We start from the raw sequence: 67950 nt of genomic DNA on the forward strand, positions 1-67950 counted from the left end.
CTCTCTCTCTCTCTCAGAATGGGTCCCCATTTTCTCTGGCCCTTATTTTTCAAATAATGTGATTTACTAACCAGGTAAAGCCCTTATCCATAGTGCCCTATGATTGAATGATGCGGGGGACAAAATTTACTATCCATATTTTATCACTGAATTAATGAAAGGTTTTGGAAATTTTTGCCAGCCCGTAAGGGTATATAGTTTGAGCTAATTTTACCTCTAGAAAATTTGGGTATATACATATGCCCACCCCCTTCTCCCCTCCGTATCTGCATTAAGGATTCATAAATTCTTACTGTGAGTAAATATTGTAACGCCTTTCCTAAGGACTAATGTAGAAGGGAATTTTTCTGCGTTCCTTAGTTAAACTCTCGGTTAAACTGAATCGCGGGCCACATGATTTTTCAGATTTTAAAAATAGAAAATATGTTTTCACTTATTTTTCAATTAGGTATAATAACAAATTGCGTTTGTTTCTATTTACTTCTGAGGTGCGCTTATAAATGTTGTCTATTTATATTTGGCGACCTTTAACCTCAAATAACTCAGAAATATTTTAGAAATTGGGTTAACTTTGTCAAGACACGCGGCTCACAATGTAGGCTACATGATTTTTCAGATTTTGAAAATAGAAAATATGTTTTCACTTATTTTTCAATTAGGTATAGGCCTAATAAGAAATTTCGTTTGCTTATAGTTAGTTCCGAGATATTTATTATTTATATTTGGTGACCTTTAACCTCAAATAACTCAGAAATAATTAGAAATATTTTAGAAATTGGGCTAGCTTCGATAAGGCACCGATTTTGCCTATTTAATGATAATAATAAAAACAGTATTTATAAAAATCAGTTGCTACAATTAAAGTTTTTCTTCGTTGTTAATTCTGGGCCGAATTGGTTGTTTTTGGACTCAATTTGTAACTAATATTACGTTCTATACGACTTTCTTACTAAATTAACCGTGAAAATTTTTATCTTCATACGCATTTTTAATTCATTCACCGAACTTACTTCAACTTATAAATATCTTATATTCGGTTATTAAACCTTTAGCCTTTTTCCCGACGAAGTAATTAATTACTTAATCTTAGGCTTGTAAATCTATTCAGTCGGAATAAAAGTTATACGGAAACCCTTAATCAATAAAGAGCAAAGGCTATTTGGTGGACTAATACACGAATACGCGTTCACCGTCAGAAATAAAGTTAGTATCAACGAAAAGTCAAAGTTTCTAAAATGCTATCTCGGAAATTCTTTTCAATGTTTAATGAGAAGGTCCGCGCAATGTGTGTGCACGAAGCCCAGTTTGGTAGATATCAATAATATGACCCTATGCACGATAAGACCAGGGTTGCCACGGGTCAGGGAAAACCTGGAAAAGTCAGGGAATTCAAAAATGGGCCGAAAGGTCAGGGAATTGTATTGAAAGAGTAATGAACGTTTCTCCTCATCTTCTTTTAACACAGAAAACTCTAGAGCAATCCTTAAAAATGCTGTCTAGAATTGTTTTTACAAAGTAATTGCCTTTACAAAAATTCTCTTAGACTGTTATTTGTGGTTAAAATGTTTCTTATTCATTTTGGTGCAACAAATTCATTGGAAAACTTAATGTAGATCGAGTTTATTTAATTATAAGCACTTAAAACGTGCTGTAAACATTCACACACACTTTCGGCCTAAAAAGGTCAGGGAATTTGGTACTGAAAATTCCGTGGCAACCCTGAAAGAGGTGAAACTCAGATTTTTATTATGTTTCTCGTATCTATGAGAAATCGAGGAGCTATAATATTATATTTAATGGCCGGCACACGTTCCTCGCGTGTTTGGTATGGATCGAGTTCGAAACCTAGAAACCGACAGGGTAATATTTTTTATAACCCGTCCCCAATTTTTTTTTATAGTCAAGATTAAGGAAATACCTTCGTGGGCCAACCCTTGAAAAGGTTCGTGACTGTACCCATTTCTAGACTCGAATAACCTTAGCCTTAAGGTTTATCCCCAACAGTATTTTGATAATTAACAAAAGAAACCCTTATAGAACTTCCCCAAAATATTATTCATTCATTTTCGAATCAAATTGTTTAGAAGTAACTAAAATATATACAGTCGTGTCACGTGGTTAGGACGGGATAATAAATATTAAAACCAATATTTAAATCAACATTTTTTTATTAACAAACCAATAATTTCTTCTATATCATTAAAAACAATCGGTTAATTTTTTTTTAAAGCATTTGTTTTTCGAGGTATATAATTTATTTACCGATAAAATGCTCTATATAATATATTACAACATTTTTTATGTTTCAACCTAGAGATATCATTCTTTAATTTTATTTCACGCAACTTCTTCCCTTAATAATAATAATTTTAATTAGAAAATTTAAATTTAATTTAAATTAAAAAGGGTGAAATATTTTTATTTTTATTTTGTTTTCTTAAAATTTCCCCCGTTGAAAAAAGGCCTATATATTTAAAAATCTGTGAATATTAATCTGGAATTAATTATAGAATACACGTTTTTTTAATTAAGTTTAGTTTAATTTCTGGGCTACTATACAATTAATTTTATTATTATTTTTATATTATTATTATTATTATTATTTTATTTTTTATACAAAGGCAACTTACTATTTTTTTTTCAAACTGCGTACGTGATTTCAACGTGGTTGGTTGTTGTTTTTTCTTCTTGTTTTTTTATTAATTTATTAGTAATTATGTCTCACTATTTAATATTTTTAATTTCATTCCGTCGAAACTCCCGGTTATTTTTAATGTTGTGAGGTGCGTAATCCCGTTTTTTAGTTAGTTAATTATAGTGCTTGTTTATTTATTTTTCCTTCATCTGTAAACATTTTGGGATATTTATTTCACAGACCTTTTTTTTTTGTTTCAATGGGCCACTTCTTTATTATACCCATGTTATATTAATTTTTTTATACAAAATCAAAGATGGATGGGGAAAGCTATAATTAACCAGAACCCTCAATTAAAATGCCCCATAGTGTTGGGAGAAAACGTATTTGTTTATATTTAATATTCTATTTTATTGTAATGAAAATTTCGTATCGATCACAGAATCAGCCATAGGACCCTATAATATATTTTAAATTCAAAATAAGATAAAAACCCAATTAAAACTTAAGATTATTTATTTTATAAATAGTTTATATAAAGAAAAATCTGGCTACATTTTTCACAAACCCCGGGATTTTCTGGTGATATATTTAGGTATTTTTCCTATTTTTTTTTTTTACAACATTAACGTGTCTTCTTTACTCCCGTTTAAATACGTGATATTTCTTGTAAGTTCGCGAAAGTTGTCTTTCCTTGTGAAATAACACGATCCAATTCCACAAGAAAGAACATAGTTTCTCATGTTTCGCGCCATAAAATAGAGATGGGGAAAAGAATGTTTCGGGTCATTTTCAGTTGTGGTTTGGTTTTATTTTTGTTTATATTTGAGACATATTGTTCTTTTGTTTCGATGCAGCACGCGGCTAGCTCGTGATTTTTTCTTTATTTATAGTTTTTATCAGTATTTATTGAGTTTATTGTTTAAGGGGGTTTTCTTTCCCGCGATGTTTTTCGCGGTGTCTTTTTTTTGTTGCTGTTTTTGTCTGTTTTTTTTTTATCAAAGCCAAAAACGTAGGTAACCCGTGGATCCTTGAAAAAATGCCACAGTTAGAAAAAACGCGGTTTTAAGACTAGGACGTTTACGGTTCAAGGAATCTCTCCAAGATGAACTACTCCACCAGCTTTCAACTCCTAAAAAATATATGAATTATATTATTTAAATTTATGTTGGGTCAAAGGTTATAACTTATTTTAATTTTTATAACAATGTCTTGAATTCAATAGATTGCGGCGGAAAAATTTCTGGTTGTTTTTTTTTAAGGTATGGACTTAGGAATGTTTACTTCGTTTCGTTTACACCTTTCGGTATATTAAAAGGAAAGGTATATATATATATATGTATATATATATTTTCTTTAGTTAGAAATAGCGTATAAAATTATGAATATCTAAAATGTTAAAGAAAACTTCACGACACCATATCAAACTAGGAAAACATATTTCAATTTCTCTCTTTCTCTCTCTCTCTCTCTTTGGTAAATACGGGCTTGTATTTTTAAGTAAATATACAACACCTGAACTGGATACAGAGCGAGATATTTTTGGGTAGAGAATTAGTGAGTGGAAACCTGGGTCAGAGATTAGGTACTCCTCTTTTTTTTTGGTGAAGCTTAAACCGCTGCTAACTGATAGCGAGATTGAAAAACATTGACGAGGCTCTTTAAGCCCTAATGAGCTCTTAAGACTGTTTCTTATATAAGAAAAACGCTGCCTCTTTTTCCAAAGCAGCGTTAATCTACCCTTTTCGTCTTCCAATTTCTCCTTCTTTTTTCCCTTTTCACGCCTGATCCGCGGTGCAGACCCTCAAAGCTCCGTCCGCCTCTTTTTGCTTACCAAAGAAATCTGTTTACTCTTGACTCCGCTAGGGGGTTCAGATTCAAGGGAAAACCCTTAGATTATATAGCCTATAAACCTACCTACCCTTATTTGTCTTGGGGGTACATTTTTCATTTGATCTATGAAATCTTTCAGAAGTTTCAGCCAATCAAATAAGGGATAAAGGTTCAGAAACATTTGCTCAAAATGTCACAGTGGTTTGTGATTGGTTGAAACTAGCTTTGGTGGTAAAATTTGGAAAAATAGAGTAAAAATAGACATATTTTTATTGGTTTTATAGCTTAAAGAATATTTTTAGTCATGTTTGATTAACTTTTTAACCAAAGATATTAAATTGGGACTTTGAAAAGAAGCATCCCACCAGGCTAAAAATTCCCCATGTTAATCCTACGGCCCCTGTAGAAATGTTTAACTAGCAATACAGCAATGCTAGCGGAAAAGCTACCCAACAGGAGAAAAAAATTAATTTGGCCTAGATTCTTCTTGGAGACCGTTTAAAAAATATAAACGCTCGCGTACAAGAAGTAAAGGTATAAAAACATTTAACGGTCCGGGTTCTCTCAGGCATAAAGCCGCTATCGTTTCTAGGCCTGGCGCGAGAGTGTGTCTAAGGCGTGAACCTCAATTGGAAATGTGTTTCTTTTTTTTTTTGGGCGCAAGGTACAGTTTGTAAGGCGAAGGCCAGTCGACCAGTAAACGTTTTTGGATGCTTTCCAAGTATAGCTTTTATACTCCATTTTAGTTGGTTAAGGAAATTTGCCAACTTAATAATAGACAACTATATTATTAACGCGGGGAAACCGGCCGCCACAACATTTTTCGGACACTAAACGAAACAGACTAAACTTTCGATCATAAGTCTATGATTTTGATAAGTCTAAGTGAAATAACGCGATATCTTGCTATGTTTGGAAAGGAGAGCTCATGGTTTTGTAATTTTTTTATTCACGCAATTGACGCTCTCTGTCGGTTTCATTGCCACCCAATTTTTAATCCTTCAAATTGTCGGATACCCAGTCGTCGTCACTGCCATAAAAAAGTTACGGCTATTTTTATATTCTTGGAATTTTAAATGTTCCCCCTCTCGGAGTCTGCTAGAGTCTGGGATGTTCGTAGTAACTCGAATGTCTCGCGGTTGGTCCGGGCTAGAAAACGACCCGCACGACACGTAATAAGAACTATTTCTCCATTTGTGGCCCCGCACCGCTCGACCATCGATCGCCTTTTCCTTACTGCTTCTTAGAGAGTCTTATATAGGGTCCTCCCTCTTCCTTGGACAAGCTTATTTTTATCCTAAACCCCTTCTTTATTCTCCAAGAGTTCTTTCCCCTCTCCCCCTTTTTTTTTGCGCGAGCCAGGGATCTAGGATACACTCTTTCATAGACGCTTAACCATGGAATATAGTAGTTGCAAAGTTGGTATAGTATGGTTGAGATTGTTATTCATTTGTAGTTTTTCAATTAATTGATAAGTAGTTTCAGAAGTGAGATGAGACTAGAAGTACTGAGCTAACCAAATTCTTCACTCGGCGAAAGTGAATATTCTTGATAACACACGAACGGTTGGCCCTCTAGTAGCGGTTTCTGAATTTTCCCTCCAAAACGTGAGACGCTCGCGGTGGTAGACGGCCGAACTAGATTCAAGGAGCCGCGTCCGTGTTCGGCCGCTTTAGGTTGAGGGGAAGGGGGTAGGAAATGTTTTTGGAACTCGACCAATTTTTTCTCTGTAGTGTAGGCGCGTGGGAAGCGGCATAAAATCCTCAAATTTGTTCACTAGTGCCAGGATCTACTACCAATGCTAGAGCCCTTAACTTCTAGTCTCATCTCACTTCTGGAAGTTCTGGTAGTTTAATAAGGGACCCATAAACTCCGTTAAAGGGTCCCACCATCTTACAAATACTTAGTTTTAAATGAAATTAGATAATTTATTATTCTTGTTGAATACTTTTAAGTGTGTTTGTTAATTTTATTGTTTTCATAGGGAAATTTTCAATTACACCCCACTTGTAGTTGTAAGCCATTTTCTATAATTCTACCATATATTTTAGCGCATAAATGTAATATTTTTCGCGCCTTAACCATCTTATTAACCGCTAAACATTGCTTAGACGTATAGTATAGTGTATATATAACCGGGGAACTTTTCCCGCGCAATCTGCCCAATTCCTGGGAGTTTGGGGAAAAAGCTCGCGCTCTCGCCTAAGACTTTCAGCTTCTACTTTAATCTGGGTGCACTTTTCTTTTTCCCGCCTTTACTCGGTAGTTTTTTTCCTTCTCTCCCGCCATTTCTACCTACGGAACGGAGCGGGCACTTTCTGGAAAACAAGGTCCAATTTCTTTAATGCGTTTGTTGCAAGGAGAGCTATTGGTAAAGAATTCCCGGGCTGTAGCTCACACACACACAGACTCGGGTAAATAATAAATGGTAAAATGGAGGGGGGCTCTTATAGACTGCGCCTCTATTTATTCGATGTATGGGAGCTAGGAGCTTCTACGTACACTATTCTCTTAATGAATGAACGGATTAGGGCTTTTGTACGCTTCTCTATACAGAGAGACAAACCATAGAAGACTTCTCATTTTACTCATTGTTTAAAGGGCCTCCTCCAAATAGGATACGGTTTCCATGGTTTTCTGAAAAGCGAGGCTCAAATTCCCTATGGAGTATGGATAGACACTAGCTTGGGGTTTAGCCTCAACACAAAAGATCTTACACACGTGACTAAGGGCAAAGGTCACGGATGATTTTAGAGTTAAATTATTTATTAGAGAGTAATTAAGTACTGACCTTTTTGGTTGGATTTCCAGCGATCGTTTTTCGTCCGACTTCTCGTCCAACTTGTGCCCCTGACGTTAACCTCGTCGTCGTCTCCTTTATGATGTAATTGGAATGCGGGATTTGTAGTTGGTGTTGGGGTTGGGTAGGTGAGTAGGGAGGTAGCGCCGGACGTTTGAGCTCGCAGACCCCCTAAGGCCAGTTCCTCGTTGGTCATCGTATATACTCTCGATATAGTGGCCACGCATCGAAAACGCACGTTGCCTTGTTCGAAGTTATCTTGACTCACCAAGAAACGGAGACCCAATGTGGTACTTTCCAAACCGTCCGGCGTCGTAACTGGAGGATATTCGATTTCGTAATCCGATCGAACCTATTTTGCGTTATAGATAATTGTAACTTGGTGTTATTTTATTTTTATAATAGTATTGACTTCTTTTTTTGAACGTAATTGTGTACGTACCGGTTCATCGTTGATAAACCATTTCAATACGGCACTGGGTTTCGAACGAGCCGAAGTACAATTCAAATGTACGGAATCGCCCAGTTTGTAGTGAGGTTGACTTCCGCTGATAGTCGGTCCGTGTGAAGGAAGAACTGTAGTAAATTTGAAAAAGAAAGAAAAAAAATGCGAAAAGCGAAATAAATAGTCTGCTGCTATTGAACGCTTTCGAGCGAAAAGTGAGTGAGAAAGAGAGAGAGAGAGGGAAAGATGAAAAATATACATCGAAACGAAAAAAAAAGTGAAATATTGTTATCCATAAATTTTACGGATATATAGGCAACCTTTCTAAAGGGTTACAGAAAAACTGGGAAACTTTCAACTATACCATATACCCTGGTTCAATTTGGATTAAACTAAAAATATACTGTCTGATATCATAAGTTCATAAGATATGTTACCACCATAAGTTTGTCACTTGTTACAAACTGGAGCTTGTCATGAAGTGAATGAGGTCATAGATTCGAGGTAAAGCGACGCCTGGTTTTGGGGCTGTCAAAGGCTTAGTAATGCAGACTAAATAGGGGAAGATGGAAGTCCTGCAAAATTAACCACCGAGTGTAGTCTGCAATTCTCGCTTGTCGTTCTCGAACTATAGCTCGACCTGTAAGTCTCTAGGATTACGAAGTATAGGTAGCGTCAAACTTATGGAACATATCTTATAAACTTATGTTGATATTAAGCCTTGGTTAAGTGACTTAATTTACAGGATTATTCTAGCAAACTGGATATAATTATAGAATTTTTGATCATCCATAGCAAGAAACTCAAATTAGTTACCGATTATACATTTTATTTATTTTTTGCCTATTCATTTACTATAGAAATCAGAAAATGAAATTAACATCGATTAGCTGTTAAATCATTAATTCCGTGTATGAACAAAGCGCGGAGATGTGTTATTTATATATTCCTTAAGGTCCGCCTCAATTTAGTTACCGATTATACATTTTATTTATTTTTTGCCTATTCATTTACTATAGAAATCAGAAAATGAAATTAACATCGATTAGCTGTTAAATCATTAATTCCGTGTATGAACAAAGCGCGGAGATGTGTTATTTATATATTCCTTAAGGTCCGCCTGATTACCTCGTCTGACTCTAATTAGTTAACTTTTAATCAGGTTTTTTTCTTCTTCTATATACGCCAACGTTTTATTAATGAAACTTGGTGAGCGTTAATTAGATATCCGGTGCAGATGTAAAACAGATTAATATACGTTTTAACGGGAGTTTATATTTAAACATTTGAGTTTATAAGAGGTTCACAACCTACCAAATACCTGCAATTCCTTCTCTGCTTCCTGCGTATCGAATAGAGGAGCTTCGCCACTCACTTCGCAGCGATACGTTCCCGACGAATGGAGGTCCAAATTTGTCAGAAACACGGTGAATTGGCTGGATTTTGAGAGCTGAAATATGATATATTACTTTTATGGTGCGGTCAATTTTACTTTCACGATGACCTCCGCGAATTTAAAGCAACATTTCTACAGCGTAGCGCACATAAGAAAAACCAGAAATTCATAACCCCCTTCCTGCATGGCATGGAAAAACCCAGATTTTTCCGTATATCTGTTATTATAACCTCATTTAGCTTGTAAAACTTGGTTAAACGTGTTTAGTAACTAAGGAGGGTATGAAGCCCGCGTTCGCCATTCAAAACAGCCACTGTAGCTTTCCAAATCGTCATTTCTACCATTCAAAATTGACACATTAGGTGTGCCAAATTGTCAACTATACTGTTCAATTTTGCATCTTTAAGAAGAAATCCTACCACACACAGTGTTGTTCAACAATGAGCATGATAGTGCTCAACCTAGCACACTATTTTGGTGTTCAATTTTGGTACCTGTATTTACTGTTCAAAATTGAACGCAAAAGTGTGCTCCCAGTGTGTTGAGACTTTGCACAATTATTTGTTCAGGTTTGCACAATTATTTGTTCAGGTTGGAACAAATATTTCTTAGAGTGAATTGGTCAGTTTCTGTTGCGCTTTACCTTATACCGTTTCAATTGATTTGTAATAAACCGTAAAATCACGAGGTAGAAAATTAAATTTGAAAGCAATATTATAATTAGGAATGGAATTGAATTTAGACTCCCGTTGAATTTAAAGGCAGAACACCAATGAAAGAGCGCGGAAAACCCAAAGTCGATCCGCGAGGCTTAAAAATGATATCTCCTTAGTACTGAATTAATTTTTGATCGTAGAAAGAGGACTGTAAGGTGTTACACTCTACAGAAATCGATAAATGCATCTTAGGCCGCCAGTTCTTTTTCGCGTGCGAATGGTAAAAGGGTAGCAAACCGGTCCCCGTTTCCTTTTCTAGCAGCTTCCTTAATTTGATCTCTAATCATATTCGACTTCTTTCTTCTCCTTTCGCGGTCTGAGACTCCACCACGCGTCTTTTCTATGTACCAAGACCGTACCATGGTGACTTCTCAGGGAGAGGGGGGAGATACAGAGCCCCCTAGTTTTTGTCCGTTCGTTTCTACTCCCCGGAAATGAAAGAATTAATGAAAACGGCGCGGCGTGTGCGCCCAAGTTCCTTCTGGAAGATGAAAAGTCCTTTCAGTCAGACACACCACGCTGGGGAGACGCTGCAGAATTGAAAAGGAAAAAAAGGAGAATTCCGACCCTGTATGCCGCCCATGAGAGCGCAATTTGGCGGGAAAGAATGTATATATATGGAAGCAAACGCTCGGGAAAGTTGCTATATACGTAATCTTATTGTATGCAGCTTTGCGGGCCTTTTGATTCCCGCTCTCTAGAGCCTGTACTAGAGTGACGTTAGCTATAGGTGATGCGGCCATTACGTGCGGATAAACAGGAAAGACAAGTTGTCCATATTACCTAATTTGAAATATTATCGGGAAAACAATATTGCATGCACTTTGAAAATAAATGAAAAAGAACAAACTCCAATCTAAGAGCTATAGAGGACAAAAAAAAAGGGTTTCTTTTTTTTTTCTTTACACGGATGTTATCTCCTTTTGTAGTAAAAACAAAACCAAGATTTCAATGGGTTGGAAAGAAAAACCTTTAAGATATCGCGGGCTGAAGAAATGGAAGTTATTGGTTCAAAAAAACAAAGTTTAAAGATCAGAAACGCTCTCTGGTTCTATCGGGAACAGATTTCGCAGTTTTGCAGCGATGGTCAGTTAAGACTTATAGCTCGACCATAGCGAAAGAACAATAAATTGGGGGGTAACAAGAGGTAAGAGTTCGCCGAGTTAACTCGCCCGATTAGAGAAGCAGATGTTCTTTATTTACAAAATGGCTCTAGTCGCCCGCGCTATTCTTCTTGATAGGAGCTTAGAACAGATAGCCGCCCATAACCTACGGCCTTCAAAGGGGTCAAAGTTCACCACCCGCTGTTACCCGGCAGAGGCCATCAGAATTTGACGGATCCAACCACCCATCGGTCAATCTAGATTCCATTAATTTTTTTTCTTAAAGTTCAGAGAATAATTTATACCATAAGTTTATAGAATATGTTCCTTCCATAAGTATGACAATACCTATACTAGAGACTTACAGCTCGAGCTAGTTCGAGAACGACAAGCGAGAATTGCAAACTACACTCGGTGGTTAATTTTGCAGGACTTTCATCTGGTCCTATTTAGTCCTTACTAAGCCTTTGACCGCGCCTCACCAGGCGTACATCGCTTTACCCTGAATCTATGACCTACGTACTTTACTTCATGACGAGCTCCAGTTTGTAACCAGTGACAAACTTATGGTGATAACATATCTTACGAACTTATGTTTATACCTATGTTTGAACGTTCTCGGGTTTAGTACTGGTGCGGGAAGATTCTTGACAAAGGGTTCATTATCATATAAGTTACTTACGTCAATATGAATTCCCGGGACGGGCAAATACTGCGCCGGTGGTTTGTCATTAGGGACATAGCGATAGAATTCCACGTTATCTTTATACCATTTGACGGAATATAGCTTTTCATCTTGAAGGTCGTATAGGCAAGACAGTTCTACCGATTCCCCTATAAAGGATGGCGATGGTACATCCACCGATTGTAAACGAATCCCCCAAGCCGTATCCATCACTGTTGAAACTACGACACCGTAACGTTAAAAAGCCAAAATGAATGAATGAATTAATTAAGGTTTTAGAAGATTATACAGCTTACTTTGTAGACAAATTATTATTAGCGCGAGCTCGGATATCGACGTCAATTGTGGCAGTGATGACGTCAGAGGAGCCAACCGCTCCATGAGCCGGAGTCCACGCGGGACGCCGTCTTCCGTTCCTCGGAACGCCTCCTTCGCTCTCTATACAAAAGAAATATCGCCAAAATTAGTAAATGCAACATTATGATGACGAGCAGCGTTGTCTACAAACAAATTCCAACTGCGAAATATCGGTATATTTGCCTAGCTTTTAAAGTCGCGTGTTTATTTGGTCTCAGATTTAAGTCTTCGAGGCTCTATAGAATTGTACACTCAAACATGAGATGAACTGTACGGGCTTCGCTGTATAATAATATAATTGGCCTAACGTCTTACCCGCGCTTCCACTTTGAAAAAAAATATACCAATAATCTCTTTTTCGCCAGCAAACACAGTGTTCATATAAACCTGGAAAACAGGGAAAACCTGGAAAAATCAGGGAAATAAATTTTCGACAAAAACCTCAGGGAAGTAAAATTCAGGGAAATCAGGGAAATTTGCGTCAAACAGAGGCCGAATAATTAAGCAAAATGTTCATAAACATACCCAACTCCATGGGATTAACATTACACTAAACTTTGGAGGCTCATAACTCTGGTTCTACTAGAGATACGGAGATGTCCTTTGATTATGTAATAGTCATATTTGCCCCCCCCTCCGTCTTTAACATTTGCTCCATAGGATACTCCATATACGGGAAAATCCTGGAAAGTTCAGGGAAGTATATGGGGAAAAACCTGGAAATCTCAGGGAAATTTGTTTTCCAAAAGTTGTATGAACCCTGAAACAGGATCATAACACAAGGATAGATTGTTATAAACCAATTCATTTTAAATACCTATACTTGTTTAGAACAATATAGGGCTATGCATGCTTGAAATTAAATATTTGAAATGGGCTGGATAAATTGTTCATCGTAAAGGTAATCTTCCCTTTAAGAATTATTGGCGTGCGAATGCCTTCCATTTGGGAAACGAAATAGACGTAAAGCAATTTAAACTATCGATGAGAAAATAAAATATAAAAAAGAAATATATCGGATTTGAAATCCATTTGCGCGAGGATTCAAAATCCCTAGGACTAAGTTCCTTACAGATTTCAACCCGCCAACCCTTTTTTTTGGCCAGGGAAACTCCAAAAAAATAAATAAAATATAGCTTTAGTATATGGGCAAAGGGGCTTTCAACAAGATGGCCCCGGCCAGATTATGCTTTCGCTGCGCCCTCTAGCGGCTAAAACTTTTAAGACCCCGGAAATTTTATTTTGCGTTATTCTTTTCTTATTTATTAAATATCCTTTCGATTATGAATGAAATTAATTTAGTGTGATTTTTTTTCACATAAACACTAATGATAACTTGTTTTTAAAACAAATGTTTTAAGAAAACTAATTAAGTACAGTAATTTGTTTTTATATTCGCATTATATTTTATTGCCGTTTAAAAAACTTAATGATAATTTTGACCAAACACTTTCCAAGATTATTTTCAGTTACAATTTTGGATAAACAAAAAGATAATTATAAGTATACGCTATAAAATATTTCTATTATCGTTTAATTACCCAAATAACCCATGATAACAAATTTTACCAAGCACTTTTTAAGGTTATTTTCAGTTACAATTTTTGACAAAGAAAAATGATCATTGGTAGTTTAAATTTGCCTGAAAACGATAAAAATAATTGGTTTACCTCTTAATTTTAACTTAAATTAAGAGTAATCAATTACTAATCATCACTTATCTTAATAGTTTCTTAAATAACTAAAATACAGTGGAGGTTGCAAAGCCACCTAGGTATGGTTCTAGGTACTATTTATAAATTTCAATGCGATTCCGCACGCGAATAAAAAGGGGAAAAGGCACCCAGAAAGCAAGGGTCAGACAAATGCTTTTGCCACTCGAATCGCAAAAGCAAAAACAAAAAAAATTTGAAGCTTAAATTATCATTTTTGTTGCACAAAAAATATTTGTCTTGGATTCCAAGCCTTATATGGGCTTCTTACTCTAGGTTCCCAAGCCCACTGTTGAGCTTGACAGTTGTAGGTGGCTCAATCTAGATATTGTAGATCAAGTAGTTCGATTTGGGTTACCGTTCATCTTGTAATATATATGTGGGCTTCATTATTTAGGATCCTAAACCTAATATGGGTGCCTTTCTCAAGGATCCCAAGCTTTATTTGGGTCTCTTACTCTAGGATCCCAAGCTTTATTTGGGTCTCTTACTCTAGGATCCCAGTCAACAGTTTCCCTATTTATATTTCTTCTGGTTCCATCTAGTGTGAATCCAACGTAATTAATAAGTCAATTTGATGAAGTTATTTAATTTTTAATGTTGAGATGGTTGGCTTTCAATAAAATATTTCGTACCATAGAATTTCCCTAGATTTATCAAATTTTTGGTGGAATTTCCCTTTTTGCCGTTTTTAGGAGTCAAAATTTCCCTAGATATGGGAAATTTTCCTCAATCTGGCATCACTGTTCTGTTCTAAAAAAAATCTCTCTGGACTCTCTCCAGTCTCAACCTAGGAGTGTATACAAAAATGCACAACTGGAGTCGAAATTTATGTTAAAATTAAAATAATTATAGTGGTCTCTATATCAACTTTTAATAAAAGTAGGAATTAATAAACTAGTCATTGGGACCAGTGAGTCTCACGTTATGAATAAAAAATAACTGGTCCAAGCTATTAATAAACTGGTTTTTAACCAGTATACCAGTCTTATTTCCTAGCCTGAAGGCACGGATGTGTATTGTAGGAGTAGAGACTCGTAGCTTCCACTCTACTAAAAAACAAGAGGTTACAAGTAAACCCTTACAATTTTGTCGCGCTTTCTAATGTATTTTAGCAATGTATAATGAACTCCATATTGATATAATAGCAAAGGATAATTATTTCAAAAACTATATTTAGGCACTGTATAATTAATGCCTTACTTATATACAGTAACATTGCTAATTAATATTGAAATCGTATAAAGAATATCTCCTCAACAAAAGCCGAGATACAACAAACCCCAAAAAATCCTTATTTCTCAGCCTGTTACGGCTATAATGACAGGGAGCCGAACATAAAGAGGTCACACAAAAGACACGTGTCCTTGGAATGACCCATATTAGTTTAAAACACGTTTCCGCACAATTTAAATGAGATCATAGTGTTTAGCAGACGGCATAATGAATTTTAAACTTTTTAGGACGGTCTGAGACAAGGACTAGGCAATATCCCCGTCGGCGTTACAGCGTCACTTTCGGCGAAAATGAGCCAAATAACGATGAAACCGAATTAAAAATAACGATGAAACCGAATTAAAAAATTAAACACCGTTAGCGGAATGCAGTGAGCAACAAAAAATGTCGAGTCCGCACGTTTAATTACCGAAATTCAAAGAATAACAGCGAAAACATGAGAGTGGAGGTATTTTTAGTAAGGTCTCAAACACAGTTATAGAAAAGCCCCGTCATGAGTCCCGAGGAACAAACAATACGAGCTTTTCCAAGACCTATGGCAAAACGCTGCCAGTAGGTAAAACCAAAAGACGGCGATAACACGAAAAATAGTTTAAATCACTGAAAATTAAGTTTGATTACCGTTAACGGAAGGCTTTAGAAGTCGTTATGTGCAAAAATCAAACGAAGCCAACTCGATCACGCGCTCAGCAAAAAAAATCCTTATTTCTCAGCCTGTTACGGCTACAATGCGGCTCTGGAGCAATGAGATAGATCTCTATGAGATAGATAGAGTTACAATTCAAATACTCGCGTATGCGTATTTTATTTAACACGTTTAAAAACTATCTTGACAGCTTGTTACACAGATTATAGCAGCAGACGTTAATAAAAAAGTTCTTAGGGTGGCGCCACCCGTATTTGATAAAGATTCATGCTCGATAAAAGGTGTATTGCGAAATGTCGATCTCGAGATCTCACGTTGTGACTCTAGGTTTCATATATATATTCTATCTCATTGCTCTGGAGTAGTTTAAAGAGAGCGAAGGCGAGACGACGACGAAGGCGGAGCTGACGACGAAGGCGGAGCTAATCTTCCGTTTTTATGTCTTTTATGTCTCCGTAATATTTTTTCTCCATCATAGATGGCGACAAAATAAAAAAGCTAGACCTTATTTGTCCATAAAAAGGGGTATGAATTTTGAGCCTCCTTCCAAACCTAGACGAGCCCAATGAGATAGATAGAGTTACAATTCAAATCGGCTTACCGCGAAACACATTGTGTTTATCAAGCACATTTATCAAAACATGACAGCGCCACCTGTCACCCTCTCGCGGAACTAATTACAACTTTTATTCGTTTATTTGCAATCAGAAACATCGTTATGATTTTATTTCATCTATTTATTAGATTAAAAAGGACTAGAGTTTTTATTATTTAACTCGCGTATTTTATTTAACACGTTTAAAAACTATCTTGACAGCTTATTAGTTGTTACACAGATTATAGCAGCAGACGGTAATAAAAATGTTCTTAGGGTGGCGCCACCCGTATTTGATAAAGATTCATGCTCGACAAAAGGTGTATCGCGAAACGTCGATCTCGTGATCTCACGTTGTGACTCTAGGTTTAATATATATATTCTATCTCATTGGACGAGCGCATGTAAACAAGAAAGATGGCCGCGAGCTACGTTAAGCCTCGGTCTTTTGTGTATCGAATCCGAGTAGATGATGATATGATTAAATTAAATTTTATATTAATTAAAACAACGTGGTAGGTGTCAGATTTCGTTCTGGTAAGTTAGTGAACTTGTAGTTGTAACTTGTATTTCTGTGCAGATATTAAGTGAATTTGAAGATTGCATCATTTTTGTGTCGCATTTAAGAATGGGATGCGATGATATTGATAAATTAATTTTATCATGGTTTAATTGATTTCTAGCCTTCTAGGTAATTGTTTATCCTTCTGGTGATAGAAATCAAGGACATTTATTTTTGAACTAGGGTTTGTAATTATTATATTACCAGTTCTTAATTTATTTTGATTGAGATAAGTATTTCAATATTAAAAATAATGTTGAATTTGTTTCTTAAGATAAGTGATGATTAGTAATTGATTACTCTTAAAAGTTAAAATTAAATTAATAAAAGTTAATTAAATAAATTATAATTAGATTTTAAAGGCAAATCTACACTTCAAATGATAATTTTTGTAAAAGAAAAATTGTAACTGAAAATAACCTTAGAAAGTGCATGGTCAAAATCATTATTAAGGGTTATTTTTTGAAATAAAATTGTTTAACACCTTTTGATATAAAGCTTATTGCTAAAACAGTCGACTTATGTATTACTCAGAAGAGTTTAAATTTTAGGCAGATATGAATTAATCTGCAATCGCTTAACCTTATGATTACGTTAACATAAATAGCTCCGTTCTAGTTCTAATTGGATTTAAGCAAAAACGGATTTATGCACTCACATAAATCCGTTTTTGATTTAAGTAATTGTTAAACTAATCTGAAATCGCGTAACTTAAAAAGTATGTTAACTTGAATACCAATCGCGTAACTTAAATAGTACCTTAACGTAATTATTTCATTAGTTTTTTGTTCAAGTGAGTGTGATCAACTTAAGTCGTTTTTTTTCGTTTGAGTACTTTAACTTAAAGGGGCTGTTCGGAACGTGGGAGAGGGGTCGTAAAGCCCCTTTAAGCGATCGAATTGAAATCATAATAGTGAAGGTAATTATATCATTTGATGTTTGAATAAGTTTACCAACGTGAGCGTGATAAACTTACTGATACGTTAATAATAGTGAACGTAATTATAATATTAGTTGTTGTTGGAGTTCGTTAATATAAATCTAATTAAAACCATAATAGTGAACGCAATTATATCATTAGTTGTTGTTTCAGTACGTTAACTTAATCTAAACCGAAATTCAATATTAACGCCGCATACAACCGTTCTAGCAACACCGAAAACAGCCTAACCCTAAACCGAAATTAAATATTAACGCCTCATACAAACTTTGTAGTTCTAGTAACAGCTATGTGCCGCCGCCGATAAATAAAACACCCTTGCACTAAAAAGAAATTGAGAAGCGGGCGCGGCAGTCGTCGACCGTTCTAAACTCTATTAACGAGAGTCACGTGGTCCCCCTCCTCTCTCTCTCTCTCTCTCTCTCTCTCTCTCTCTCTCTCTTTCTTTCTCTCTGGCAAAAAAAATACCTAGCCCGTCGAGGGAAGAGTGAGATACTGTTGGTGAAAATCGCAGAGAGGTACTAAGCCTCAATAGCTCAGTCTGTAAGGCGTTGTACTCTGGTGCCTGTGTGGATACAGACGTGGCGGGTTCAAATCCCGGTCGTGCCAAAAAATTAATTCTTCAATAGTAAAATATTTACGGGACTTTGTATAGATGTCGCTGAAGTTCGTATTTCTAGCGGGAAGTTTGAAATGAAAGTAACTTTATTTATGATGGATTCTCCCAGGTCACATGAAAAATTGGGGGCAGAAGGGGGGGGAGAAGACGCCCAGCCGTAAGGGGTAATTGCAATGCTTCCGCAGTCTATAGACAGCGAAAGCAAAAACAGAATGCAGACAAGGAAAAAGAGTCAGCCCCTTGTTTGTGCCGCGCTCAGCTCTCTTATATCAAAACGAACCGTTTAAAGACGTTGTTTCGCTGGCCTAACTGTACTTGGGTTACGATATAGATTCTTAAGCCAATAAAACTATAAAAAATGACTGTGATCCAAACCCGTTGTTTTCCCAGCAACGTACTATCTCTAACCTGGCAAAAACAGATGTTAGCTTTAACTCTTTCTCTACCACCCCCTACCTTGTGGGTGTGTATGTGTGTGATTGTTTATCTCTTGTTTCAGTTTGTTCGGTAAATTTTTAAGAAAAACGTTATTCTTAGTAGACCTACTGAAATAAATATTACATTTAATTATTTTTCTCGATTGAGAAATACGCGAGGTTTAGGAAAGTCTCATTTCAATTTCGTTTTGGTATAAGCAGAAGTGAGATGAGACCAGAAGTACTGAGCTAACCAAATTCTTCACTCGGCGAAGGTGAATATTCTTTATAACACAAGAACGGTTGGCCCTCTAGTAGCGGTTTCTGAATTTTCTCTCCAAAACGTGAGACGCTCGCGGTGGTAGACGGCCGAACTAGATTCAAGGAGCCACGTCCGTGTTCGGCCGCTTTAGGTTGAGGGGAAGGGGGTAGGAAATGTTTTTGGAACTCGACCAATTTTTTTCTCAGTAGTGTAGGCGCGTGGGAAGCGGCATAAAATCCTCAAATTTGTTCACTAGTGCCAGGATCTACTATCAATGTTAGAGCCCTTCACTTCTAGTCTCATCTCACTTCTGGTATTAGGTAAAATATTTTTCTGTTATTTTGAAACAATTATTATTGTATATGTACTGATGTTTAAAGGTTTGTTTAAATTTTACTATTTAAAGTGGCCTTGTGTTTGTAGAATCAGGTTAAATAATCCTCTTGAACGAGGAAGAGAAATGGTTTCCATCGAATCGAATCCCCGTAGCAAAATTGAAGCGGAAATCGACCCCCCCCCTTTTAGCATACCAGGTTTGGAATACCGTTTTATTTTCGCTAACGTTGCTCAATCGGCTCTGGACTAGATCTCATCGTAATAGACCTTTCCAAGTCAAATCTCTCGTTATCTTTCACCCATACCTGTACTGTATTAAATTCTTAAAAGAATTTAAGGTATTTTGGGAGACTTGAACAGAAATAGTACATACATAGTAGCATAAGTTTATAAGGTATATTCCATAAGTATGACACTTCGAAGTGTTAGAGATTTACAGCTCGAGCTAGTTTGAGAACGACGGAAGCGAGAATTGAAGTATATACACTCGGTGGTAAAATTTTGCAGGGCTTCCATCTAGCTCCTATTTAGTCTGTACTAAGACCCCTTGGACAGCGCCTCTCTCACCAGGCGTCGCTTTACCTCGAATCTACGACCTACGTCACTTCATGACAAGCTCCAGTTTCTAAGTTACCACTTACCAGTGACAAACTTATGGTAGTAACATATCTTATGAACTTATGATAGTAGGGTGTTCGAACCAGGCGCGACCCAATGTAGCATCTTTTCACGCGTCTAGGAATCCAAATAAAACGGCTGAAACTTTATATGGGGAAGGTTCAGGCACCAACCAAAGATGGAGGAATCTTCTCTTTTCTCTAAAGGGTTCGCTTTTCTATTCTTCTCGTCCACGAAGCGTATTGGATAAAATTTTACTCTGGAAGCTGCTAGAAATTCCCTCTTTCTCTGGAGATAATAGCTATAAGCGTTTTCCTTTTTTCCCTGGGAATGAAATACTCCATTTATGCTTCATATACGAACGCCAGATGGCGCGGTGCGGGTTGGCGTGCTAGATTTTTAGGGGTTTTTAAAACCCTCAAAGGTTTTTAGGTGTATTGAGTTAGTTGAAAATTATTTAAAGAATTGTGCTCCAGTGGGGCTGAGCATTTTAACCCATTCTACGAGTATGTGAACGCCTCGTAAAGATCCCATTCAGGTCACAGAGTAGCTAAAGTTTTGTACTGCCTCTCTTTGATCTCGTTAAATTGTCCCTGTTTACACGTGAGATGTTTGTGAATTTAGTTTCTTTAAGTGGAAATGAAATATTTCAAATTGAATTTGAAAATGTTTTTTTTTTTTTTTAAATAAAACTCGTTGTGTTGTCCGGCGCATCTTGTTAAGTTTCCCGGATAGAAAAATGTCAGTAAAAATCTGGCCGCGCACTTTTTCTCATCTGCTGAATAGCTTTCCACCCATTTTACGTTAAACGTGGACGTTCCGTTCCCAGTTTCCCCTTTTTTTCTGGGGTTGGGAGCGCCATTTCAGTGCCAGGTGCGTCCAGCCTTTAGTAATACAACTATATTAAACATTAGTTAACGCTTAAGAAGGTGGTACACCAAACTGGCCTTTTCTTTCAATGGAAATACTCCAATATAAGGCGAGCGAAGTAAATACATATGGTATATCTAACGACCGTCATCAGTTTCGCGTTTAAAAATTTTGAAACTCGTGTATCAATCTCGTAATATGGAAAATATTGCTCCGTTTCTTTTTTTTTTGGAAGTTTTTTATTCTTTCTTTCAAAGTTTTCCGACATACTTTTGAGGCACTGTTACGTAAACCGCCTTTAGAGACAAGCTAAATGAGTAAACGTTGATATTCGTCCAAATACAGGGGATTCTATCAACCATTTTGAGTTGAAAATGTTCTAAGCCTAAGGGACGCCGTTTGCAGGTTATGATTGGAGTGATTTAGGAATAACCCCTTATTTATTTCAGCATTGCCGTTCAGTTTTTTTTTCGGACCTATCAACCCTTTTGGGACACCCTGTGTATGTGTTTCGTAATTTATAATTTTATAAGTTTTAAGATTTCACTTCGTTCCGAAGTCAGTTAAATTCTAGCTCAATACGAACTGATTAACCAAGCTAGGAATATCTTTATTTGATTATTTGAGTTGTACCATTATCTCCGAAAACTGATGGCTGGAGGAGGTTGTAAAATGGGGGGTTTTGGAAATCTTGAAATGCGGCGAACGTCATGATGGATATTACGCGATGTACTGGATTTAATCGATACGGAACTTAATAACTAACTGGTGGTGGATTCTGATGAGTTAGAGTTAGAGACCGATAACTAGGGGCGTTTTGATTGTAGCCTAGCGTAGCTGCGTCATGAAATCCTTTTACGCTCTCCGTGTCTCTTACACGCGCCCGAATCGAATTTGAAAACAGAACGCCGTATTTATAACATAATTCCTGTGATATGGATTTGCTGTGCATACCGACACTGTTCATGGAGGAAAGTTTTATTATGACTATGCACGACTGTTTAAAAATCCCAAGATACTTTTCAATTAATTATGGGCATCATTTAGTGCAGCAGTCTCTTGGTGAAAATATTTTAGTAGCAAAGGAACGTAACGTGTAATTAAAAGTTCTTGTTGCTTTAACCAGGTGTCACCTAAAGCTTAATTTATGCCCAGTGAAAAACCGGGGCACTATGGGTAAATTTTACGTTCATGCTTGTAAAAGTGCATCTATTGAGCTACCGCTCCATAATAAATCCGTCCTCTTCCAAGAGTTCATGCGAGTTAAAATAAACACACTGCATGCTACAGACTAGAAATCTTGCTTTAAACGTTTCTCATCCAAACCAAACGGAAGAGAGTGTAGATCGAGACATGACCTACTTCCTACTACGATATCCTCCCTTGATCGAGTCGGGTTAATAAAATAATCATTCATCCATTAATTTACTGATAAATAAATTCTTAATTCCGTCTCTAAACCTTAACCGTTTCATTCGTGTGTATAGGAAAAGTGGGAAAGCAAAGGATGCATACTGGGATTGCGAGAGGAGAGAAAGAGAGAGAGGGTTTTCTGGTCTCTAGAGATTTCGGGGATTCGGACATCCTAGATTTCTCTAGCTCTTTTTGAGATGAAACCGGGGGTTTCCTCTTTGAAGCGTAACACTAGTCGGTCGTTTGAAACGCTAGTGACATTTTCCGCGAGATGCTATTTCCCTCCCTCCCTCCCTTCCCCCCCGTCTTTGCTCTTGAGCTTCTTTTGACTCTCTTTTTTTTGTCAAAAAACTCATCCCCAATCAGAGTCGAAAAGACGAGGCTGTAACTTTTCTCCATTTGAGGAAGCTTTACGGGTATGGCACCACTCCCGGGGGCTCTTTTAATAAAATCTTCACGTTTCCACATTTATTTCCTCCCTCTTTTTGGATCGCTAGATGCTAGGGATGTAAGTGTTGCGAAAAACGGTCCAGCACTGCAGAATCAACAACCGGATGATAGTCGCGTGCGCTTACTCCCCTTTTCTTCTTCTTCTTCTTCTTCTTCTTCTTCTTTAGCTTCTTGTACTGGGGTTAGAATTTCAAAAAACCTTACGTTTTACAAAAAAGTTAAGCCTTTTTCATATATCCAAGTATTTTGATCATATGGTCACCACCACCTTCTCTAACTTAAAAGTTAAAACTATGCCTAAACATATTTGAAATCGAGCAACACAAAACACTGTGTCTTAATTAAAACAATAATAATAATTAGGCATGCAATCCAGGCTAGGCAGACATTACTCAATGGAAACTTACGCTAATAAACTTACGAATAAACCCGGTATTTAAAAGTTTAAATTAAAATCTTAAGGAATAATAATATAAAGTGACATTCATATTTGAAAAAAAAAGTAAAAATTTCCAGTGGCAATTTTGAAACTCATCCTTGTATATTTATAAAGCTATTTTGACATTTACATTAATTTCGGGATCCTAATCAAAATGGCCGGGGTCTTCTGGCGTTCATTCAAATATAGACTCTTTCGCGCCCCAATTACCATCTATACCCCCTTTTCTCCGGATTTGGTTTTGGCGCGCGAATAGTTTTGGGAGGGTAATCGGGTGATGGGGGGGGGGGTTTCGACGTCAGCAGCTGTTGCGTAGCCTTTTCTAATAATTAAAGCGGGGTACGTATAGTAAAACGAACTGTAGTTCATCAGAAGGACGCCAAGAGGCCTCCCCCCCCCGGTTGAAAACAAAAGAGTTGGAAATAAAAGGGGGGAGCTATACAAGCTTATCATTAATTAAACGTCTACTAGAAAATAATTTCAGCCGCTACTAACATCTGCTAAAACGTCGAAATAAATAAGGCTATAGAATGTGTAAATGGTAAGCGAGCGAGCGAGCAAATACGTGGGTCTACGATGAAACGGATGGGGACTTCATAGCGAGCTTCCGTTCGGGCCAGTTTGTATGAAACTTGAAAGATTTCTATATAACTCAAAAGATTTCATACGCGTTTATTACTGTACAATCGACGTAACTCAACATTGCGCCGATTATTTTTATTCCTAATTACAATTACGTAATGTGTTATTAAAAACCCAAATATTACTTTAGAGTTGTAGCTAGGGATAATTCAGGCCATACACGGGAGTAAAACTCCGCCTTTCATCTCGCATTTTGGCGCCTGCGCTGTTGTCTCTTTGTATCATGAGAGTGTACAGAAACGGATTGCCATGTCCCGATACTGAGGGTTGTCTGTATATCCTCTTTTTTTTACAACGGAAAGGTCTATTTCTCATAAATATCGCCATAATCCGTGCGATATTTACAAGGTTTTTATTTAAAAATAATATTAAAATTATAGTTTTCATAGCTTGTCTCATAGTGGTTCTTCTAATATTGAACAAAACCACGGAATGTACAAAACAACCTAACGGTCTTCTCTTTTTTTGTAAACGAAAGTTCAATTTATAATATACCATTTGGCGAGTTACTATATTTCGATCTTGAAAAATATAAATATATAACAAAATATAAGCTAGCACCATCACTTTCAGTACATGCTCCAACCAACTTCCCCCCCCCCCTCCTTTTGGCAACAAGAGCAACAACGCGATGAAAAGGAGTTAAGTGTATATAGAGAAAAGTGATGGGGCCATTTTGTATACTATAGTTATTAGCTGCTCGTGCCAGGATGCTGCCGACGACCGAGGATGGGGAAGAGAACGGAGATGAGAGATGGAGAAAGAGAAAGAGAGAGAGAGGAAGCTCGAGAAGATGGCCGGTTTTGGAAAAGAGTAGCAGTTATAAAAGAGCCGTTAAGAATGCTGAGAAAGGAGAAGTTAAAAGCGAACGCGTTAAGTGAAGGGTGTATAAAATAGAGGATAGTGTATTAACAACCGAGCCGCTTCCTCTCCACCTTTCCCAGAGCTTTACTTTTAAAATTATCCAATCTTAACACGTCGATATCGTCGAAATGGCCCGTCTGGAAAAATCACGGTGCAAGCTATTTTACACACTACTAAGAGCTATTAGCCCCGATTTATAATGAATTTAAGTTCCTCTAGAAATTATTGACCCGGCGCTAGCTAGCTAGCTAGCATCACTTTCTATTTTTGGCCTATATACAGTATACTTCTCTGCAGTGTGGCTTTTCTTCAGCCATGGATCGATCAGCTATTTTTACGACCTTGTCGACTGTAATTACAGTTCGAAAAGAAAACTTGATGACTAATAAATCTACCGTGTTTCGTTTGATTCGCGAATTATACCGTGCCAATGTTTGATCGAGTAAAATAAGTTTTCTGACGTTTCGAAGCGGTTCATTAAGTTTTGGATTAATTTAGGCTAGTAAACAAACGTGTTGTCATTTTTCCATCTTTATATTAAATGAAGGTACGCAGGGTTCGTACAAACCTGGAAAACTCAGGGAAATAAGTAGTTGACAAAAAAATTCAGGAAAAACTCATGGTAATTTTGAATTTTTAGTAAAATTTAGGGAAACTAGGGAAATTTGTGAGGCTTGAGTAAGTTTGCTCTGAAGGGTTTGCTTTGACTGTAGAAAACCACTCCCGATGTTATTACTCCACATGCAGTGAAAAAAAAAATGGAAAATTCCGGGAAATATATGGGAAAAAACCTGGAAAACTAAGGGAAATTAATTGTTGACAAAAAAATTCAGGAAAAACTCTAGGTAATTTAGAATTACCCCTCTATGCATTGTAAAGGGACCCACCTGTAAATAAGTCGCGAGTTGACTTAGTGTGGATATCCCTTCCTAGACCAAGCTTAGATTATTATTATTATTAATTTTTCGTAAAATTCAGGGAAATTTGTGAGGTTTGAGTAATTTTACTCCGAAGGATTTGCTTCGACTATAGAAAAACCACTCCGGTTTTAAATATATGGGAAAAAACCTGGAAAACTCAGGGAAATTGATCTTTCAAGGGACTGGAAACCTGGAAGAAATTGGAATTTAAAATTGACGGAGAAAATAACTTTAATGTATGCATCAATATGTTGAGGGTTTTCCTACACGTTTCATTCTCCCTTTGACTTAAAAAATAAGATCTTAAGATTCTTTTACCCCGTATTTTTTTTCTTCTTCACTCGTCGGTCAGAATATAAAAGGAGATTGTTGCTAGATTATGTAAAGGAGATTCAACACAAAAGACATTTCAGTTTTCATAGAGAAGGGAGGGGGGTGGGGAAGTGTTTGGCTGGCGCTGTTTTGTAGCCCGTTTTTTTAAAATCTCATAAACTAGAGAGCAAGCTAGGGTATTTCTTAACGGCTTTAAAATATTAAGTATAACCCCCTATTCAAAAATCTGCCAGGAGCTCTCTCTCTCTCTAGAAGAACTCAACTTTGAATTTCATGGAAAAATAAAGGAATTTTCTAGGGCTTTGAATAATAATAATACTGTATATATATATCTTTTTATATTAGGCTTAAATTTATTTATTTATATTTTGTTCGTGAGCGGGGTGACGCATTTTAAAGGTTTTGAAGTGATTTTTGGTTGCTTCTGGGCCTTTTTTTAAAGAAGACTGGGTTTTTGAATACTGAATTTTCTCGACGATGTGTGGTAGTATAGAAAAGCCCGTTGCGGCTATAGCGTAGGGATTAAAAATTTGTTAAGACTTGGTTTAAATTTTTTCTAAGATTTTTCGCGTTTTAAACAATTGTATAAGGGTTTATACTGTCTATACAGGGTGTTTCTGATAAATTAAAAGGAATGTTCTTTGGGTAATCTATTTTGAGTAGAAAATGTAACATCTATCTCCATTTTACCACAAGGGATACTGTTTTCGAGTTATGATTTTAAGAGTATTTTAGGGATGACCCCTTTATTTAATTAGAAATCATTGTCTTAATCAGTTTCTCATTTAAATTTAAGGGGATCATCCCTAAAATACTCCTCCCATCTTAACTTGAAAACAGTGGCCCGGACCACAAAATGGCGGTAGAAGCTACATTTTTGACTCAAAATTGGTTTCCCAAAGAACATCCCTTAGTTTATCAGATAGATTATTAGTGAATACAGTGCTTGCCTATAGATCTTTTAAATTTTTTTTCTACAGCTTAATTTCTCTCGAACTGTTTACAAAAGCTAGCGGATGACTTAATAGATTAACTCATCCAATATTTACGCAAAAACTTTATCGAAGATTTTAATTGAAACCTTTAATGAGCTTAAAGAATTTAGCATGCAAATTTAATGAAGCCATAGAAAATACATCGTACGGAATATAAATTACCTTTTAAATAAGCGTGAACCCTTTATTTCTTCTTGAACGTTTAAAAATCCTTACAAGTTACTTTATTTACTTTTTTCAAAGTAAAATTCAAACGCATCACAAACTAAAGAATAGAAAACCAAACCAAAAAATAAAATGATATATATATATGTATATAAAAACAAAATGAAATCCTTGTGGGAAGGTTCAGAGAATTTTGAGTTCTTAAAAGAGTAAAGCATTCATTTTTTTTTTCTTTCTTTTTTTTGCTTGCTTGTTGAGTATTTTGCAACAGAGCTAGAGAGCTTTTATTTTTTCAATTCTTTCTTTCATTTTTCTGTGTTTTAATACGGTTCAAAACTGATTCGGAAGTCTGATCCTCTTTTGACAGGCTCCGTGGCGTTCTTTCTCGATATAAGTTTCTCAAAATTCTAAACCCATTTTCGGATGGTGGAACTTTATAAATTCTTAACTCTTCGCATCGCGCGTTTAACTTGCTGCTTGTACCATGACTTGGTGGAAGATTTGCCGAACAAGTGATAATTTTAAATTTTTCTTGAAGTATTAAATTCAGTAATCAAGTGACATTGATCCAAGGATGATGAGGGATGATAGAGAAATAGGGGCGCTAACTGCGGAACGGCTTAGGTTGGGTGGGACGCCAATAATGGGGGAGGAATAGTCTGACTCAATTGTAATTGGTCAATTGCAGTGCAATTTAAAAACTTCGGACCCAAAGCGGTATAGGATAGTACAGGAAATGGCAGGACGTTGCGTTCGACGTTTATGAATTCCACCTTTTAAGTTTTCAAAAATAAACATGGCATTGTGGTGTGAATTTTCCAAACACAAATTTCAAAAATTTAAGGCAAGGGTTATATTGAATATTTTAATTCTACTGATCGAGTATAATCGCCTGTTTCTAAATTTCCAATTGGTTCGATGAATTGATTCGAAAGACGAATAATATTCCATTCCTACAATACACGCTCGGCTTGCATTGCCTATTTTAGTTCAGCGTAGAGGATTTTCGACGCAAAATTTTAAGCGCGCGCGCCATGACGCATTCCCAGGATTAAATTCACTGAAGGAAAGCGTCTCTTGACCTAGCTCCCAAGGAATCTTGAAATTAGTAGCTGGGAAATTGGATTCCCGTATATTATGTCACCGACCAGCGTCGCGTCGCCGTAAATGGCGTAAATTTAAACTTTAAGAAATAAAATGTTCGCTCGAATAATTAGCGCTCATTATATTTGCTAATTTGACCTTTCCCTTTCCCAAAATGCTTATAAGTGTAAGAAATTACGAAGTTAAATGCATTGCCTTAGAATGACGGTTTTTAATTATGTTATTTTGAAATAGTTTATTTGGACTGATCTAATTGAAGTGTATTTTATATAGCCCCTGTAAATCCGTATTTTTTCAATGCACACCGATGCATACTGAAGTTTGGGTCAGATTTTTAAAAATATAAAACACAGGCCTAGGGTTTGGGCAATTATTTTTTTAAACTTAAAACGCAATTCAATAATGAAATTCCCATTGTTTATATTTAAAACAACTACGTATTTCTTGGGAGCGCGCTAAAAAATGCGCTTTCACCGCCATAGACATTATAAGGGATGACCTTTGACGTGTAATAACTGTCCAGAAATAGTAATTTTTATTTCGCTACACAAACCATATCTTAAATTTGATAAAAAATGATATAATAATAACTAAATCTTGTCGTTAAATTCTGCGTTAGCAACAAATATCATTTTAATATTTATGACATTTATATTTAAGACTAATTTCCATTTGCGAAGATTCAAATGTACGCGGTTATATGATACTTTATCACGAATAGCCTTTAATAACGATAATAAAGTCGTATAAAAATAGATAAAAAAGGTTTAACTAAATGACTTTACCGGAATAATGTTAAGATTTCTATCAATTTAAACGGTTTTATAACGATACCTTCTTGCAAGATATTAAATATAAAACATATTCATATTTCTGGTCGATTCTTTTATATAATATCGGTAAAAGAGGACAAGACAATCTCGAATCATTTCTATTTCTGTCTGAAGACGATATTGGATAAAATTTTCTCAGAATTTGGCCTTGTTTTCCGGGTATTACCTTCGTATGGATATTTTTAGTATTACTTAATCTATCGCTTATACAAAATCAATGATTTTCTCGTTAGCGGTTATATACGGAAAAAAGGATCGCGTTTCTTGAAAGGTTATGTAGGTTGCGTAATAGTAACCCTGAACATTTTACGTAACAAATATATGAGTAACATACCTGGCGCTAATTTTACATCGATGAAACGTTTTGCATGTGAAATATGATTCGTTTCATTGAAAAACTGATTGAAATATGCAGTTTTATCCGTACAGGATGTTTTTGATTTAAGGGGGATGTTCTTTGAGTGATTTTGAGTCGAAAATGTAACATCTATGAAATTTTGCCGTCCGAGCCAATGTTTTTTTGAATTATGGTTTGAGTATTTTATGGATGACCAATTAAAACACTCATCAAATCATAACTCGAAAACAGCGTCCCTTGTGGCAAAGTGGAGACAGAAGTCTCAAAATCTCCCAAAGAACATCCGCCTTAATTCATGGTAGAAATTTTAAAATTATATGTAATGAAATCCACTTTTTAGTCGCATCCAATTGGTAGCTAGAGTTCCCGAACACAATTTTATAGGTAAAGTGCAATACAATTCTTCTTCCTAAAGCCTTCCCAAACAATTAAACCCATCAATTAAATCAACACACGCGTATCCCTCAAGATGGACAACACTATACTGCCAATCTCATCGTCTAGTTTACGCTTCAAATCTGTACACAGTTTTGCTCATCATGAACGTTATCGACATTCTCAATGCACGACGATCCCACGCAGTTTGGACTCCGTGGAATAGGTAGTAACCTATAGGGTTTTCTATCCCTCGGTGCTAAGGAATGGGGAGTGCAGTTTCGGGTTTTGGAGAGTGGTTGGGGCGCCCTATCTTTCCAGGCCGATTGACGACGGACCAAGAGAGATGGTCCGTTCTATCGTAACGATAGTACTCGCGGGGACCCCGGCGAAATCAATAAGACCACAGCACCGCTTTTATTGGGGAAGTTTAGGGAGTATATAATAGCACACGCCCGTAAATAAAGCACCAGAGACAATATACCAAACCGACTCGCTGTGTTGTATATCTCATTCTTAAAGGGAGGTTGGCATCGTCCGGGAAAATTTTAAACTTTTGTTCTAACTGATGACATAGAAAGAACCCAGATTCGAACGTATAAATATAATATGTATACGAAGCAAAGTCTAAAGCGTCTTTAGTCGACCAATCCTCTCGTTATCTTCTTCAATTTCTCTCCGAATTTAGCTTTTGACGCATTCGAGGCGTTAGAAATTATATTTTTTAGTTCTACATATTTCGTAGTCCAAATTGTAATTCAGGTTTCCCTTGTTCCCTGCGTTCATTCGCGAGGTGCGATATTGACTCAAAGACACCGTAACGCTCTATGCTTACTGGCTAGCTGACTTTCTGTTATATTTATTCGCCTTTGGTATCAGCATTGCATCGAGTAAGGTTATTAAATGTTTTCACCGCTCCTTTGAGGTCTTTCTCACTTTGTTTCGAATATTTTGTTCCCATCCCTGTTGATGATACAGTCTTTACCAAGACTATAAAAGTCATCTCGGCCAGCACTGCCAACTCGCCAAAGCAACCAAACCGCACCAACTGATGAGAGAAATTGCGAACTGAGAGAGAGAGAAAGAATAGAATCGACTCTCTTAGTGTTTGCCTAAAAGGGTCATTGGGGATGTTTTTCTCCCCCCCAAACTCCCTGTTCCCCTCCTCTCCCCACATCCTTTAATGGATCCTCTCGCTCTTCCTCCTCCTCGTCTTCCAGCATCCTCCCACGCACATCCTGCCCTGTCTCTTATAATCTCTCAATCCCATAAGATTATTTTCATCTCCTTTCAATCCTTTACACACATGGGATTTAATCCCTTTGTAATATCCAAAAGTTGATCTCGGGTATAAAATACAATGAACTAGAAGTAAAAGAAGAGTAATACCAAATGTATAAGCCGGTTTTCTCCTCAAAAGGTATTCGGTGGTGAGATGAGATAAAATTGTTATTATGGTTATGGAAAATAGGATGCTGTAAAGTATATGGACCGTTTTAGGTTTATGTTTGCGTACGTTTAGGATCTGCCTTTGGGTGTAATAAATTTTATTTTTATTCAAACCCTTGCCCAAGGATATTATCAAATAAATGGAATACTCTATTTCCTTTTAGTATTAATAACGTACTTTCGTTGAATAACTATAAAGGTGGGAGGAAGTATGACTTCTAAATCTAACTGGTCTAAGTTTTCTAGAATAATTTTCTAGAAAGTGTGTGAGTGTGAGTGTGTGGAAGGGATTGACTTTCTTCGAGTTTCCTTAATTTGTAAATGGCGATACTGGCAAGCGATACGAATGAAATCGGTATCTTTAATCTTTTCCACTCTGTTTATTATATAATAATATACATTTAGCACGCGCTATTTAGGAATGTTTATAAGTTATAAGCTTTTGAATAATTGTAAGTCCTTTTAGTGGATATGTTTAGGGTTTAGAAAACGGGTAGCGAATAATTTGAATAAGGATTTAAAATATTCTTAATGCTCCCCCCCTAGCAATGTCTTTTAATTAAAATTTCGTCTAAGAATTTGTCTACTATAGGCCTAACAGAATATTATACGCATTTTCTCATTTCGAGAATTATTCCGTGGAATATTTATTATAAATTCTTTTAATGACTGCTTAATATGTTAGTCCGTGACTTGAGGCAATATCATGGACTTTGTCATTTTAAAGAGGACAAGAAAACAGTGAGATCTAAAATTAAATTTAGAGTGACCTTGATATGCTAGAATTCTAACGTGACTATTTTTTTTTTTTTGCATTGGCTCAGAATTCTCCCAGTTTTCCTATCCCTTGTAGGGTTATTTGCATCAAATAATTGTTGAAAATTTTCATAGGCCATATTTTAAAACTGCTCTGATATCCGTTAGGGGCGCCAGTATAGCAATGGATGTCGAGTCAGTTTACTGTTACTCGCAAACCACGAAACACATCAACATCGTCTTATTTTTCTTTTCCAGCCAAGAATGATAGCTTAAATTGATTTTTACTCCCAGCTCACTTTTGTTACATAATTTTTTCTACTGGTTGTATTTTGAAAACGATGCTTTCGTCTCTCGACCTATTTTTTCCTGAAAAACATAGACCATTTCGGTATAAAAATCATCCCGCTTTTGTTAAGCTTCCAAATCGCTTTTTTAAAAATGTCCATGAAAATATAGACCTTTTGTAGAACCCGTTAGACCATAAACCTATAAACAAAAATACCGTAGCGTTGTTAAAGGGTCAAAGTAACTTCACTCTAACCTTTGATCGAAATGGTCCATTGGTATCTAAGCGCTTCTTGCCCCCTGGAGCGCGAGTTCGACTAAATATACTGCAAATAGAGGTCGATCTCTATACAAACAGTGCAGGGTTTTCGGAAGAGGTGTGGCTGGCGATCGAGGTCTTTTAGCCCATCATACCCCGGGGGTCAAAGTTCGCGCACTCTATAAGTTCCTATAGTCCGAAACTCGGTCGTCGTCCCTGGTTTGGGATTATACTGTAGAACCTATATAGCTATAGAAATCGATTGGAAACTATCTCTGATGGTCCCCGGTTTTGTAACCTTACTCGTTTTGGGTGTAAAAAGACCCTGAAGGTTTTTTCGTGACCTAGAAGGACACCAAAAGTGTTAGAACGATGTATTTAGAAAATGTTTGGGACTCACAGAGTCTCGATCGACTTCCTAGGTCTTTTTAGCTCGTGTTTCCGGTTAAGATTTTCACAACCCCAATTTTCGGAAACAATTGTTAAAGCGCGCGCAAATTCTTAAAGCACGTGATAGAGTGTAACTTTAAGGCGCGCGCAAATTAACAAAGCACTTGGTAAAAGTGTAATTTTTAAAGCGCGCCAAAATTCACAAAGCACGTGGTAAAAATGTAATTTTGAAAACGCGCCAAACTTTAAATTTAAAAACGAGGCTTCTTAACTAATGTTTTATCTAGCGCCCGTCTTTTCTAATAGATAATATTACCTGAATAGTACCTATTTTAATAATGGTAAATATTTTTATCATTAGTAAACATTTTTAATGGTTGCTAAGAGTATTATATTGACAAAGCTTTCGAAAATGAAAGCAAAATGGGGAGAGAGAGAAAAAAAGCAATAACACAAATTATCGCGTGTTTCTCCGTATACTTTTTCGGCGACCTCTATGCTATAGCACGTTCGAGCGAACTTGTGTATTGTTGTAACGCTTTCTGTCTTGCTGTAGACGATTGACCTATTTTAGGTCTATAAAGGGTTAAGAAGTTGGATGAAGAGAGAGCGTGGAGGGGGAAGTCGGTCGATAAGTGAAACTCGCTCATTTTCTCGTCTCGCTTTGTACTGTTAGAATTATTCCAAAGAAAAAATTCTTGATATTTGATATTCCGTTTCCTATATAATATTGCAAAGGAAATATTAAGTAATTCAAAATTTAATGTAAATGAACGGATATGTAGAAGTTCCTTCTATTCAAATATAGGGTTTACTCTCTTTACTGACCGTATTGTTTCGGGCCGGAGTTATAAATAAAGCTCGATTATTGAGTGGCTAATTATGTTCCCTCGGGTTCTAATAAACTCACTCTTTATCGGGTATTAAGTACAGTGTAAGGAAGATGTTACGGGCTCCAACTTTTCTTGCTAGTTCCCGCGTTTTTTACTTAATTTCCCGCCAAAACTTTTAATAAGGGGAAATGGCCACCGCTTCGATACCTTTTAGCTATACTTACTTCCCCCCCCCCCACGCGTTTTCTGAGGATATGCTTGGCTAAGTATTTATCGGGAAACTTTCCGTAATCTAGAGCTAAGATGGCCCCAAAATCGAGTCGAAAAACCATGGATATCACTTTGCCGCTTCTCTTTTATAACCCCTTAGTAAAAAAAAAATAAGATGTTACAAAGAAAGAATCGGGCTTTGGCCGAGTTTAACGATGCAAGGACCATCTAATTCTCTACTTCGACAAACACAACCGCCGAAAGGAGATAGTGAACCAATAACGCTAAGCTTCTTGAGCTTGCTTCTCCCTGTACTTTGTCGGGGAAAAAAAAGAAAATACAAATACGGGGTGCTATAAATGGACAAAGATTAATTTGGAATATTGCCTTATACTCTTCTTTTTACGGTGCAGTTTGCTCGTGCTCAGTTTAGTATTCACTTTAGGCCTTTTTGTAAGTAATTCCGCGTGGTTCGAATAGACTTCCAAAGTTAAGAAAATGATCGAAAAATCGTTTGTCCATGGGATGATGGGATAAATTTGTAATCCTTGGTAGGCGTCCTCCAGTTTGAGCTACCTTTAATCATAAGTTTATAAGATATGTTCCTATACTTCGTAGTGTTAGAGACTTACAGCTCGAGCTAGTTCGAGAACGACAAGCGAGAATTGAAGTCCTACACTCGGTGGTTAATTTTGCAGGACTTCCATCTTCCTATTTAGTCTGCATTACTTCTTTGACAGCAGCGCCTCACCAGGCGTCGCTTTACCTCGACCTACCTCACTCACTTGAACCACTTCATGACAAGCTCCAGTTTATAACCCGTGACAAACTTATGGAACATATCTTATGAACTTATGCTTTAATGTCTATAGTCTTTTAGACCTCAAATTAACTATTGAATATCCGGTATTCGCTGTTAAGCCTAGTATCGCTCAGATAATATAATTTCATTAGACTATTATATTAAGAAATAGTTGCTTAAAACTACTTTTCTCGCTGCTGTACTTTTGCCACAAACTATATAGTAACTGGAAGCAATTTCGAACAACGAAAATGCAACGAAATTTGCACGTTGCGGGTGACGTTGTCGCTGTTAGGTGGCGCGACCGTGCCGGGGCTAAATCGTAATTAGTGACATCCTGCGGTTTAATGGCGAATTAATGCCCGTGTTACGAGATAAGGGGAGAAAGTTCGGGGAAAGGAAAATGCTAGAAGATCGTCCACCATTCCAAAGTGAATAGAGTCGAAGGCGGGTTCAGGGGTTATCCGAATGAAGTTAGTAAGCGTTGGCGTTATTCGTTTTGGATGGACAAAGGATTTGGGTGGGAGGAAACCTGGAAGGAAGGAAATTAACGGTAGAGGTACATTAAGAGTCCACCCAGCTCCGCCGAATTAAGCTAATTATATCCTAAATGGTGAAAGATACGTAGTAGCTACCACAAACTGGGTCGTATTTCCGTCAATATTCTAATGGGTTACGTGGACGAATCATAAAGTTCGCGCGGTAAAAAATGTAAGGTTAGTTTTTGTGTGTGTGTGGGTCCTATACCGAATAATTTCCATAAAAACGCGGAGAGTTTAGCCTCGGTCGTTATTATGTATAAGTTATTTTTTTACGACGTTGCCTGGCATTATACCTTATACCTAGGACCCAAAGGTTCCATTACCGCCTTTCTTGATTAAGGAAGAAAAGACGATATTCCTTTTCCTAAAGTACAGGAATAATTTTATATATGTATTTTTATAATATAATCCTTGCTGGACAGTATCCAAGTTTTTTTTCTTCTTCATATTTCTATAGCTTAGTAGGTTTTAATTAAGGAGCCAAGGCTTACTGAAAATATTGCGTGTTATAGTAGAAAAGGTTGTTGTCTGTGTCGTAGAAAGTTCGGGTTACTTTATCTCGCTATCATTTTCTAAGATGACTGCCTTTTAAAACCAAAACGTTATCATATAGATTGCTTACAAGTTTACGTAAACAATACAACGTTATTAAGGTGGGAGTTTACATTTTTGGTCGCCATTTTCCAAGATGGTTTCGTATTGTAAAAATCTTCCCTTCAGAGTATCTACTATTAAAGAGTAACGTCTCAGCCAATTTTCAGCTTTCTATGCTTAAAATGGAGGGTTTTATCTGGACTTTGACTTATGAGCTTCCAGTCCTTAAACCACATTTTCGTTCCCTTTACTTAACTACCGAAATTATATTCTAGCAAATCTTTTATTTTACTTCCTGAAACCTAAACCCCCAATAAGCCCTTGGGCCTTGGAAGCTAGGATACCGATGTCTTGGTCAAACACTAGCCATACAGCTCCGAGGGACTTCTTACAACCGTACCAAAAACTAGTTAAAATGCTAATTAGGACAAAGAAGGATTTAAAGATTGCGCGAGGTCACAATCAAGTCCGGGAGGTTGGCAGGGGAATGGAAAGAGGAGGGTTTATTTTAATTAGACAGGGGTGGGTGAGAAAACGACTAGACCCTTGTACTTAGTCATTTTGAAACAGGGGAAGTTCACGATTTAAAATATCATTAAATTAAAAAGTCGTTAATAAATCGTAGAAATGGGAACGAGATTATTTTAGCGCGTGTGAAATTAAGGCGCAATTCTCGAATAGTAAACTAGATAATCGTTGATTGTGATTCAGTTCAGTTCAATTCGTTCATCTATAGCCTATTATTATCTGGTGATATATGATTTTTGATATGATATATATTTTAATAGAGAAAACGGAAGAATATAAAATGGGGGATTTACACCGAAATTATTTCTGTAAAATTTTCTAAATTGACCAATTACAAGAGCCGAAAACGCTCTTGGTAGTTTAATGGTGTATTTATTAAATATAAATGTACTTTCAACTATAAATAGTTCTTGAAACGTTGGGAAACATTTCTCTAGATTAGGCTTAACGTTTGGCAATATTTCATTCCGTTATATTAGGAAAGTCGCTGTTCGCATATAAAAGAGCTTGAAAGCTCCGTAGATAAATCAACTTTATTCCTTCCCCTATACAGTTTTGAGAGGCGAGTTTTGAGTTTTCCACAATTTTCCCTTCGCGAACGGCAATCATCTTCATTTAAGGGAAAAAGGGAAAAATTCGTATGAGAGAAAAAGGGAACTCAGCCCTTTTTTTATTTAGTTTTCTGCGAAATATTTAAAATTTTCCAATTTACTTTTTCTTTTGTGCAAAAATATATCTCGGAAGAAGTATATTTTTGTGTTTACTTTTCGTAGAATTTAATGGCAGGTTGAAATGTCATATGTTTTTCCTTCAAATAAATTAATAAAATGGCTTATAATCAAAGGTAAATAATTCTCTGGAGAGAGAGAGAGAGGGAGATGTACCTTGCTCTATCGACCTTTGACCTTCACCCTAGCTGTATAAATACGACAACGAAAATTTCAAACCTTTAATTTAATATCTAAGTTTCAGATTAAATTTTAAAATAAGAGTATTTCTGATATTTATGGATTAGTCTACGTCTATTTTAAATATCTCCAATTTTTTTTAGACTTTAAATAATCTTTTCTACTACCTTATCAACTAACCAAGCTAAGATGGTTTTCATCCTTGTATTTTTTAGGATATTTTTATCATTACTTAATTTCTTTTTTACACATAAAAAACCAAAGAATGTATAAGAGTTATCTTCTCTCGTAAATGATAAGTCGTGAAAGATTTTCATCCTCTTTTTAGGCGAAGGCGAAGGCAAAGGCGCAGTTCACTTTGATTTTTCTTTTCTTTTCTTTTTTAATTTCTTCTCACTATAGAATTCTTTATTCTCTCCCGCCTTTTTCTTTCGCTTTTACGCGCAGCTCATGCGTATACAACCTTTCGTTTTCGTTTCGAAATCTCCCTAGCGAAACGTTTAAAAAAGGGATAACCATGGATAACGTTAGATATTCTTTCGGATTTTCTCCTCGTTGCATCTTTAGCATTTTTTTACTCCTCTCTCTTTTCTTTCTTGGCTAAGGTTAGTAAATGAACTGGTTGAGGTATCCTAGTTATAGGATATCATTCAAATATGCTGACCTTAATCGATTTAAAATTTATCGATTAATCGAACTTATAAAGTTTCGAATATTCCTTATTTTATTTTTTTCTGATTTGGGCAATCAATATATGATTTGTATTTCTATTAAGCGTTAATTAAAATCATCTCAATAATTAGTTTAAACCAAGCGATAAGAGTGGACTAATCAGGAGACTGAAGGTCCAGATATTGAAATGTTTATTTTTGTAAATTTTGAATACCTACTTAGGAAAAATTGAAATTTTGATTTTAAATAATTAATTTAAACCTCAATCCTTACTATTTAAAATGAAATTCATTCCCTATAAATTAATTTAATTACTTCACTTATTATTGCTTTTTCAACCAATAATTAAACATCCAACTTATGCACGGTATATATATATGTTCAACAATCTCATCTATGAACAAGTTTGCCTTCGTCGAGTTTAGGAATTTTTTTATATATATATTGTCAGAGGGACTCGTGGGAGATAGGGGCATCTTAAAGTTTACTTTGTAAATTGACTAAAAGCAAAAGGGGGATGGAAAAAAGGGGGTGAAATCACTACGGAAGAAAGGAGGGCTATATTAGAGCTCGAGATCCAAAAGAACTGAGACCTTTCTTACGAAATTATTTCTGTAGAGAGTTTAAGTAAATCTACTAAGGAACGTTGCGCTTTTAACGTCCTAAAAAAGGAAAGTTTGGTTAAAAAAACCCTGAGAACACGGCGTTTACTACAGCCCAAATATGTTTGAATGGTCTCAGATCATATTTGGGTTCTTACCGTCTGTTATAGAGAACGGACTAAGATATGGGTCAAAAGGTTTTCTATACATTTTAGGGAAAAATTATGGATTTTTTAGCATTGAGGGTGTAACCAATGAGAAAAATACATTTTTCAGAAGTCAGGTCTCTCTCAGACTCGGAGTAGAGAGGAGATGACGTCAGAATATCATATAGGTATTCCAAGTTTGGGGGGTGATTTTTGAAGTAGCTAGCTCTACTGTTAAAATATTACGTTACACTGTATGTTCAACAGGAAAAGCTGCGTACGTCACTTGGCCCATGCGCTATAATCCTCTCAATGAGACACCCTTACAACGTTTTTCGGGCTAAAGACGGACGGTTTCCGTTATAGGCGCGTTCAGCGACTTCTCCCTTTCACCTCCGTGGATGGTCAGAATAATCCATTTTTTCAATAAAATCAATAAAAGTACGTGTTCAGGATGCGAGTATAATAAAGTCAGCCAATTTTATAACGGTGTTCCGCGTCGTTTTCAAAAAAGAAACTTCAAAATTTTGGCTTTGAAACTGTAATTAAAAGCTATAAGCCATGCCAGTATTATCTACCCTAAGCGATTATTTTGCAGGATCACGCGATTAAGCTATTTTTGATAAATTTTCTCTGCCCATCGCGAGTTCATCTAGATAGGATATTTTTGGAATTTTATCGCTAGGTGATTGGTGATTCTTTGGGGTATAGATAAATAAAATATCATGGGAACATCAGGTGAACAAATAGGTATTCCCGGAAATAAAGTGATCACTGATCAGTCGACCAAAGAAGCTACAGAGAAAGAGATCAAGACTTGTAGAGAGTCCGTCGTAAACCATATTTGTCTTTGGGTTTGCTTGAGGTTATCCTTATGGAATATTTTTTGTCTAGAGAATTCTTTTCATCGGATTAGGTGAGATCGTTATTGACGCCTTTACACAGACGCGCGGTGGTTCGTCCCATTCGCTCAAGCTATAGTAGCGTATTGTAATAGCCTTAATCGATGCGCGCGGAGCCCTGATTAAAACGATTTGCTAAGTATTCTTACTCGCTCTATTAAACCTTCCTTAATGATTCGGGCATCGTATGGGAGCCATTTTCGCCTTACACGTAACGCGGATATAACCGATTTGTAACTGTACGCTCTCCTATAGGATAGTATGGGAGGTACCCTGTCTACGCTAAGCCTAACGTAGTCCACCTTTCAAATCCATTATCAAAATCTTTCTCTCCCTTTTACAAATCCACGATTTTCTCTCCTTGTGGCTGGCTCTCTGGCTATTACATCAGTTGGGTTTCTGTTTCAGATTGAATCAAGTAAGGCCCCGCGTGACTTGTTCATCACAAGTGATTGCTTTGGATTGGTGGGTTTTTTTGTGGAAGAATTATGGTTTGGGAACTTTATGCGCTGGGACAGCTCGTGATGCGATTAGAGATTGTAAATCGTTCTTGAGATTAGAGCGGAGTAGTATATCGTTTTTGAGATAAATTTGAGAAATTGTAAGTCTTTTTTGAGGTTAAAACTGGAGAATCTAGCAAATTGTTTTTGATGTAGAATTGGGAAAATTAGCAAGTAGTTTTTGAGGTAAGATTTGTAGAATTAGCCAACCGCTTTTATAGGTAAAATTTAGAAAATTAGTGAACCGCTTTTATAGGTAAATATTAATTTTAGAAAATTAGCTAACCGTTTCTATAGGTAAAATTTAGAAAATTAGCAACCCTTTTTTGAGGTAGATTCGTTGGGAAAATTTTCAAATCTTTTCCGATAAAACTAGGGAGTAGAGACTAAACCAAACCGTTTCAAACTATAAATAATAAAGTGTTTAAGTTAAAACTTGTGAAATAGTGAACAGTCTCGTGTTTATAAATCAGGGGAAAAGTAATTTTGAAGCTTAAAATAGTATTTATTTTTTTAAATAAATAAATAGCTTCGACTTAAAATAACCGCGGGCGTAACCGCACAATGCAGTAAACCGTCGTTAGAAATTGAAAAACCGATATTGTTTCCCCCCTTATCCTCCAACGCCTACGCTCTAAGCCTTAATCCTCCCTATTTGAAAATCAAGGTCATTGGCGCGTACGTCATCATTGGCGATTTAAAAACAATCGAGGAGTCGGAGGACGCGCGGCGTCAAGAGCGTTTACAATCAGAGACGTACCTACCTGATAGTTAGGGTCGTCCCATTCCTCCGGACGCGGGCGTCGGCGATAATTTTCCCCGCTAGGAAAGGCAAGGCAGTCCCGAGAGAAACTCTCTCGTACCAATAACTCTCCGCCAAAAGTTGTTGCTCGATTCGGAACAACGCGAAGTCGACTCTCGAATCCGCGAGCGACATGAACACGCCGGCTTCTCAGCCACCCTCTGCGACCGAGACGCTACAGCCAGAGTCGAGTTTCCCCGTATTCCACGTTCCAAGGGCTTTCCTGCCGAGCGCTCCGCTCCACGAGAAGGAGAAAAGCGTAGAAGGGGGCCGAATTGAGCCCGACCCCCCTCCCTTAGCCTCGAATAACTTCGATATCCGTTCGAGCAGCTTTTTCTAGATGAAATGGTTTAGGAGTATTTTCAATTTGCTTCAAATATCCTTTATAGACCTAAAACATACATAAACTTGGATCACTGAAATAATTTTTTCTTTTTCATTAGTAAAGAAAGCTATAAAGTTAAATTACCTCAGAGTTAGAATATCTGTGAAGCGATTATAGATCAATATTTATCTCTTGGCCTAAGGCTCCAATAAGTTAACTTAATTGCTCAATTTCACCGAGACGTATTTCAAATATTCATTATTTTTTTTGTGTTGTTTCGACTACAAAAGAAAAAAAAGTGTAGCTCTTCAACGCCTTAACCATCTGGCGTACTTTTCTCTTTCTTTGGATGTTACCGGTCTAGGTCCCGAGCTCGAAGGCGAGCGCCAAGTTTCTACTAGTATCCAACCTAACGTGTGGAAAGAATAGAAATATATAGGGGAGTAGGCCAAACTCGCTCATTCTCTCTTAGTTCACTCCGATTCGAAACTATACTCTGGGCTCTGTCCCATATCTACGTATAGCATAGTTCCTTGGCGCGCTAACTCCTTTCCCTTTCGCGGCATCGATCGAAGCGAGTATTTTTCGTAGCGTACGCGTCTTCTCTCATTGGATATAACGTGTAGAGTAGCTACGGTTATAGCGTGTTGTATATTCCCTTATTACGTATTTTAGTCCATTGGGACGTAATAAATCTATAGAGTATATATTCAGAATATGGTCAATATTTTTAGACGTTTAAAGCATTGTTTTTCTAAAGAGAGAGTGAACGGTAATGGTTTTACAAAATATTTTATTGGGTTGTATAACACGTAGGCTATATTTTGCTATGATTTTATTTTTTTTATCATTTATCATTTTTCAAAAATTGGTATTAGGCTTTTTGAAATATTATTTTCTTTAAAAATATACAAGAAATTTATTTTTATTCATTTATTTATTATTATTTTTATATTTTAAACTGCCTCTGATCTGTAAAATCTCATAATATACCATATATTATATTTAGAAATCACGAGACATACAAGGTATTTAGTTAAAAACAAAATAATTTTCGAAATCGGTCTCCTCTAAGCCGAAAATCGCCCCTATTCATCAATATTTTCACCGTCATGTTATGGGTTTCTTTAGAATTTTGGCCAGAAAATGTTAAAAAGCCCTATTCCAATTAACTAAAGTGGAATCAGAACCCTTAGCCGCGGGAAATGGAAAATTTAGTATTAATTTTTGGCCAGGGATTTGAAATTTTAAACCTTTTCTGTCGTATCCAGCTTCTTAGGATTGAATTTTTGCAAATGTATTTCAAACCTTCTTCCTTGGAAATATTTTCTCGCCTTATTCTTCTTAAAGATAGCGAACCATTGTATCTTTCTTTGAGAGTACGGATTTTAATTTTGGTCGGAAATAGAAATTGAAAGAAGAAAAAAAAAACGCCAACCAATTTATAGTTTTCTACAAGAATTTCCTTTACAGAGTTTAAAGGGATAATGTAATGTTGGAAAAGGTTTTTTGTAGGTGTAGTTTACTTATCTGCCGTGGAATCTCAGAAACTTTGACGTTTCTTAGTTCCTTTTAAAGTATAAAACTCGCAATCTCCTCCCGTACCACAAATAAATATGAAGTTATTACTCGTTCTGAAACCTCTATCAAAATAACATATAACGAATGACTTTCCAACCTTCTCGCAAACTTAAGTACCAATACGAGTTTGCAGCGAAATCAAGCTTAATCCCGGAGATAACTAACGTCATTTTCTCATTGAAAAATAAATAACGGTAGACAACTTACTGTGTCTATCGGTGCTTGGAACGCTATCCAATCCTATTTGAAATGATGTTTCTAAGTAATTTTTTTTTTGCTTCCATTTCTTTGGGGGGGGGGGGAGGTCAAGGAAATAGGGGTATTTGAGGTCGATTTCGTCCTCTATAGAGCCTGAGACTGAGTGAGCTACGCTTGAATTTTTAGTGGACGTTGGGCAATATTGGATGATGTGAATATTTGGTTTATTTTCGAATTATTAAAAGAAAAAATATGAAAAAAAGAGTGCCAATTTCCAGGGGTAAAACCAGTAATGCATTTCCTATGAGCCCCTGTAAAACATTTACCCGCAATACACTGATGTATGTAGTTTTTCAAAAATTCAAAACTTTGTTAATTATGGACCGATTTAGTCGTAATTGGTCTCAAATTGAAACTTATATTATTATCTATACGAATACAATGCATAATTATGTAATATACAATGAAAAAATTAAATAGAGTGCCAACTTCCAGGGGCAAACCCAGTGATGTATTTCCTACGAGCCCCTGTAAAACCTTTTACCCGCATTACACTTGTGTGAGTCATTATTGAAGGCGCGCGTGTTGACAAGACGTGTTTTGACTTTGCTCGTGCTTTAATTTTTTCAAACTTTTTCGAATTAATTTTAACATCGCCAAGGCTTAGAGTTTTTTTCTTTTACCACACCGTCGTATTGCGGTTTTTTGCAACTTTATTACGCAACCATGGCTAACGTTGATGCCGGTACCGTGAATGAAATACGCACAAGGCTAAGGGACAAATTGAACGCCTCCAACCTACTGTCACCCCACCTGTCGAACAGACCGACTAAACCTATGCCCGAGAAGACTACGGCGGCAGTTGGCGGTCCGCAGACTATGGAAAAAAACTTGGATTTACTGACCGCTATGTCTAACATGATCGACTCCAAACTTGATAAATTCAGAACGGAGATAAATAGCGACTTAACTAAAAAACTAGCGCCACTGGACAAAATAAAAAAGGAAATTTCCGAAGACATTTCGCTGAAGCTAGAGGTTATTAAGTCGGACCTAGTAGATTATTGCCGAGACGTTGTGGAAGATAAAATAAAAAAGGATTTGACTGATCTCAAGGATTTAAAGGTGAACTTTGACTCTGCCGTTGAAGACTGGCGTAAAACTGAGGAGGAAGTAAAACTGTTACGACAGAAACTTGAAACCTTTACGAATTTGCCGGAAGAAAATGGGGAGAAAGGTCTGTTGGCAAATGTAGTTAAGAGGGCTGTACATGAAATCAGCTACAAGCAAGAAAAGGCTAACAACATAATAGTTTTTGGGGCTACGGACGCGTATTTTGAACAGCCAAATGCGGCTGGTATTTGGTTTGAAGAAACACTTGGCCTGCGAAAAGATTCTATTGAGGTCTTACACTGCCAACGCTTTCAAGGAGAAGGGCGAGTTCCTAGACCTATACGTATTACTTTCAAAGATGCAGAAATGAAGAAGTGTGTCCTGGAGAAGTCTAAAGTACTAGCTACGATCGAAGGATGCTCCAAAATTTTTCTACGACCAGATCTGACTCGCGCTGAGCAGTATGACCGTCGCCGATTCATTCAGCGAAGGAAAAACAAAAAACCATCTGGCGCTATTTCTACTGAAACTCCAAGAAACCAAGCCTCGCATTGACGGGGCTCATTGGCTTCCCCAGGTCGACGAAAGCGTTGTCGGCGTGGGAGGGGAAAATCTGTAAATAAGTGTGTAAATATTGGCTTTCTAAATATGCAAGGTGGGCGAAAAAGAGAAAAATGGTCAGAACTTTATGCTCAAATGTGTGCGACGGACACCCCTATCTTTGGGCTAGCAGAAACGTTCCTTAGAGATCAGGAATATCCTGATTCTTGTCCTGGATACTCTTGGTTCGGCATAAACCGCACAAACTCAGAGAAGAAGGGTGGAGGCATTGGTGTGATGGTTATGGACAAGATAAAATGCGATTGTATCAAAAAATGCAAGGAACATATGTGGCTTAAATTACATTTGCGACCGCGCCCATTACTTCTAGCTGTTGTATACATGGCTACCGAACAAGAAAATCTCGAGTGGAACGCAAGCATATTCCGATGCCTATCAAGCGACTTGCTTACTTTGAATCCGGATTACGCCTATCCAGTTTGTATATTGGGCGACTTTAATGCTCACATCAGGATACTAGATGGTCGGGACAATGCTACTGGACGGCTGTTGCAAGATTGGGTATCGGACCATGATTTACAGCTAGTAAACCTAGATACTACCTTGTGTGAGGGTAGATATACTTGGTCGGCAAGAGGTTCTGTCACTACCATAGACTACGCGGTCGTTAACAATGCGATGCTTCCACTTATAGAGAAAATGCATATAGACGAAGAGGGCCTGATCAGCTTAGGAAGCGATCACAATGCTATAACACTCACTGTCTCGCTGAGAAACTCTCGTGAACTAGCAAAACCAGCTGCTCAGTGTCAAACCCGGTGGCGAACAGATAACTTGGCACGTGTACAAGATTACTCCCGATGTGTTGAAGAACGCCTAGGACAGTCAGTTTCTAACTCTTATGAAGCTTTCAATCATATTTTATTGTCTTCTGCAAAAACTACCCTGGGACAGACGAAAAAAGATGCCCATAAGCGAGTTCAAAAACGGTGGTTTGACAGCGATGTTAAGGCAGCCATTAAAGCGCGAAAACAAGCAAATAAAGAATACCGAAAGATGGCTAGGATTAAATCACAAACCGCTCAGACCTCCGCACTATGGCAAACCTATTTGGAGAGAAAGAGAGAGGTTGCTCGACTAGTCGCCAGGAAAATTAAAGAAATGGACGCCCTTACTGAGGCAGACATATTAGCCGATAAAAAACTAGCATCGAAAAAATTCTGGAGGCTATTTAAAGACCCGCGAAAACCGGACACGCTACCTCGTATCAAAGCTTCGGATGATACCCTTCTCACTAGCCCGCACTCCATAAAGTTAAGATTAGAAGAATACCACCAAGATATGGAATTGAGTTTCAAAAGCCAACATTCCTGCATCATACCTTTCTTGGCTGCGGAAGACGGGCCTCCCCCATTGTTGGTGCACTGTCCAAATATTATGGAAGAAATCTCCCTGTATGAATTGAATCTGGCATTGTCTAGATTGTTGACTGGAAAGGCGGCTGGAGAAGACACCATAACCAATGAGCTACTAAAACAGTTGGGCCCTATCGCTCGGGATAAGCTTTGCGACATTTTTAATACGGCACTCATTACTAATGAAATACCTTCCCTATGGAACCGCACAGAAATAAGATTAATATTTAAAGGAGGAAATAAGGACGAAGAGGACCTCTCATCGTATAGACCCATAGCGTTATCCCAATGCACCTCGAAGCTATATATGTCTATCTTAAAGGATCGCCTAGAAAATTTCGTCGAATCCAATGGAGTTATTGGGGAATTACAAAATGGATTTAGAAGAGACAGGCGTGGCGCTGATAATCTATTCATTGTGACGCAGAGTATTGAAATGGCCAAGATTGAAAATAGAGACATATACCTGGGGTTCCTAGACTTAAAGAAAGCGTATGATAGCGTCAATCGTGATCAGCTATGGAACACGTTGCTGCACTGTAAAAAATAAGCGTACTTTTGGCATTCAAAAATGATAGTGGCCGTTGAATTTTGAACAAGCCTCTATTGACGCGTTCACATTTAACCAGAGACATTCAATTTTGAACAAGGAGTGTTTTAGGCATTCAAAACCTACCATGAGCATTCATTTTTGAACAAACTACCGTCATATCGATCAAAACTTAACTCTAGCATTCATTTTTGGACAGCTTATATATTACCATTCAAAAATGAATCCTTATCCCATTCAATTTTGAATAACCGCCTTGCGCTAATGAAGTGTTCAGATTTAGTCGTTTTGGCGTTCTAATAGGATTGAAATAGTAATAGTATTAGTATTAGTATTAGTATTAGTATTAAAACAAGAGCGTTTTAAACGTTCAAATAATTACTTTTTGGCTTTCAAACGAGTGCATTGTGGTTGTTCAAACGAATGCGATATGGGCATTCAAACGAGTGCGATATGGGCATTCAAACGAGTGCATTATGGGCGTTCAAACAAATGCGATATGGGCGTTCAAACGAGTGTGATATGGGCGTTCAAACGAGAGCGATATGGGCGTTCAAACGAGTGTGATATGAGCGTTCAAACGAGAGCGATATGGGCGTTCAAACGAGAGCGATATGGGCGTTCAAACGAGAGCGATATGGGCGTTCAAACGAGAGCGATATGGGCGTTCAAACGAGAGCGATATGGGCGTTCAAACGAGAGCGATATGGGCGTTCACACGAGAGCGTTATGGGCGTTCAAATGGAATTGTTTTTGGCTTTAAAACAACACTCTAAGAAAAAAGCGTTTAATGGGTATTCAAATGTGAACGAAATTGTTCAATCGCAAAAGGTGTGCAAAACAAAATTAATTCTGCCCTAAAATTACTTCATTCCACTGCTCTTAATTTGTACTACAAATAAAGCTTTCATTAAAAATACAATAACTTCTGAACAATTTACTATAACTTGTTTATTTACTGTGAATTAAATATGTATTTGTCTGTATAAACATAATTATACAATAATATAAAAGGAAATGTTACGGATTATTGCGTATTTCACCTTTCCCTTATGTTTACATAGGCCTTCAAATAGTTTGATAATGTAATTTATTGCAACAACGTTTTAATCGGAAAGAACTTGATAATGAACACTTTCCTTAAGTGCAGACTTTCTTCATATAACTGAATTATTATTTAACACAACGATTGATGTGTTTCAAATTTACCAGCCCTCAGAAGAAGTACAAGCTTTAAACCTTTGGAAGAGCGTTGCAGTGCCAAGTCTAACCTATGGGAACGAGGTGCTCTGTCTCAAGGAGTTCGCGAGAACAGCGTGTGAGCGTGCTCAAACCGCTGCGGGTAAAACAGCTGTGGGTGGCAATTTTATGACGGCAACCGCAGCCATTACTGGCGAGATGGCTTGGTCTTCCTTTGTCTCCAGAGAGGCTAAGAGTAAACTACGTTACCTTGGACGCCTAATCTTCATGGAGGAATCCCGGGTCACCAAACAGATTTATAAATACCTGCGGGCAATGGGTCATCGTACTCGATGGGTAAACCGCCTGTCGTTCCTTGACAGAGAATATGGCAGCGGAGCCAGCAGATCGGGAGCCTCATCTCATAGAGAATGGTGCATCATTGTTGATACTTCTGTTAAAGCCCTATCAGAGAAGAAGTGGAGAAGTGAAGTAGCTCGCCACCACAGTCTATCAATCTATGCGGCGAAACTGACTCCATCGGTGGAACCCTTCTATGCCAACGGGATGGCGAGCGATTTGCTTTTCCTAGCACGATCTGGGGCACTCCCCACTGCGGCTAGATTGTCAGAAATTTTCACGGAAGACCCAACTTGTCCGCGATGTGGTGCCGCATGGGAAGATGTGGCGCATATTGTAATGGAGTGTCCCGCGTTCGACCACTTCCGTGTAAATGTTCCCCCAACTATGAGCCCCACCCTGAGGATGAAACTGGGGTTTGAGACGGCACCCCGAAAGGACGCTGTGGCGTCGACCAAACTATTACTCAAAGAGTGGAACACTATGCGCCTGACTTCTCAAGCTAACGCGTGAAGAAAGCCCTGTTATTTATACATTTATTTATACATTTATTTCTATTTTATTTGAACTTATATAATTTTGTTAAAAAGCTGTACATTATTCTACTTGTGAGCAATTACTTGCTCCTCCCTGATTTAAAAGGGATTCACCTATGTGAAAAGTTAATAAATATTCATTCATTCATTCATGAGGCTATTCAAAATTTCATAACTTTGTTGTTTATGAACCGATTTGGTCGTAATTGGTCTCAAATTGAAGCTCATATTATTATCTATACGAATCCATAATTATATGTTAGATAATTTTACGTTAAAGTAATAAAAATTAGATTAGGAAACATTTAGATGAGGTATCCCCCGTGGATTTCTCATGACCTATAAACTATTTCTATAAATAAAGGCGACTTTGAGGGACTTTATATAATATTGTATATATGGACTTATCCTTGAGTCGAAATCAACCGCGGGATAAAAGTTGGGCTACTATAGAATTGGTAAGCCTTGGTTGGTCAAGATAAAATTACTTGGTCAGTTCTTACAGAAGCGATGGGAGGGGACGAAGAAGAGACAGTCTGTCTATATTGGAGATGATCGTCGTCTACATGGCGAGCTTCGTTGGCAAATATATCTACCAGGATTTGTCGAAAGAGTTTTTATCTTATTTAGTGGAACGTTTTTATACTATCGCGTTTATGGAGCGCAAGAAATCAGAGCTAATGGTCAACGTCAAAATTAATATGGGATCGAATCTTAGATTACGAAGAATCAGGTCGAGTTACTAGAAGTAATTTTGTCGTTGTCACATGCGTGGGAAAACATGGAAAGTCAGCGGGTTTAAAATTAGTCCAAGAAAGTCAGGGAGTTCCAACGTTAGACGTTACAATAAATATGCATTAAAATAATGATTTCCAATATATTGTTTTTATTGACAACGTTTTAGCCTAAAAATGCCAGGGAAAATCATAGGAAAAAGTCAGGGAAATCTTGAAAACCTTGGGGAATTTTAATCTGAAGATTCAAATTGTGGCAACCATGTAGATTAGTACACCATTGTTTCAAACTAGATTACCGATAAAGTCTGGACTCTCCACTAGGCTTTTAAGCTAGGGGAACATATCCGCTTAACGCTTTTAGTAGGAGGGGAATTTGACCGAGTATTTTCCAGTAGCTATCGGGGTTTTTTTCGTTACTAATTTATTTATCAGTGCAGTGACGACCTCAATAATAGATGACCAAGGTCCATTCCGCGGTCGTAAAACTTTCGCAGTCAGTATATACTGAATATTGGAACATATACGTACCTTTTATACTCTTAATGGTTTAATGCCATCGCCAAATCGTCTATATCGAACCAAGCAGGAAGTGGAAAACGAGAAATGGAACTGCTTGCTATATTTCCTCCCCCCCCCATCCCAACCCCGAAAAACCTTTTTATCGACTGTTATAATATGGTCAAACATGTACTAATGAACAGTTACTGTGAAGTATACCGAATATTGAATTTATAAAGTAGTGAATTTTTGACCCATGAAATAATAGGTATTAACTCATACTGACCCATGAAATAATAGATATTAACTCATACTGATCCATGAAAAAATAGATACACATTTAATATTTAACTCATGAAATAATAGATATTAATTTAATATTAAACCCATGAAATAATATTTATTTAATCCATGAAATAATATTTATTTAATCCATGAAATAATATTTATTTAATCCATGAAATAATATACATTTAATCCATGAAATAATATACATTTAATATATGAAATATTATACATTTAATCCATGAAATAATATTTATTTAATCCATGAAATAATATACATTTAATCCACGAAATAATATACATTTAATCCACGAAATAATATACATTTAATCCATGAAATAATATCCATTTAATCCATGAAATCTTGTAACTGAACACCTGCTGAGACTCGTTTTTTTCTTTCATAAGAAACACACGAAAGTATATTTCCATCAAACACATTGACTTTTGACCGCTGTTGAGTATTTTCGGTTGTAAGTCGATTACTTCTGTTAATCTTCTTATTGTATATGTTGGGGGCGCGATACTCCTGGAGTTTTAATTGTCAGGGACGTAATTGCCCCCTTTACGCGTTCGAGCCTGTGCTGGGGGGGGGCTCTCCCCCTCCTTCCATACTGATGGGTAAAAATAAAGCTCTCACGTATATAATTATCGGGTCTCCAGTCCCTCATGGCCGCTACGTACCACTTCCCTATTCCGAGAGACGTGAAATACATTCCCAATCTGAGAGAAAATTTCCAACGACTAAAAATCCAACTCTCTTTTTCATCTCTGACATTTATTAAAAACGTAATGCGCAATGATTGTAACTCGAAAATAACCTCTTAAAAACGATTACGTGTTTTTGCAGAGTTGCATCTCAACAGGAAAAATATGTTGGTTATACATAAGAAAATATGCTCAAAATTAATTGGATAATTTTTTTTTCTTTCTGCGTTAATTTGTTGCCAAAGTTCAAAGATTTGATTTGATTAAATATTTTAAATTTTGTTTTATGCCGCGTAGTATCAGTAGCAACATTACAAAGTCGAGTCTGATGTCGCTATGACAACGCAATCATACGTAAAATATCTTTAAAAATACTTTGAAATTAAAATAATCGGTTTAATTATGGGTGACACTTATTACAGCCTTAAGTTAAATTAACCGAAATCTCCTAATCCTTTTCATTTTAATAATTTTAAAAGTGACTTTACAAGGGAGGGGAACATTTGGTCACTGTACGTGAACTTTTGATGAACTTGGATTTAGACTGTTTTTGCCCTAAATGCATTTGAAATTTCTCTGTCCCCCATACCCAATCTCGTGGCAAAGTCGACGCTTCAACTGGGAGTCCGATTACGCATATAGTTAGCTTTAATAAGCGCGAGAGGGAAGTCAGTTTATACGCTTTTTCCGAATCGGGTCAACGCTGAAAATTTCCGTCTAACCCGCCAAATAAACGGCAGTTGAAGATTAAGTTAGATTTCCGGCCACGTTTTAAAACCCGTATTCGCCCCATTCCTATTAATAAAGACCCAGGCTTAAATACACGTACGATTCTTTGCCCTTCTTTCACTTTTTTCCCAGGGTTATCCTTTATTAACAAATAGCTTGCGAATTTTAAATCCCGTAGCATGGAAAAGTTCAATTGTTTTTAGCGAAGGGACCAGGGGGGTTCTGAACGAAACTTCTAACTCTAAAGCGATTAGAATTTTAATTCAAATGCATTTTTCTCGTTAGATTATTTCAAATTTCAACGGCGTTTTCAAGGGAATTTTGTATTTTATTCCCAGAAGTTTCTATATTGAACCTTCGACTCAAAAACAAAATTTGCAGAAATTAGGTTTAATTATATACTCTATTTGTATAGCATAGGTTCCTAAGATCTGTTCCATAAGTTTGTCACTGGTTCCAAACTGGAGCTTGTCATGAAGTGAGTGAGGTAGGTCATAGATTCAAGGTAAAGCGACGCCTGGTGAGCCGCTATCAAAGGCTTAGTACATACAGACTAAATAGGAAGATGACTGCAAAATTAACGAGTGTATAGTACTTCGATTCTCGCTTGTCTTTCTCCAACTAGCTCGAGCTGTAAGTCTCTAGCATTGCGAAATATATCAAGTGTCATACTTATGGAACATATCACTTATAAACTTATGGTATAACAAAGATTTCCGAGAGTAAATCTAAACATAAAATTAAACTTATCCCTTCGAGTCTAAATTACGAAAAAAAGTCGATAATATTTAAAGAAATTTAGTGAAAAATATTTTCCTTTGGGGGCATTTTTTGTTTTGTTTCTGAAGCTTAAACTCAAAAGAACTTTCGAAAGCAATTCCGAACGGTTATTTCAAATTCAATTAAGCCTTTATTAATCCGTGATTTTTTTTATTCCTGAAGTTTCTCTCAGATTAATTAGTGAGCGAGTTAAACCCATTATGTTTAATAAATTAGTAACTCGCGAGAAAAAAAAGGTGCGTTGGACGTATTGGTTTTTTTTTTCGTATGAGTTTCCATGGGGGGGTCTCGGGGCTTCTTTCTAGCGAAGATCACTAAGCCTTGGCGACTTTCGGATAGAGCTTGTATATGCCAAGGGACTAGAGAATTGATTAGGAAAAGGTAACTCAGGGTTAAGTGAGTTATCGCTTACGATTCGTTCCCATTTTAAATGGCCCGGAGCAAGAGGCCAGCTACGATATAAAAAAGGCTTACACGATTGAGCCCCGCTTGTTAAAGTTAAACGGGACGAACGGACGGACCGTCTTAAGTCAGGTGTCCATCTATTCTATAGATATCAAAAATACAGCCTGACCGCTTACAAAAATGGAAGGTAAACTTGATCAAAGTATAAAGGATTCTATATGGCCCAATATGAGTCGAAAATAAGGTTTCATAACATTTGACTCTTAAGGGACACCGTTTTCAAGCTACCTACGATTGGAGTGTTTTGGGGATGACCCCCTAAAATTAAGTAAGCGACGGAAATACAATGCTAATTTAATTAAGGGGTCATCCACAAAACCCTGCAATCATAGCTTGTTTCAGGAAAAATGTCATAGAATATTTTTAACTCAAAATTGTTTTCCCACACTGTACTTTTCCTAAAAATGTGTAAGATATGTTTCTGATATCTATGGATGGTATATAGAGAGGCTCAAATTCAGCGAAAAATGGTCTCCAGGGTCAAAAAGGCGCCTAGACACACTTTTCCTTTTTGCGAGGGGATCCTTTAGGCTTATAAAGACTCGACACTCCCACTCTGATGATCTGGACCAGTTTCGTGATAGGTGGTGTCCAACTTTGAAAGGTTATACGGTCTTATATAGATTACAATTTTTTTTAGTACAAACAAAGGCTGGGGATATATGATAACGGGTTTTAACATAGAAATAGTCTATATATTTCCAAGACGATATCAGTGTTTATTTTTTTTTATCAATATCTAAAAGCAAATCGATTTTGTAGCTAACCTTGGGGACGGGCTATTAGTAAAAGGTTACCCTTAAATTCTACTTACGTGTATTTATTCCTCGATTCACTTTTGATTTCCAAAAGCCCCAAGGTGCACTGTATCTACCCTCTTTTTTATTATAAAAGTTGAAGAAACACGTTTTCAGGATTTTATTTAAATTTATTTACTCGAAATTAATGACGAAATCACCCGGAGTTTTCTATAAGAATTAAGTTAAACTATATTGAATTCAGTTTTATGGTAATGCCTTTCGAAAGCGTTGCAATCTCCGCGTGACATCGAATAAATTTCTTTCGTTTTCGAATGGAACATCCTTGAACTAGATTTCTCTTAAAAATTGCGTGCTCTTCTTTCTCCTATAAAAGATTGCTCCGAGCATGCTCCAGAGCAGATAGCGGGATTAAAACGAGTGCACTGGCTCTATCTCAGATTAACCACATTACTAGGGTTGGAGGGAGCTAAAATAGCGCCGTACCAACTTCGATCAACTCAAGCCCTAAAAAGAAAATTGGCCCCTCTTTTTAAAAAGAAGACAAATTAAAATCAATGAGGACCCCCGTCACAAAAATTGAATTATCGATAATGAAAGGGTTACGTAATCTACGGTAATATACCGGCTTAGCATCTTGGGGTGTAATGCTTCTTTGACTCATTGCGTGGCGCAGACGTTTTTTTATTGGAATATTTCAAGTAGTAATCGTAACAAGATGCTAAGAAGGTATTATATATAGCAGGGAAAAATTTATATATATAAATAAAAATGTATTTCTCCGTAGAGAGTCTCTGAAAGTGATAAATAATTTTAGTTTCAACTTTAATTTTTAATCACAATAAATGTTTATATTAAATCGGAGATTTTTGCGCCTAGTATCAGATCAAATTGGATTTAATGCATCTTTTCATCTTTTACTTAAGACTGGAGGGAGTCTAACATTTAATAAATAAATTACGCGATGCTTATTTTAAATTTACAATTTATTATTTTAAAATATTTAGGACTATTTTAAATAATTCAATTTTGGAGATTTTTTGATTCATAGAAATCAATTTTAAATGAATACAGCCATAACCTAGTTTTAAAGATATAAGCCGTTCTACTGAATGAGGGATAAGGAATGAGACCTAGGGTTAGATGTATGGAAACAAACTCCGCAAGAAAGAGGTCAGAAAGCTCGCCTCTTTCGATCTCTTCTGGACGATTTATTTCTGGTGCGCGTCACTTTTCACAGAGCTACTGAATCCTGATTCAGCCTTTTGTCGTGTCAGCTGCGATCTCAAATGAAAGGGAAGCTTGCCTTAAGCGCCTACCCCACCCACCCCTCTCTCTCTCTCTCTCTCTCTCTCTCTCTCTCTCTCTCACTCATTCTCGATTGTGTTTCCAGAAAGCTATAAAGAAAGTCGATTTCATTTTCAGTTTCGCAATGTCTACTTCAGTTTTATTTACTTTTTCTGTAATTACTTAGCACATTGTTTTAAACAGGGAGGAGTAGACTAATTCAAACTGAAATGAAGTTGCCAAAATTGGTTATTCAATGATGGGTTCAGTGAGAGTAACCGTATAAACCGGTCTGTGGAACATATTAGTATATCGATCTCCTTCTGAACACCGCATTGGGAGTATCTTTTTTAGGTATTTGCAAATTTAGGCTCTTTTAAAAACGATTAGTGGTGACGTCAGTGATTGTCTTAAACCTTTTTTTGCGTAATAGAGTTTAAAAATGGCCACCCTATATAGCGGCATCTCTTTCTTGCCTCCATGCTGAGATATAATAAAACTTAAATTATTTTTGTCACGGCAATATTTCATTCTATTTTCTCCGATAGAATGACTGGTTTATGACCAATTTTTTGTTTTCTCTCTTTCATTTGAAGCTCGAAGCCTTTGTTTTGATACGGAAATGATATTATACAACAATTTTTTTTTCGTGATTTACCTGACGATCGAAATGTAATCAACTTTGGCATCGTTACGGAAGTTTGAATAATAACGAAGCTTAATCTATCTGGTTATATTTTGCGTGAAAAACAGTCGGATTTAAAATTTTATTTATTCCTGTGAATCATTATTGATCTGTCACGGTATGGTTTAGTAGAAAAAATGTTTTTGTTTTGTCTCGCTGTTAAGTAGGTTGGATAGTTTACTGTAATGGTCAATTTTTATATTTCGCATCAGATTATTACTTAAATATTGCATTTAAATTTATCTCTTAATTTTTTCCATCATTTGAATTAAAATTATGGATAGGTTATCCTCAAATTCAGAATACTTTGGGTTTCATTAGATGATAATTGATAAAAGTTCTGGAGGTGAAATCGAAGCCTCGCTTAATATTAATTTTTTAGGTCTGTATAGTTTAGTATACCGATTATTATATTTTTTTCTGTCACTGATAACATTTTCAGGGCATTTTTTTTGTTAACCAACAATTTACACACATACTCTCTCTTGGTAACAAATGAAACTTTTATCTGAAGAAATTACGTTTACTGCTCGGGCCAAGTGGGCTCCCGAATGAATGTGAAGGGACTTGGGGAACCCGTAAGTTTTATATATATATATATATATATATATATATATATATATATATATATATATATATATATATATATATATATGCTCTGGAATAGCCCCGGTTCAGTCCAGCGCATTCTAGAGGCAATACAGAGTAAGAATCTCGCCTTTCCTTCGACTGATGAATTGGAAGAACGTGCCGTTTCTATTCCCCAAACTCCATTTTGTAATTAGTACTGGCTACGTCGTTTCTCTTTTCTCTTATCCTTTCGCATCCCCTCCCCTCCTCGCTTCCCCTTCCACTCGTAACAATCACTTCCGGAAGGGAGGAAGTTGGTGGTAAGAATAATTGTTCCCAAACGAAAATAGTCCCTCAGTGACCTGTCATTTTTAAAAATGAATTATCATAATTCACACTCTCGAATTATTTCACTATCTTATTTGAGAGTTACTTTTCTTTTACGGTTGTGTTAATAAACTCTCTTATGTTTATTTATTTATTTATTTATTTATTTATTTATTTACTTTCAGGTTCGTTAATCCTATCTTGTTGTGCTGAAGCTTTGAACGTCCGTAATCAAATAATAATACGAAGCAATCTTTTGGACATTTTGTGATGGGTGAGTCCAGTTTTTAATGTTTGTTTGTTGCTGTTTATTTACAAATGCGAATACGTTTACTTCAAATTAAGCGTATGGACGTGGTAATGTAATTAAGCGCTGCGAGTTAGGTGTGAATTCGACCTAATTTTAATTAGAAGTTAGAACGAGCCGCTAGGAATAAATTTTTAATTGATAAACAACGCCTTTATTCAACGCCTCGCGATAATTACTAATGATGTAGGCGGAATCAAATTATATAGGTTTATTTTGCGAACGCATTGCCTGCTTGACACTTTTTAAAAATAACTAAACGTGGTTGCGCTCATTGTATACGTTATAATTTGAAAGGTCAAAGAGCATAGACTGTGAATTACAATTCTATATACACCTCTAGTCCTTCGTAATAGAATTGAAATTTTGGAACCTATTAATGTTCCAATACTTATACAGGGAGTTGGTTATATTTATTTGCTTTTAGGGTTTATTTAATTTTAATTTTGGAACTAATCTAAGTTTATCCATGAAATTTATCCATGAAATGGACCGTTTCTCTAAATTAAAATATAGTTAAAAGTATTATTATTGGGCAATGCATCGTAAGGCAAGGAGTAAATGGCTCCATCTTCGAATGAAAGAGTCTATACAAAGTTTTAAAGGTTGGGTATGAGGGAGTATACGGTACGGTTTCTTATATAAATTATTTAGCACCATCTCGGAAAGGGGCGATCGATCGATTATTTTTTCTTTCCCAACCCCCTTTTTTTTTCTTTTCCAAAAACAACCTCTTTCACTTCAATTATTGAAAGAAGGTAGGTAAGTTCCCCGCTCCACGTGTGTAGAGACACCCATCATTCCTTATACCGAAATTAATGTACTCCTTCTTTCCCTTCAACTTTCTTGTTGTACCACCTTTAGAGTTCAATTTTGTTATTGGTAGTACAAAATACGTGCAAAATAAAAAATATTCAGTCTACGAAACTACAATTATGGTAGACCAATATTATCAGAGCATTCCTAATTTTTTTTTTGAATTAGTTATGTACGTTTTTTTCTTTTTTTGTTGGTGTTATAATTCGTTTCATTGATTGAAGATTCCTTTCGGGATGAACTTAAGGTATTAGCGGTATACACGTATGCGATACAAAATATCTGGCGTGGGATAAAAATATGGTGGGCCGTTACGCCGGATTATATCGTTCACTCAACCTAAAAGTTTTCCCTTGATCGAAGAGGTTCTAGCCCGAGGTAACTTACGTATTGCCAAAACTTCGCGACTGATTGGCCCATCTTCCAAAGCACGTAGAAACCCAAGTTCCGCTAGCTTTTCCCAACCGAGGAAGATGTTATATATATATAACTAGGGATCCCGATGCTCCTTCAATGCCATCTTAATAATTTAAAAGCTTCGCTGTATAGATATGGGTATGGGTACAAAGTGGTTAAGCTAATCGAGGCAGCGCTGCACGCTGTAGTCTATTTTATGTCTTCCCATAAGCGAATAATCCTCTATAAGTGTCCATCATTAGGTCAATATTGGAATTATTTTTAAAATAGTTACGACACAAACCGTGTTTTTATAAAAAATTATCGCTGAGAGAAATCATCACGGCTTTATCAATTTAGTTGGCGCATGCTCTCGTTTATTATAAGCTGTTATCGGATTTCATTTACATCATTTACAAAGTCAAGCGCCAGATGACGTACCAGTTTGAATCGAAATACCCCATGTATGGGTAAAAATAAAGGAGAAACCACCGGCAAAAAGGATCTTGGCTATATGCGCTTTTTCTATGGAAATTTTTCTAGCGTATATTAGGGCTTGATTTTACTTATTTTATTTAGCACTGAGCTAAAGGGAGGAACGACGTTAATCGCGTTTATATTCGAAACAGCCTATTTAGGACGATATATTACTGGAGGTCACGTCCGCGTGTTTGGGTATTAATGGAAGCGCGTGGCCGCAAATGATATTGTCCATTTATCCTGATCATTTCAGACCTTAATGGTTTCTGGCCAATTTGTGACAAAAATGTATCGTCCCTTATATACGTTATAGCCTCGTATTTCGTTTCGTATTACGACGCGCAGTATACTAAGGACTCATTTTTAAAGGTATATTCCAGGAAAGTTTCGTATTAAATTCCTAAAAGGTCTTGAAAAATTGGCCCAAGTTTGACAAAAAACTAGTCATCAGTTTTATGCCTTTCCCGCGTTCGAGAGAACAATTAGAAAATATTGAAGCGACCCAGAGTGTTGCAAATATACTATACCATGCACATCTCTTACTTTTTAAGGATTCCAATATGTCGCTTCTACATTTTCACGTCACACTTTAAAACTAGTTAACTGAAACATATTTAATCATCTAAGTATTACGTAGAATGAATCCGCAAATTGTATCGATTATAAATTACATATTTATCCAGATATATACCTCAAATATATATATTTTTTAAATAAACTTCTAGACAATTATGCGGAGATATTCGCTTTAGCCTGTATCATATATTAACGTACGTGATATGCAAATCCTTCGGGAGTTGGTGTGATTAGAATCTGTCTAGAATCTAACTTAGGAATTGGATTTCGGGTTAGAGACTGTCAACGGGCCGGGAGGGAGCCCTCTAGATTATGGAGATGACTAATGAGATGATCTTATCATCACCGTGCGTGTATCAATAGCCAAGGGTTAACGTAAATCCCGAGCGTATCACTGATCAACTGCCCGAAACATACCTATTCGTGAAGAGATAACTTTACCTTTGTTATATGAAAATCCTTGCAACAAAGTCCTCGATATTACAAAGTTTTAGAAAAAGTTCCAAAACGTGTAGCGTATAAGATCTTTCAAGTTTGGCGCGAGAAAAACTATCACACGTGCTTTTTTGAATTTTCGTTTCAAAATTAGGCTTAACTCGCGTAAGATCTTTCAAGTTTGGCGCGAGAAAAACTATCACACGTGCTTTTTTGAATTTTCGTTTCAAAATTAGGCTTAGCTCGCGTAAGATCTTTCAAGTTTGGCGCGAGAAAAACTATCACACGTGCTTTTTTGAATTTTCGTTTCAAAATTAGGCTTAACTCGCGTAAGATCTTTCAAGTTTGGCGCGAGAAAAACTATAACACACGTGCTTTTCATGTAGAGGTTCTTAAGAAATGAAAACTCGACGAAAATGAAAGTGCAAATAAAATGTCTAGTGCGGGCCTTGTCATTAAATTCTTGCGTCGTTTGGGGTGGGGTTGCTTCTAGAAATAAAGTATGGTAATATTTAACAAACAATTAAAGGTACAAGAAGGCCAAAAAAAGGGGCGCGTACTTTCCGTTGCCCAATTTATCACTGCCAGAAATTGTCTCCTAGCTGCGCCTTAATTAACTCGACGCGCATGCAACTAAGCGTAGATTTCCCGGCTTTGTTTTTCTTTATTTTTTTCTTCTTCTTCTTGACAATGCGAAATTCTGACCAAGCGAATCAAACCCGGGGGCTGGCGAAATCGTCCTTTCTTTCGAGAAAAATGTACACTTATTCTTTTGTAGACAAGATGTAGAAAGGCGAGGGACTAACCACTCGGTATCGCTGTCCTACCCTTATCAAGCCGCGTTTACACGAGACACTTTGAAACCGTTTTGGAATGTACAAAAAAAAATAATATTAAGCTGATAAAACCAGAGATCTTTCACGAGAAAATGCAAATATTATTTTTTAAAAAGTGTTAGGCCTTTCCAAAACGGTTGAAAACGGTTCCAAAGTGTCTCGTGTAAACGCGGCTTCAGTGATTCAGCTTAACTCGTAGTAGATGTACAGTATGGTGAGAGTGATTTACCTCTCGTAGAAAGGTGAAGTGTACGAAAGAAACAGTACGTTATATGAATCAATAGAAGGTAATTAACTCTAGAAGATGTCATTTGTGAAATTACATTTTTTTATAGTCTTGAAGTTTTGTATTTTTGCCAACAACTAAGGTATTTGTAACGTACTGGTATAGAGATTGAAATAGGTGTGTATGTACATGTAGAGTTCCAGAAGCATTCGTGTTAGAGCATCGTTAAGGTCCCTTATCTCTACTAGTCTGGTGGTAAGATAGGAACTAACCGTGTAGAGTCTTTCATTTACATTAGGAAATACCATTTGTTCTTACTCCCGCATTCGAATCGCGAAAGTACATCCCCCTACCGTATTTCTCTTATTTCTTTTTCTATAATGACATTTTTTAGGAGGATATTCAAATTCACTCCTGTAAATTTTGCTACGTCACGAATTAATATTAATACCTTTCCCTGTACATACACTCGGATTTTGAATTTCCAAGCTCTAGGGAATCTCTTTTTCACTGAGAGTTTTTACTGTTGTTTATGGGATGGTTTATGTAAGTAAATTGGATTTTGGTACTGTTGTTCTATGGTATTGTCTCATCTTGAAAAACCAAAAATAATAATAATAATAATGCGGTCGGTATCTTTTACGTAAATTGATTTTGAGGAGGGGATGTATTATCGGATTTTTCAAATTGAATCGCAATGGAAGGTGAAATCAGGAATTTGTTTATTTATAAACAGCGGGAATGAATAACAGTTTAAAGCGTCTTATTGGCTCCATGTTTTGATGACGTTGCTTAGATTAATAATACCTATAAGACCAGCTTCTTCTTCTTGAGGCGTATTGTTCATTCCCCCTTCTTTAAAATAGGTACATTTCTGTTGGAATATTACGTAATTTTTATATTAATCTGGCCTCTTTATGACGTTGATCAATTGTTTTCAATTAAAAAAAAAGATTGGGTTGAAAAACAAATGTTATACATTTCACCATCCCTTTGAAGCTTTAAAAATGCTTTTATGTCGAAGCGAGGAACGGGGTCGTTGCTGACAAGCCGATTTGAATAATTAGATGAAACGTAACGCGGTGTGCGGTTGTAAGGGGTTGTTCGATTTGCGTACCGTAAGCCTTGGTCCAGCTTTTGCTCCTTGTTTCCCTATCTAGCTCTCTCATCTAGCTACAGTTAACTTCCATCTCTAACGCATTCTCTTCGAGAGACGTTGCTCGTTGAGTTTGAACGATTGGATTTGATCTCTCTCGATCGCTTCTGCCTATGAATATTCATGAGTTGCTGTTTAGGCCTAACGTGAATTTGTACATATATTTCTGACCACTTTTAGTCCACCCCCTACCTCGATTAAAATTTGCAAATCAAGTTTGCCGTATATGTACATACCTACGAGTAGCTAGTTTAGAATCCATGAACGATAAGTGAGAAATCGCTTAAACCTTTAATTTTCGCATAGACTGTTTCGATTGGAAGCTTCGTAAGAGGTTCAGAATGGCTTTGATACGGTTAGGATTATCAAAATCCGTCGTTACCAAATTATGAAACGGCGCTGTTGGAAATGGAATAGCCCATTTACTTACAATTATTAGTTCTTCAGCTTTTAACCATAAAATTAATATTTAATAATTATTATTTTTTATTACGTTACGGATTTGTATAAAGCATAAAATTAGCTTTAAAATAAGACCAAATTCGCCGAAATCAGTCAATAATTAACGAAGATACAAATTAAAAGAAAAGTCATACACTTATGTATTGCGCTGAAGTAGTTTTACAGGCGCTCATAGGAAATACATTAATTTCTTAGCCCCTGCAGGTTCGGCACTAAAATTATTTTTAAATAAATTTAAAAATCTTCATTTTATTTATTACAGACAACGTTTTCTCTATACACGTTATTTCTTCGTATGAATATCCAAAAGAGAAGCGAATAAATATTTTTTATCTTCGAAACCAAAATCTAATTTTAAGAAAATATCTTTTATAAATATGTCTTGGGAAATTTTCTGCATGGAGTACATTCATTTGAGCGTTAATTCGCCCGAAGCCTTTTCCCCTCTTAACAAGCTAACAGAGCACACACAGACAGAGAGAAAAATTAGTTAACAGAAAAAATTGGCGCGGAAAAGAACATCCAAACTAATTACTTAACAGAAAACTCGACAATGGCTTTGTATAAATAAAAAAATGTACTGAGGTGTAAAAAAATATTGATTTTTTTTCCTTTTTTTTATTATTCACTGGGCTACTGAATTGCGTTTGTTCACTTTATAATGCTTAATAGAGCGTGTTTTAAGCAGCGATTGAAGTCTGGCCTTTATCTCCATTAACAAATACCGACTGAACAAAACATTGATTCTAAGAAAAATATTTAATTACGCTAAAGAAGATTCAAGCCTATTCTTATGCAAATTAGAAGCAGCTGCGAACAGAAACCCTCCTTCCAAACCAAAAAAAATTCAAATTTAAATAAGGCGAGATTCATTTAGATAATTTTTCAATTTAAGTTTATACTTAAGAATAAACCGTTTTAAATGATAAAAATAGTCACGTACTAAGCCTTTCACTTGGTATAATTTAAACATGAAAAATACTACCCACAGGGCTACAAAATCGAAAAATGTTCATAGCCAGGGTTCAACCGTAGTTTTCACAAAATAAAAGCGTAATCTCAGAACTTACACGCCTCTGTTCTGTTCCCTACTTAGGTTGAAAGTTTAGGCATTCTTTTTTAAAACGAGATAGGAGCTCTATTTAAAAACTTTTATACTCTCTCCCAATTTTTCGGGGTTACGCGTAATTGAAAACGTATACTGTATACAGGGTGTTTTTTATAAATCTAATATAAATTAAACGGTATCTTATTTGGGTCCAACTGAGTGGAAAGTGACAAAGAACATTTAGTTGGGGAGATACTGGCTCCGAAACTTTGTCCACTAAACCAAGTCAATAGTCTTCAATCCCAAGTACATTGTTGAAGTTTACTCTTAAACACACCCTATAATTGATGGCAAAATAATCAGAAACACCCTGTAAATGGATGGTGGTTTCTCCTCGCCTTCTATCCAATCTGATCCTACCCGCTTTTAGAAAATTGAATTTGCAAAGCTAATTTAGTTATTGACTTATTTTATACTAATAGTAAACAAATTGTCCTGGGAAGATTTAAAGAAATCCCTAGTTTTGACCCCGTTTTGTTCATTTTCAGCCCCCGTTTTTTATCCTTATTAATTTATTTCCAATTCTCTAGAATCTAGACGTTAATTTGCAGTTTGAAATTTAGCGTAAAATAATATGCATGCTGGTTTTTATTACCTTTTTTTAAAAATAATTTATTTCTGAAAGTTAGTCAAGTCCTTAAAATTTAATATATTTTGTCAAATTCACGTGACACTGACGAGCTGTTTTCTTTTTCTTTGTATCGATTCAAGCTTTCCAAAGGTGTTTTCTAGCTCGGGGTTAACAAAAAAAAAAATTTGAGGTTTTTGCGAACGTCGATTTAGAAGAAGGCGTCTAGTAGACATTTGGTTTATCAAGGTTTTACCTCCCCCCTTCTCCTTCTCCTCCTTCTTTCTTTCTCTCTCTCTCATCTTCTTTTCTTCATTGTCATTGGTCCACGGGAGCCGCGAGCTCAAGGTAGAGGAAGTTTGAAATGGGAAGCTAGTAAGGAAATCTTATTTCACGCTTCCTCGAGACTCCTATTTTGCATCCTTAAAGGACAATTGGGAAAAAGGATTTTCATTTCGCGAGACTCATTCCCGGTTTCGTCCACTCCTTCCCTCTCCTCTCCCCCTCCCCCCAAGCGCGCCTTTGTAGGCGAGCAGGTGATGATGTTAATTGTTTGATAAAGTATATCGAACATCCATTTTGTTTGTCTTCTCTTGTCAGTCATTTTGACGGTGAAATTCTCGCGTTTGGACCTTTCCGATAAAAATTTTATTTCATAGAAATTTGGAATTATAAGTTTCTTCTTCTTTCTGTTTCAAATATGTTTGCGAATTAAAGGAAAAGTTCAGGTAACATAACTTAATACCTTAAATATAAAAGGAAAAATATAAATAATCTCCTATTACAAAATAATTGGTACATTTAATTAGTCTTAAAAATATTCAAGAACTACTGCGCCATCCGCCATTACTTTAGTGTCGTCTGCTAGATCGAACCACTTACCCCTACGGGATTGGTTGAATTCTCACAGGCCGAGAGAGTTAAGGAGTAAGAGGCGTTCTGGCTAGCAGACGCCACTATAACAATGGCGGGTGGTGCAGCAGTCCTTGATTATTTTTAAGACTAATTAAATGTACTAATTATTTTGTAATAATAGATAATATATTTTTTCAATATTTTCCTTTTTATATTTAGAAAAAGGCATTTATTTTAAGGTATAATGTTATGTTAAGGCTTTTGGGGCATCTTTACAATATTTTTCATGATCACCTGATAGTGGAAAAGACCCGGGTTGCGGCTAGAGCCAGGCGCGTGTCCTCTCTTTTATTCTCGAAATGGTTTCTTTGATAGCGGATTTTCCTTCAATGGAATCTTTCTTCTTCTTCTTTTTTTTCAGTCATTCTTCCTTTCGGTCGTTTCGCAACTTGGCTGCCTTCTACGTAACGTATTGATCCCTCGCCTCGCAGTCTGACTTTAACGCTTTTCCCCCTCTTCCCCCCCAATTTCGTCTTCCTTTTTTTTATTCCTTACAACTTTGGATATAATGAGAGCCGCCGCGAGATGCGAAGAAAAGAGATATACATTTTTCGGAAGTTGCCAAAATAAAAAATTGCGTACTTTTCTATGTTTATAGAAATTAGGTCTATATTTACATATGGTTAATTAGTTCAGTTGGTTAAACCGTAGTATACTCCAAATCGTACGCGAAGAACTTGAATATGAATTAAGTTATTAAGTGCAATTAAATAAATTAAATTGGTCGCTTAGCTCGTTAACACTTGCTTGCTAGAGACAAACTTGTAGAATCGCAATTCAATATTTCTCTATTTAAAGTTAGGCCTAGTTATTTTTATTATTATTATTAATGTTTATGGTCATTATTGAAAGCTGGAGATCGTTTCAACGTCCCTCTTAGGTAATCTAAATATTCCCAAAGCGTGTTTTTCTTTCTTTTTTATTTTTCTCGCGATGTGCATGCGCTTTTGCAGAAAACAGTTTTTTCTCCTTAAACCTCATTTCTGAATCGAATTACCTTGTAAAACCAATTTTTTTTATCTTTCTTCGTGGAAGCCTTCTTTGGGAGTTCTAAGCATTCTAAGCTTCGTCCCCTTTCATTTACAAAGTTTTTCCAAAATTCTTTTTCTTTGAGAAGCTAGTATTTTTATCAATGCAAATTTTCTACTTTTGGAACCGTGCCAAACTATCCGTTTGCCCAGTGGTTTAATAGATGGGATAGTTTAAGTACTAAAGCGATGTTCATCGAGTTAAAGAACAAGCTCAATAAGTAACGAACCTTCGAGACGAGCTAACTTCGTGCTAGGAACCTTTGATAACAGTTTAAGATAAAAGATAAGGGTGGGTATGACCGAAATATAGTGGGCTCTGCAAGTATATTTGAGTCGAAAATTTTCCGTGACATTCTGCCACAAGGGCCACCCTCAAGAAGTTACAATTAGGGATAAATATCATGTAAATTACATAGTTTTCAACTCAAAATTGCCCATAGAACCAAATTCCACTGTACTTGGGTTCTACCACCCTTTTTTTAGAACACCCTGTATATAGTAGAGAACCTCAGCCATCTCATTTATTAATTCGAGGATACTTTGGTCGAGTAAGTTTTTCCTTGTTTTAAGGAAGCGTTATTTTAGCAAAGCGAATATTCCATTAAAGAAAATTTTCTTTCATCGCTAAAAACGTCTCGCCTTCTAGTTCTCCGCGGGGAACGCTATACTACCACGAAATTTTAATTATTCAAAGATTTAATCGCTTGAAAAGTGTAGCGTCTCTGATTATTTAGCCCGAAAAATGTCCCCCCCCCTTCCCATAAAAGTAGAAGAAAATTAGAATCTAGACGCTTTTAAAACATAGTGTTTACTAATTGCATTTTTTGAGCTTGTCTAGCTTAAATTAAGTTTTGTTGTTTTTGGGACATTATATTTAAAATTAAGAGAGAAACTGGGACATAACATTTTCAAGGCGTTAATTGGTTAATATAGTTCCTTTTTGTAATACGAGTTAGTGTGAAAATAGCGAAACTGCCTACGGGAGAAATCGGTATGGCAAACTTCAGACCTGTCTCTGAAAAAAGAGATTGAACTTTTTAAAACTTTTTTTAGACGAAAAAAAAGACAAATATTTAAATCAAAATATCGAATTTTCTTACTATACCTATACCGGAGGACAAAGTTACCTGTCACCGTAATTGAAACTCTATGGAGTCATTGTTATTCAGGACAAATACGAGACGATAGAAAGCAACCAGATTTTTACTGTCCTTATTTCTTTTGAATTTAAATAAATTTCAATTTCTTGAAATAAAAGGGATTCTTTCCAGTCCTTCTCTCTCTCTCTCTCTCTCGCGAGTTTCTTGGTATATATATTATTACAATTGCTTTTTCGAGTTTTATGTTTATTTCTTAATGATTTATAGATGAGCGTAAAAAAAGGAGAGAGAGAGAGGCTGCTCTTGGTCCTCTTTTTGAAAAATCCCTTTGTTTTACGTGTCCTTGGGGTGGTTCAGGGACTTCTCGATTCCAAATAAAAATTTATCTCGTCTGGCGAGCGTGTGCTATTATTCTCTTCCCATCAAATTTTATGGCCCTTCCCTTCGACAACTTCCCCTTTTCCACCTCCATTTGAAATTTACTCCATGTATGTTGAAATAAAAGCCATATAAGATTCTTGACTTTGTCGTATTCAAGGATGGATGCAATGTTTTTTTGTTTTTTTTCAGTAAGGAATTTTTAACCTTGGTTAGAATTGGAGACATGTGGTTGAAATAATGGTATTTAAATAGATCAGAGTATCTCATCAAAAGCTGAAAATTGTAAATAGTGTTCATGGGCAAAATTGGCGTAGTAGTATTTTACTGAAAAACCCGCGTGTCACGTGGGTATCAATGCATTAAGTCTATTTTTGGCTTTAAAATAGTTATTTAGGAGTCATGTCTCGTCATTTTGATCAATATTTGATATTAAATCATCTATTTATTATCGGCCTAAATGTGCATCGCAACTTTGAAAACTTTGAAGTACGTAATTGGTCAATTTATTTTTCCAGTGACGACACAAATCATAATTAGTTAAATTAATTAAAAACAAAATATTTAATCGGAGATAAAATGTTGATAAACAATATTAACAACATAATCACCCCTGACCCCAAAAATATGGGGTATTTTAACTTCTCTTTTAAAACA

At 36.4% G+C, this 67950-nt stretch overlaps 1 protein-coding gene across 1 annotated transcript; it reads right to left on the reverse strand.

Annotated features, from left to right (window-relative positions):
- Positions 1-2109: 2109 nt before the first annotated feature.
- Positions 2110-41130, reverse strand: LOC149705008 (uncharacterized). Its single transcript, XM_089865163.1, has 7 exons — positions 40819-41130; positions 11910-12051; positions 11611-11834; positions 9028-9163; positions 7711-7844; positions 7260-7620; positions 2110-3767 (listed from the first exon to the last, which is right to left on the reverse strand). The coding sequence occupies exons 2-7, from the start codon at positions 11992-11994 to the stop codon at positions 3634-3636; spliced, it is 1074 nt and encodes a 357-aa protein (XP_089721289.1). The 5' UTR covers positions 11995-12051; positions 40819-41130; the 3' UTR covers positions 2110-3633.
- Positions 41131-67950: the final 26820 nt, after the last annotated feature.

Source organism: Phalangium opilio, unplaced genomic scaffold, assembly GCF_054372755.1.
Source record: "Phalangium opilio isolate 3A_F unplaced genomic scaffold, DU_Popi_V2 ptg000014l_1, whole genome shotgun sequence".
NCBI lineage: Eukaryota > Metazoa > Arthropoda > Arachnida > Opiliones > Phalangiidae > Phalangium > Phalangium opilio.

Bases quoted from the DNA above. Each gene is read 5' to 3' on its own strand.
- LOC149705008 (XM_089865163.1), bottom strand. From the start codon at position 11,994: ATGGAGCGGTTGGCTCCTCTGACGTCATCACTGCCACAATTGACGTCG. The intron at 11,835-11,909 runs GTAAGCTGTATA...ACGGTGTCGTAG, and splicing joins AATAATAATTTGTCTACAAA to TTTCAACAGTGATGGATACG. The intron at 7,621-7,710 runs GTACGTACACAA...AACGCAAAATAG, and splicing joins GGTTTATCAACGATGAACCG to GTTCGATCGGATTACGAAAT.